The sequence below is a fragment of the Staurois parvus genome, unplaced genomic scaffold, assembly GCF_062004578.1.
Source record: "Staurois parvus isolate SC_StPar_1 unplaced genomic scaffold, SC_StPar_1.0 ptg000746l, whole genome shotgun sequence".
Classification (NCBI taxonomy): domain Eukaryota; kingdom Metazoa; phylum Chordata; class Amphibia; order Anura; family Ranidae; genus Staurois; species Staurois parvus.
The window spans coordinates 5,567,540-5,625,681 of record NW_028318542.1 but is presented as its reverse complement, the minus strand read 5'-3'; the positions used below and the strand labels follow the sequence as shown (position 1 = coordinate 5,625,681).

Sequence of the window (58,142 nt, the reverse complement as noted above, 5' to 3'; positions counted from 1 at the left end):
TTATATTAAACTCAAAAAGATGTGTGCAGCAAAACAAGTCTGTATAGGAAAAAACTCAAATGCTCCTTGTCAAGCTTGCAGAGTACCAAAACAGAGTGCTTATGACAGCCAAGAAACTGGGAGACCTATTCTAGAACACTCTTGAGGGGTTGTCTCACTCGCCTATTCTTCCTTCACTAGGTCAATCCATTCCCAGGGTCATCCATTCATAGACCAATTCAAAGGGTGGAAACCCTGTGTGGGTCCTGAAGCACCTCATGTATGGCAAACAGGAATGCTGGCAATATGGCACTCCCAATATGTCATTTTGTTTTATACCATCCACTTAGGCATGGCTTTTAGGGTTTTGTTGACTTGTTCAACCAGGCCATCCATCTGAGGATGATAGAATGTGTTCAACTACCTAATCTGAAATCTAATCATTGGAAAAAACCGTTCTAGTAAACTTGTGAAATAGAGGTATAATTTAGGGCATTGTGTGGCATAATTGAGGATCACCAATATGTGTTGGTAACAGTTAGCACTTTACCAATGGTTTAGAAATGAGTGTACCACTATTACTTTAGGTGGGATAGGCGATTAATAAGCTCAAAGGTCTCGCCTATTTAAAGGTGTTGGTGTAAACCAAATTATATAGCAAAGAAGTAGTTGCCATGAGCCAACTACCAAAATAGGTAAACACCCAAGCAATGTAGCTTATATGTAAAATCACATTTTTATTCCTTTTAGGAAAAAAAAAATCTGTGGATGGTGACATATACAATTACTGCATACACATTAAAAACAGAGACAAGCAATCCGTACATGTATATAATACACAGCCTTGTGATACATGGCTGAGTTTTGGCTAGGTTTGCTAATATGTTGCTGCATCTCTCAACCAGACAAAGTGAATACCACTAGAAAAACTCAATGTTGCAATCCAGATTGCTTGTCTTTCATTGTTTTTGTGTATTCAGTGATTGTATATGTCACCAATGCCATCCACGGATATTTTTTTCCTAAAAGGAAGAAAATGTGGTTTTTACATAAGCTACATTCCTTAAGGGTTTATTACTTTAGTAGTTGGCTTATGGCAACTACTACTTTTTTGTTTTTGCCAATACGTCTATCGCATTCATTGAATAATGATTATAGGTAAGTGCTGGAAATTAAATATGAAGCAGCTTGCACAAAGGAAAAGGTAACAACTCCTATAAAAAGTGATATAAAGTGCAGCACTGAGCAAATTAATAAGTAAAATGAATACATATAACAAGGAACATCCAAGTACAATCTATATAAAACTTCCACTAATTAAGTGGGCATATCTGGCCAGCAAGGGAGATAGCTGCTGGCTCATTTCCCATAGCGGCCAAAACAGTGACTAAGGGAGATTCCTGCCACCAACTTTTCACTCTACAGCTCATCCAGAACATACTGGCACTATGTCCAAGAGGAGGAATCAGTCTAAACAGCCTCAATGCCTCACTGACTTCTATTCTGCAGTGGGACACAGAGGGAAGCAAGATGGCACCAGCCCGAACGCCAATGAAGCACCATGCAGCTTTGCAGTGGACTGAGCAGCGACTGGACCCACACAAACACCAGCGTGAGTGCTCTCCCCCCAATACTCCTACCATCCGCAGCCAAATCTAAACAGCGCAGGGAGGATGATACTAACGCCAGTAAGCAGCGGCCTGGTTTCCCCTTAGAATATATTATGACTGAGCAATCTATTGAGGGATATCCTGCTAGTGACCAGCCCATATCAGAGACCATTATGAAAAACATGTTGCTTTCTATGAAGAGATCTCACCTTGCAGATTTTTCAGACATATTTGCTTCCCTTAAGGACACTGTCCAAACACGAGGACAAGATAAATCATATGTAATCTAAAATGGTGGATCTTTATTCAGCTCATTGAGATGTAGTGGACACATACGCTGATCAAGAAACTGAAATACAACAATTACATAACAAAATTGCTGACTTGGCAGATTCAAGGTGCAACAAGGTAAAGTTTTTAGAGGCATTCCGGAATCTATTGCACAACTTGAGCTGACTACATATGGCCAACGCCTTATGAAAGCTTTAATCCCTGCCCTGAGGGACATTGAACTATTTATTGATAGAGTGCATCATATCCCTAAGCATAAATTTCTTCCGGACACTGCACCAAGAGATACACTGGCGAGAATTCACTACTTCCATGTTAAAGAAAGAGTTATGGTGGCCGCCAAACAAAACCCAGTAACCTCGGATGAGTTTGCAGGGACCTCCATATAGACAGATATATCACCACAAACCGCAATTAACCAGAAGAAATTTGCCCCACTCACTAAAGCTCTACGGAACTATAATGTTTCCTACAGATGGGGATTTCCCACAAAACTCACATGGAATGGTAAGAAAATTCTGATATATAACGTGGAAAATGGCTTTCAATTGCTCAAACAATGGTGCTTGCTCCCTGCTGGAACCCAGCCCAACGAGCCTACTCCACCTAAAAGATTGGACACAGAATGGTCCTAGGTGCATGGGCTTCCTCCTTAAACCTAGGGAAAATCCCCACCGCAACTGAATCACATTTCTAGTGAGAAGCAAGAAGTTTGTTCTTTTATCCCCTTCAACATATAGTATCCAAGGTACTAAATGTGTTTACCCCCAGTTATAAGCAGCATTGCTGCCCATTGTTCCTGTCTTTTGATATAGGGTCTTTCTTAATATGTACTCCCTTCCTTTATCTTCATCACTCTTCTTGACTTTCAAAGCAGCTCAGCATTTTCCGTGGACACTTCAAGTTTACAGCCTCTGCTCGACAATTTCTCATAAATTTGCAGGAAGACTTAACTAACACACTGTCAGTGATCTGGCCGGGGAACCTATTACCTACTGTACCGCCCATAACCAGTAGCAGCACATTGGTCTAGCAATGTTTCTTCACCTAGTATGCCATTGAAAATAATGTCCCTGAATGCCAAGGGCCTTAATAGCCCTTTCAAATGAAGCCTCCTCCTAAAGGAGACCCAACCTTTAAAAGCAGATGCTTGATGGTCCAAGAGACTAATTTCACAGCTTCTAAATGCCCATACCTATCGCTCTGACACTACCCTAATTTATATTTGGCTAACGGTCCAAAAAAATGTGTGGGGTCCTAATAGCAATTAAAGACTCTGTATCCTTCCATCAAATCCATACACTCTCAGATCCAGAAGGCCACTATGTTATTCTCATATGTGAAATCAACCACTCTATATTCACACTGTACGCCCGAACCATAACCAACACAAATTCCTGGACACCCTACTCTCTAAGATCTCAGACCTGCACCAAGGTTCTCTTGTTATTGGAAGAGACTTTAATGCCATAGTGGACCCTGCCATGGACTCCACCTCAACCCAAAAGAGACCCACACAATCTATATCTTTGCTACTCAATAAGTATAATTTGTATGATGTATGGAGATGTCCACGGTTTGGAAAGGGACTTTACATTCTTTTCCTCTCCGCACTCATCTTATTCTCTTATTGACCTTTTTAACTGATACGTTTTCGTTACAAAATACCTTCCGATTTGACATTGATACAACCGCTCGGTCTGATCATGCTCCCATTACTCTGGAGTTTGACGATAACCTACGTATCACACCTCCTTCAATCTGGAGAATAAATTCCTCCCTACTAATGAACAAGTGACTGCTCCAACAGATTAAACAAGAACACCAAAACTTTCTTTAGCATAATGACAAGCCTGATACTAATAGATTTACTCTTTGGAACACCTATAAAGTTTACATAAGAGGTATTCTGATCAAATTAGCAACTATGGTTAAGAGACAGAGAGCAAGGCAGATTGAAAACCTACTTCACTCCATATCTTCCCAAGAACAGGCAAATAAGCTTAACCCAGACCCCCAAACTTCCCAAGCCATAATCAAAGATAGACAATCATTACGCTCGCTTCTCCTTCACAAATACAAAACCTACCTTAAATTCTTGAAAGCTAAATCGTATGCTTTAAGCAATTAGGATGGAGCCAAACTAGCCAGACAAATCAAAGCCCAACAAATTAAACAAAAAATGTCCTTTATTATTCATCATCATTCCAATAACAAGCTATTTAATCCCAAAGACATTGTCAACACATCTAGCGATTATTACAAATCACTTTATGATTTATGCAATGATACTACCATGTCAAGGTCCTACCTTTCCTCAGGGCTTGTGCTGCTCCATGTGCTGGCAACCATTTTAGGTGTCTGCAAATCATTGTGGGATCCTTTATGCTTTCAGCTCTCTGTGGCTCCTCCTCCAGGAGGTGGTGGCTTATCACATTTAAGCCTGCTGTCTGCAGCTGCTCATTGCATTCGTGTCCTGTCTCTTGCACAGCAACAAGCTCCTGTTTAGCCACTCATTGCTTTCCTGGATACCGACTAGGCTTTGGCTAAGACTCTTCCTGGCTTCTGACCCCGACTCTGGCGACCATTCTTCCTGGCTCCTGATCCCGGCTCCGGTGCCGATTCTCCTGGCTCCTGATCCCGGCTCTGGCGACGATTCTTCCTGGCTCTTGATTCCGGCTTTGGCTACGATTTCCACTGTTGGACTTGCATAGACTCTTGTCTTATATTTATATTAATAAACATACCTTTAATTGCACCTCCTTGTGTGTCTGGCTTCTCGCTCCCTGACATACCACTCCCCATCCAACCACCGACCTCATCTCTAACTTTCTCCAATCAATGAAATTACCCTCACTTACCTCTGACCAGCTAGCTTCCATCTCAAAACCATTTACAGCCTCAGAAATACTAGATACTATAACTCACCTCCCTAACCATAACTCACCTGGGGACGATGGTTTTACAAATGAATATTATAAATGTTTATCAAATGAATTAACACCCCATCTTCTATAAGTTTTCTATCTTGCCTCTGAATCTGGCTCTCTTCCTCCAGAAATGTTACGTGCTGTCATTGTTGGTATTCTTAAACCGAACAAAGATACTATGAAACCCGTTAATTACAGACCAATATCCCTTCTAAACTCTGATGTTAAAATATTTGCCAAACTACTCGCTTTAAGACTACAGAAAGTCCTACCCCATCTTATCTACCCAGACCAAGTGGGGTTTGTGCCAGGCCGACAAGCCCCAGATGGCACCAGACGGCTAATCAATCTAATATCCTCTGCAGGGTCATCCCAGACACCTTCTCTTCTCCTATCTCTGGATGCAGAGGTGTTTGATAGAGTCCACTGGGGCTTCTTCCAACAAGTACCCTCTATATTCGGTATAGCTGGATGGTTACACTCCACCATTATATCCCTTTACTCTAATCCTTCGGCATTTCTCTCATTTTGTTCTCATTTCAGGACTATTGTCTAACCACATAACTATTTCCAATGGCACCAGACAGGGCTGTCCCCTCTCACCTATTATATTCACCTTAATTATGGAACCCCAGGTGCAAAGAATAAAAGGCAATCCTGCAATCACGGGCCTCTACTTAGCTGGTAAACAACACAAGATAAGTCTTTTTGTGGACAATGTCATACTTTTACTCTCCAACCCCAATACGTCATTACTGGAAATACAATGCGCCTTAGTCAAATTTAGCATAGTATCTTACTACAAATTGAAAGCAAATAAATCCCAAATCTTAGAGATTAATAGCTCCCATCACCTAAAGTCCACTTTATCTAAACAATTCCCTTTCATTTTGACCCCTTCCTCTATAACGTTTTTAGGGATACAATTAACTGAGTCTCCAAACCAATTATTCCACCATAATTATCAACCCTTCTTAACTTCACTTCCTAAACTCCTAGACGACCTCCGTACACAAGATCTTGGGTAGAGTAGCGGCCATAAAAATGATAATACTACTGAAACTATTATATCTATTTTGCACACTCACCACCCCACTCTCAAACGCATTCTTACGCCAAATTCAACAGATTTTCAACCGATTTGTATGAAAACATAGGAAACTCCCTAGATGCTCATCCAGTATTATGATGTGCCATAGGAAAAATGGAGGTATGGGACTTCCCAACATATCTAATTAATACAGGTCATGCATTTTAGACCAGCTTAGATATTGGTGGACCCTTCCAGACCACAAAATCTGGGCACGACATTGAATCCTCTACACTTCCAGTAGGAGATATGAAATCTTAATAAATCGCCATTAAACTAGAATCCCTACACCCACCTACTAAGATTCTTCCAATACTTATGTCCTTTAAAGTATGGTCAGATTTTAATCCTTCTTCTCTTTCAAATGTACCTACACAGAAAGTTCTAGTTCCCCTCTCAGTTATGTATCACTTTATCCCACATATCAACCTCACGATGTGGCAATCTAGTGGTATAAAATACCTTATGGACATACATGATGGTGACTCGTTGCTCACCTTTGAATGTATCAAAGACCGTTTCTCCCTCCCCCCCCTTCCTTTTTTTCATACCTACAAATCTGAAAGTTTCTACATGCTCACCCGATACCCTTATACCTGTCACTACCTGTTTCGCTCCAAGAATCCTTCAAGAACCCTTGTACCCTATTAAAGGCATCTCACTGTTTTATAACTGGTATAACCAGACAAACTCCTTCACTAAAACAAATATCTTAAAATGGTAACATATATTAGGCACTACCTTCCCAGAAAACACTTGGCAAAAAACCTTTTCCCTCACATATTTAGCTTCACAATGCGCTACTCACTGGGAAACATATCAAAAATGGATCCACCACTGGTATACAGTGAGGAACAGAAGTATTTGAACACCCTGCAATTTTGCAAGTTCTCCCACTTAGAAATCATGGAGGGGTCTGAAATTCACATTGTAGGTGCATTCCTACTCTGAGAGACAGAATTTAAAAAAAAATTCAGGAAATCACATAGGATTTCCAAATTGTACCCCACCCACAATGCCCAGTGTTGGTGAAATTGTGGAGAAACTGGCTCTTTATACCATATTATGTGGCAATGCAAATCCTTAAGATCCTATTGGAATCAAATTTTTCACATAGGATCTCTCATATTAGGAACCCTGATGGACCCTGACTGTGCCTTAGCGCTATTACACTTAGGAGTTCAAGACATCTCTCCCAATACTAGGCTGGTTCTAATACATCTATTACTTGCAACTAAACTTACAGTTACTAGATTATGGAACTCTAATAAAAACTCGTCAGTTTTCGATTGTATATCAACACTAAACCACCAATGTGAAATGGAGAAATTGTTGGCTATTACTAATTTTACGGTGTTCAAATTTTGAAAGTCGTAGTCAGTATAGCTACAAAACCCAAAATGTATTGTTGTCCTTATCTGATATTTGCTCTTATATGCCTAGAGATTAATAACTATGTTGCTAGTCCTACAGGTGATTAGCTGTTACTTTTTCCTACCTCCCTTTGTATCCCACCCTTTCCCCACCCCCCCTTCCCCTGCCCACCCTCATCCCTCCTACCATCCCCCCCCCCCGTTACCTTTCATCGTTCTACCTATTCACTTCCCCCTCCTTATATTTGTAAAAAGGTTTTCTCTTGTACTTCTACTATGACACCATATCAGAACCCATTGTTTGCTGTATTGATATGATTATAGCATAGTTATATGCTTATTTGTACTGATAAAACACTAATTCTACTTTGTACTTTTTGTATTTGTAAGAGCAAACATACCTCAATAAAGAAATATTTGAGGAAAAAAAAACTTCCAATAATTAAATTTATATACGGAATAACAATTAAAATGGGTGGAACAGTCAAGTACACCATATAAGAGTTCTTAAAAGAGAAAACAGACTGGTAATTCAAGTGAGCTATTAATATCCATATAATAGGCAAATTAGCCACAAATATCAGTAACAGATAATAGTTGTCAAATAAGAGAGAGAATAGAAATAAACTGGTGAAGTCCGCAAAATATATTAGTGTCTGTAGGTGCAGCAAACTTAAGTGCAGGTTAAACTGTAGGTACAAAACAAGTGAAGGGGTCCACCACCTCTGTCAGATGTAAACTCACCAGATAGCTACTCGTTAATAGCATGTATATACATCACATCTGTAGATCCAGAGGCAGCCTGGGGTTCTAATGTGAACTGCTCCGCTCCAGAAAGAAGGATAGGGCCCTTCCCTAAGGAAAATAGCTCACCACAGGAGCCCCAAAATTTGTATATAGTGTAGTATTTTATTTTAGTAAACATAAAACATCCACGTGGAATCGAATATGTAAAACAGGTATAAAGAAAATACCAAGATGGCCGCCACTCTGTCCTTCGGCAGCGATGGCATGATGCCAGCAATTGTGGTTCCTCCACGCCTCCGATCGTGGTGTCAGTCACTGGATCCAGGTTGGTGATTACTCTCCAGCGCCCGGTGATTACCGGCGATCACCGACAGGGAGGAGGGCTGCATTGTTTACCAACAGCCCTCCTCCCTGTCAGTTTGGGCACAATGCTCTGGATGGCTGAGCAGATCCATCCAGATCAGTGTGTTTACAGCGTAACATACACCCCCTGCCCCCTAGTAAAACACTCCCATCACACAGTTAACCCTTTGATTGCCACTCATGTTAACCCATTCTTGCCCAGTGCCATTAGTTCAATGTCAGTACTTTCTTTTTAGCCCTGATCACTGTATTGGTGTTACTGGGGATGTCAGTGTCACCAAGTCAGTTCCTCTCCAGTGTCAGAATGCCTGTCGCAGTCCCGCAGTAACGCTATAAGTTGCTGATCAATGCCATAAGTCGCTGATCGCCGCCATTATTAGTATTAAAAAAAAATTCCAGTATCTATATTTCCATTTGTAAACACTGTAACTTTCACATAAACCAATTACTTTATACGTATTGGGATTTTTTTTTACCAAAGACATGTCGCAGAATACATTTTGGCCGAAATTTATGAGGAAATTTGATCTTTAATTTTTTTTACTGGGCATGTTTAATAGCAAAAAGTCTAAAATATTGTTTTTTTCTCAAAATAGTCTATATTTTTCACGCTATAAAACAAAGCGCACAGGTGATCAAATACCACAGAAAGAAAGCTCTATTTGTGTTAAAAAAGGAAGTAAATTTAGTTTGGGTACAGTATTGCATCATCGCGCAATTATCAGTTGAAATAGTGCAGCGCCGAATAGCAAAAAAAGGCCTGGTCATTAACGGGGGGAAATCCTCAGGAGGGCAAGTGGTTAAATAGTTTCAAAGATGGTGGTAATGAACATGAGCATCAGTGGGTAGGTCCTTGTGACTCTATAAAGGCAGGCAACCCAAAATGTCTTTGTCATTGGCCGAACCTCAATATCCAGGTTGTCCTCTACCAGGGTCACCATACTATCTTAGTCCAGGAGAGCTGTAACTGAAACCCAGTTGTTGATCATAATGCATTTAAAGGACCCCTCTCCTTCAATGGGTTGTGCAGTACAGTCTTCCTGGGCAAAGAGAGACTGCAGAGAGCCTCACGTCAGCTGCTCAAATACAGAACACCACAAGAACGTATAAATAAGAAGTTGCTATACCGTCATGGAAATATGAAACGACAAGCAAGTAAAAATGTGAAAGCTGCAGCTCGCTGCTTTAGGTAAAAGTCACAATCATAGATAAACACAGACAAAGGGTTTGTGTCATTATCTGAGATCATTTACATTGACAGGGGAAATTGAAAAGTCATTACATGTCTTTTTAGCAGCCAAACACAACATTCTTGAAGTCCACTCAAGGGCAAAGGATTCTTGGACAGCTGGGTTATACTGCCACCTACAGGAGGATTACATACTAGTAAACAAAAAAATGCCTATGCGGTATAACGCCTTTCATAATTAGCATACTTCAGTCTGGAGCAAGCAGTACCAAGTGGCCATAAGTACAAGATGGGTAGAAGCTGTGTCCCTCAAAGGACTCTGAGAAAAGGGTTTCATGGGGAGTACAAAAATCTTATTCTCTCTATTATTCATTATAAGACACAGGTTTCTTAGACAACTGGGATGTCCAAAAGCAGTCTGACAAGAAGGGTGGACAACACAGGCCCAACAAGAAAGAAATGTGGGCAACTGTTAGAGCTGCATGCAACTTTTGATGTCTGAAGCGGGCATCAGCAGAGATCTCCATCTGGAAAAACTTAGCGAAGGTGTGAAAAAAGCGACCAGGCAGGCACCTTACAGGACTGATGCTGAAAAAAAATGCACAAAGTTCTGGAGAAGCTAAACCTTGGACAAAATGCTGAAGAAACGGGCCCGTCTTGAATGCCAAACAGCGAGTCAGTCTTCCTGAAAGAAGCCATAGAAGAGAGGTAGACAGCTTGGATCACATCCACTTAAAGGAAGGAAAACCTCCTTCTCCTGAATTGGAGCTAGACATTGGGATGGCTACAAAACGATGTCCTGGTTGAGGTGAAAGGCAAGGACCACCTTTGGAAGGAAGTTCTAGGTCTCTAAACTACTTTATGCCGGTGAAGGACTGATAAAAGTTCCTTACATAACAGAGCCATGAGTTCAGACACACATTCAGCTGAGGCAATAACCATAAGAAAGTCCACATTGTGGGTCAAGACAAAAATAAAGATGTCCCTTACTGCTTCAAAGGGAGGCCTGTGGAAGACCAAAAGAATATGGTTCGAATCCCTCAGGGATACAAGAGATCTGAAAAGAGAATCTGCATGGGTAACACCCTAGAGGAAGGTCCTATTCAGAGAGAATGAAAAGAGAGAATCCATCCCATGGAGAACTCCCTGGGGTGAAATTCCTTGGCTTCCACCTAAAATACACTTTATACATTCAGTGATAGGTGGGCCTCCAACACTTCATTGGATAACAGATTCTGTGATGTGCCTGTCTATGCAGCTTTCCATTGAAAGAGAGGATGAAAGGCATACACACCTAATGTTCCATTCCTGCTTAGGTCCCTAGTGTCATTCCATCAAGGTAACCCCAAAAATTCCAATGCCACTGGGAAACCAAGGTTTAAACAAATGCAACATGGATAAGGCTTGAAAAAATTTGCCATGTTGACATATTGATCACTCTTTTGCATCTACAGACACTGGCTGGAGCTTGCTATTCATAAAAATCAGTTAGTCACGTGTTAGCGTGATGTAATGTGTGGATCGGTGATGCAATTTCCAGCGCGGACCTCATATTGGGACTCCAATACATATCCATGCAAGTACACCCACAGCATGTGGTTTTCAAGGATAATGTAAAAACCATATACATGTGAGTGGGCATTTGGTTTTTACTTCTTTTAATTAAAGTATGACATTATTACACTATGGGAGCATTTGCTTTTATTTTCTTTCTGGCTGCATGAGAATTAGCTGATCCTAATTTTAATGCTCTGGAAAGGGTTCCTGCTGTGACAGTATCCACCTTTTTGAAGTGTGTCCTGGCTCCTGGTTGATGCGATATTGTATGAGAAAGGCTTTTTGGCCCTGCAGGGTCACTCCATGGAGGTGAGGGGGCATTTTGCCTAGTGTTGGATCCCCTCGTATTGCGTATACACCTTTAAAACATCAGCACTATCTAAGAACTATAAAACACCTTCACTGTTTAAGGTGTATTGGACTTCACATTTAGGCTGGAATATATGGAATTCATGTAACTTATTATATGTTGGGTCATTTATATATATTTTTAGGACTAATTTGGTCCATATAGTTCATGTCACTTATTTAATTATTTATTCACTTATCCCCTATTTAGGGGTCACTGTTCTGTGGTTTTCAGGTGTATTCTATTCATCAGTATTTTCACTGTTATCCGTAAGTTTTGGCTGACTATTTTCTTCAGCAACAGAGTTGTGTTGCATAAAGCATTGTGGCTTAATTTTCATTATACACAGTTTTAACTGTGATGGAGGTCATATATATAAATACAGTATATATAAAATGCACCGATCAGCCATAATGTTCTGACCACTGACAAAGTGAATAACATTGATTATCTCATTACAATAGTACCTGAAAGTGGGTGGGATATATTATTCAGCAAGTGAACATATTGTCCCTAAACCTGATGTATTGAAAGCAGAAAAAATGGTCAAGCATAAAGATTTGAGGGACTTCGACAAGGACCAAATTGTAATGGCTAGACGACTGGGTCAGAGAAACTCCAAAACTACAGCTCTTGTGGAATGTTCTTGGTCTGTAGTGGTCATGACTGACCAAAAGTCCTCCAAGGAAGGAAAACCGGCCAACCAGTGACAGGGTCATGTACGGCCAAGGCTCATCGATGCACATGGGGAGTGAATGCTAGCCTGTGTAGTCCAATCCAATAGAGGAGCTAGTGGAGCCTAAAATGCTGAAAATGTTAATGCTGGTTCTGATAGAAAGGCATAATTTAAATGCGGTCTGACAAAATGGCGGAGATGGCAACCAACAACTATGCCCTGTGGAGGAAGACCACACAAAGAGAGATCACCTGTTTATAGCCTGTGGGATTCATGACCCCATTCCTTTTGAAGGGACATACTCTGTTTTCCTTTCAAACCCCTATATCATATATGGTTTGTTTACCACTCCTGGCAGCCAGTAGTTGCAGCTTTGATCCTTTGGTCCTAACTATGTGCGGTTAATGCATTCATGACAGAACTCTATATTAATTCTTCCTGAAGAAGGGGGCTTTGTCCCTGTGAAATGCTTTGGAGTCATCTGTATGAGCATGAAGATCTCTTTTGAGATGCCTACATTGCTGTACTACTATGTTTTAAATGTTTTTTAACAGAATGTTTGTACAATAAACATGTAACTTTTTATATATAATCTTGGTGTGGTACTTTCAAAGTCCTATTAGGTTCATACAGTATGTGCTGGAGTCTTCAGGTCTTCTTCAGTTTCTCCTGCTCCTCCATCTCCCACTGCGCAGCAGCTAACACATTTTCCAGTGGTTCCTCCACCTGAGCTACCCCTTCTTCAAAAATTGCAGTGACATCTGGTTAGGCTTGAGCTGGTGCCAATTCCTTACTAGTGCTGGGTGCCTCTGTACCTTTCTCCCTCCTCTGCTGCACACTTTCACCCTCTTCCTCCACCTCCTCCTCCTGTCTCTCAGGAGAGTGAGACAAAATCTGTGTGGACACCGCTCTACCTGATTCCGCGGTACACCTAACTGTGTCCGCATAAGATGCTTAGGCCCTTTTTACCCGCTGGCAGTTCTTGACTATATGATCATGCTACCCACAAATATTGCAGACATTTTTCACCAGGCAGACACCTCATGCCCCTTCCTAACAAAGTTCCTGCACTGCTTTTCTACGTTACAGTCCTCTCAGGTGGCCTGCAATTGAAAAATTGGCCGGCAGGTGATGCACTTCACCAATCCTTTCAGGATCAAGTTTCAGTTTCATGAAGAACATCAGCTTCCTGTTAAACATCTCAAACTGGTTCATCAGCCTAAAACCACCCCTAAGTAATGAGCAGTATCACTTTAGGAAAGCCACCAGCAGATCAAAATGTGTAAAAGGGTTGAAGAGATGTACTACAAGTGGCTTATCTCCCATGGCATAAAGTGGTACCACAATGAAAGGTTTCATAGCCTCATCATTTGCCTTTGTCTTGCATCACTCAAAAATATAATTCATATGGTTCTATGAAAAAGGGATGTATCATAGTACCTCAGTGCTGCATGGTCTTAAATGCAGAAGTTGTGATACAACTCCAGTCCAATAGTCTTCGATCACAGGTCCTGTACCAGAAATTCCAGGCTGACGGCAACCGAAAAAGCAGAGAATTTTACACGCCCTGATGTTCCATCTCCACCTAGCGATTCCAGCCTGACTTTTTTTGGCTGCATAATGTCCAATAGCAGCAGGACCTGTACCCTCAGAGGAAATTGGTCAAGGTCGAACAAAACACATGCCTACTTGAATACCTAATGATTTAGACACTTGGGGGCTTATTTACTAAAGCCAGGTATTGCAAAATCAGGCTCACTTCTGCATAGAAACCAATCAGCTTCTAACCTCAGTTTGTTCAATTAAGCTTCGACAATAAAACCTTGAAGCTGATTGGTTTCTATGCAGAAGTGAACCTGATTTTGCACTCTCCAGCTTTAGTAAATAAACCCCTTGGCCTTAGCCAAAAGGTGAATAAACCAGCAAACAATCAGGCCTCTTCTCAGACAAAGCTACAGTTCTTTGTATGTGCAGCGCTACCCTTGTGAGGGCCACTTTGATGTAGGTACACCAAAGCTCTGCACAGCCAGGCAACAAACATTCTTCACACTTTCATCCACAGTCAGTGAAAAGTCCATGAACTTGGTTTTATTATTTTATTAGGGGGAAATAGGGTATATGGAATGCCCAATTTGGCTTGAGTCAATGAAGGGGGGACAACTTCCTTCCTGTGTGCAGAGACATATCCTGGACTGTTCTTTTCCTTCAAAGCCATCAGTCTTTGCAGATCAGTAGCAACAGCCTTTTAATGGCGAGGAACTTGCAGCCCCTCAAAAATCAGATTGGCTTCATAACTACATGTGGGGATTCTCTCCTGTAGAACTGCTCCCAGATCCACAGTCTGCAGACACTACCAGCCCTTTTGGCTGCTCTGAAGATCTCCCGGGGCAAGGATAAAGGATCGAGCCTAGCGCTATCCTTTGAAAGCTTATGAATCCCAGGGTGTGCTGTACTCACTCTGTCCTTTCTGCTGCTCATTGTTCCAGGCCTTAATCCCATTCATGCTGCACTGCTGAATGTATTTTCCTGAGTTAACCTGAGCCCAGCCTGGAGGCTGGCTCCCCCAGACCTAGGGGACCCTTCCCAGGCACCGACAGTCTCCCCTGTCAGCCTGACTTTCCCATATTTATAGGTCAGCGCACTACTCTACCAGGGCCTCCAAACCTGGGATTGGCCAGACTCCCATAAACATATAGATTAGGTCTCCACCCCTTCCTGCTTACCAACTTCTGTTCAGTTCTATGGTCCTCCAAAGTCAGCAGAAGCTGACAGAGCCATAACCTGTTAATCCAGCTGACTTGCAGTAACCCGTCCTCAATCACAGACTTACACAGTTACCACGAGTCATAAAATAAGTTTTTACCTGCAATACACTGCACTAATGTAGTAGCACAATTGACATTTCATGAAATCAGAACACCTAACAAAGTTATTCAAGTAAAATAGCACATAGTACTATTGTGAATGATTGTAAAAATTCTGATCTAATTGGCATAAATGAATAAGATTGCCGTGCACCTTAACAATGTACGTGAATTTCTATGCGATGCTTGACATTTACTAAAATTAGGTGCGCTCTTATAATGTTTTAATTGATATGTTTTGTGTATACTTTGCAATTATAATAATATTTGTGTTTTTTTAAATACTTTTAATATCAATATCTTTAGGTTTTGCAATCCATGTGTAGATGCAGTTGCGGTTACTCATGTGTGACTCAGATGGTTTTGTAAATACCGTATCTACATGCTCTCATGAGCGCACGCTTTGATAAATGTCCAAATCTTCTTTGTGACCTTCCGTGTTCCTTCTGTCGCCTATGTTCATGGCACACAGCTTTAGTAGATTAACTCCAATGACTCTCCTGCACTGTGTCTCAGAGAAGATCTAACACTGATTTAGGGACTCTGGTTGAAACAAGGAGTGTTTAGCTAGGGCTAAACTAACTAGTAGTAAACAGGAGGGGAGGACACAGGGAGAGAGCAAATCACAGAAGTTAACAAGTTGTAGTGGCCCTAAACTACCATTGGATGTCAGCACACAACAGAAGAGTAACCTGATACAGTTTAGTACAACAACAGAAAAAATACATATAGGTGAGATACGCACAACACTACATGATACATATATCATTTATTTCAATAGGCCCACATATTGCATGTAAATGTGCAAACATACTGCATGTCCTGTGTTCTACGCTGCAGTACATAAACATGTACAAGCCACATAGGGATGAAGGGGATTTCATGTAGTGGAATGTACTGTATCTTCCTGCACAATGAGTGTGACCGGCCATGAGATTAGTTCTGATGCTGAAGGAGTTAAGAGAGCCATTTTTAGCAGAGAACATCAACTATGGGACACCTGGCTGTGCCGTGTGCCCCCATAGAATGATCAGTAATGACAATTCCTGTGATGTCATGTGATGCCATGCATTTAATGTAAAGCCATAAATCTCATGTGATGTAAAGTGTCTCATGTGATGTCGTCATGCATTCCATGTGATATATTGGAGGTCCTGATACCAGTGTTGCTACCTCATCCCTTTAAACCCAAACAAATATTAATTACATAGGTTCTGTGGCTGAGTAAGGTGGTAATAAACTCACTTAGTGCCTTATCTGTATTAAATTAACCTCAGAACCCATGTAATCAATATGTGTTTGGGTTTAAAGGGATGAGTTGGGAACCCTACCTGATTCTCCTATATAGGTCTTTCGTAAGACCCAGGGGCGGACTGACAACTCATGGGGCCCCCGGGCAATAGGGGATCATGGGGCCCCTGTGTCCTTGCCTAAACTCAAAAAAGCCTATGAAAAAGGTACCAGGGGCATCTCATGGGACTCCTACTGACCCCAGGCCCTTGGGCAGTGGCCAAGTTTCCAAATGGTCAGTCCGTCCCTGGTAAGACCTCATTTAGACTACTATGTCCGGTTCTGGAGAACTCACAAAAACATATTGATAAGATAGAACAAAGATTTGATAGAACGAAGAAGGTAAAGCATGGACATAATCAAAACCTTTAAATACATCAAGAGTGAATAAGGCGTCTGGAGGGCAGGATTTTCAATATGAAATCAAGATCAAGAACACGGGGACATGACCTCAAACTAACTAAAGGAAAGTTCAAAACTAATCTTAGAAATTAATGTTTTATTGAAAGGGTAGTTGATGGTTGGAATCAACTTCCAGCAGAGGTAGCAAGTCAAGACAAAAAAAAAAATAACAAAAACAAAATTAAAAAAGGGGCATACACAATGGACCACTTGGTCTTTATTCTTTTGTCACTCATCTTTGTTTTTATGTTTCTTTTGTTTCTCATATGATGTCATGCGTCTCATGTCATGTAATGCATCTAGGATTGCCACCTCGTTCTTTTAAAACCAAACACATATTAATGACATAGGTTCTGTGGCTGATTAATGTGGTAATTAGACTCGCTGATTGCCTTATCTGCAACAAATCAGCCTCAGAACCTGTGTAATTAATATGTGTTCATTTTTAAAGGGATGAGGCGGCAACCCTAAATGAGTCTAATGTGATGTCAGGGGTCCCATATGATGTCATGTGTCTTATGTGATGTCAGGGGTTTCATGTGATGTAGTGTGTATCAAGTAATGTAAATTTTTACTTTGTGGTTGATTTACCCTAGGTTCACACCTAAGCAGTTTCTGCAGCATATTGCAGAAACTCATTACAGTCCATTTAACATGATTTCCAATGGGACAGGTTCACATCTCCACATTTTCACCCAGTGCGTTTTTTGGAAAGGGTCAGGGACTTTTTTTTTAACGCAAAATGTTGTGTTTTGGTTCTATAGACTTGGGAATGCTGCAGAAAAGCATGTATTGCATTTTTGCTGAGTTTTTGTTGTGTTTTTGATGAGTTTTGTTTTTAAAATCTGCATAGCAACAAAAAAAAATGAAAAAGCATAAAAAATGCTGCAAACACGGAAAACACAATGCAGAAATGCATCAAACACAACCTGCATAGGTATGAACCTAGACTCACTACAACTGGAGAACACAATCTGGGGCAGCTTTGCATAGAAACCAATCAGCTTCTAGGTTTTTTTTTCTTTTCATATCAATGCTTAATTGAACAAGCTGAAGTTAGAAGCTGATTGGCTACCATGCACAGCTGCACCAGATTTGCACCCTCCAGTAAATCGACCCCTTTATGCTGTAGAAATGAATTTGAGGATAAATCACCTTTTGCCCCTTTGCTGTTTGTGGTCAGTGGTGACATCCCAGCAGAGGGACGATGGACGACCCATGCTCAGTCATACTGTATCCACATTTCATTCATTCTCTGTGATGAGAGGTTCTGGAACAATCCTCAGTCCAGGGAACACTGGGCGGGGTGATCGCTCGTTTCCAACTGGTTCCACCCTCAGCAGACCTCACATATATGAAGAAGTGAAAGTGTAGCTGTTCACAAGTTCTCTGATAAGGAAGCAGGATGGCAGATGAAGCGAGTAGGAGCACTGATGCTGTTGCAAAAGTTGAGCACATGGGTTTTCTAGGCAGTGATGAGTGCAGTGTTGCTGAGTGTGGGCAGTGGTGGGTGTAGTGTTGCTGGGTGCGGGCAGTGGTGGGTGTGGGCAGTGGTGGTTGTAGCGTTGTTGGGTGCGGGCAGTGGTGGGTGTGGGCAGTGGTGGTTGTAGCGTTGTTGGGTGCGGGCAGTGGTGGGTGTAGCGTTGTTGGGTTCGGGCATGGGTGGGTGTACCGTTGCTTGGTGCAGGCAGTGAATCATTTTTTTTTAAATATATACATTAAGGCATTAATGCCATTTGAAATTTCTGATCTGCTGGGTATGTCTGAGCTCCCTCCGCTCTCCCACACAAAGGATCTGACAAAGTGTTGCGACCCACAAAAAAATCCCAAATTTTGTCTGATTACAGTAGCTACAACCATGAGATGTCTCTTCTGTCTATATACAAGGTGTAATAGTCCATACCCTCCCTCCATTTTACAGGGTGTAATAGTCGATCCCCCTCCCCCAGGGTCAGACTGACCATTTGGGCATTGCCCGAGGGCCCCGGGGTCAGTAGTGGGCCCGTAAGAGGATCACTGTCCAGTGACAGTGTGGGGAGCAGAGGAGGAGGCAGTCTCAGATCCTGACTCAGTAGCTCACCTGTCACTTCAGGTGGGGGCAGAGTGAGTCGGGTGACGGGTCCAGACACAGTGCTGGTGATGAAGCCGGAGGGCAGTGGGAAGGTGAGAGGCATATCATCTATAGGTGCGGGGTGTTCACCGCACACACCCTGAACCCCCCCCATGGATGATATGTATCAGGAATAAAGTCAGAGGTGATCGGTGCAGTGGAGGGACAGTGACAGCACTGATCTCCCTGCATGGATTTCAATGAAGCAGCTGAAAGACTTCAAGCTGCCTCCTTGAAATCCATGCAGGGAGATCGGTGCTGTCGCTGTCCCTCCACTGCACCGATCATCCCTGACTGTACATCAGATTTACCTCCTGGGCCCCCCCTCTGTGCTCCTCAGTCCCCTCCCCCCCTGCTGGTCTCTGATGCTTGGTCTTCTCTGACAGTGTCCAGCCCCTCCCCCCATCCTCCATGGCAGAACAGAGGAGAGAGGATCTGCTCTGCCTCCCCTGTCCAGATCAGCCGGCAGCTCTGTGATTCATTCTCTCTCCCTCTCTCTCCCCCTCTCTCCCTCTCAACTCCCCTCTCGCTCTCTCTCTCTCCCCCCCCCCTCTATCTCTCCCTCTCTCTCTCTCCCTTTCCTTTCCTCCATCCCCTCCTTTCATTCTTTCCTTCCCCCTCCCCTTCCTCCCTCCCCTCCTTTCATTTCCTTCATTCCTCCCTTCCTTCATTCCTTCCTTCTAATCCCTCCCTCCCTCCCTTCCTTCCTTCCTTCCTTCCTTCCTTCCTTCCTTCCTTCCTTCCTTCCTCTATTTCATCCCTCCTTTTCTTCCTTCCTTCCTTCCTCCCTCCTTCCCTCCCCTTCCTTCATTCCATCTTCCATCCATTTTCTTCCTTCCTTCCTTCCTTCCCTCCCTCCCTTTTCTTCCTTACCTTTATTTCTTCCTCTATCCCCTCCCTTCATTTTTTCCTTCCCTTCCTCCTCATCCTTCAATCACTCCTTCCTTCTTCCCCCCTTCCCTCCCCTTCCTTCAATCCTTCCTTCCTTTCTCCATTCCTCCCTCCCTTCATTCCTTCCTTCCTTCCTTCCTCCATCCCCTCACTCCCCTCCTTTCATATCCTTCCTTCCTTCCTGCCTCCCTCCCCTCCTTCTTCCCTCCCTTTCCTTCATTTTTGCCTCCATCCATTTCCTTCCTCCATCCATTCCCTCCCTCCCTCCCTTTTCTTCCTTCCATTCCATTCCCTTCTCTACTCTTCCCTCCCTTCCCTTCTCTTCCCTTCCTTCCTTTCTCTATTTATTCCCTTTTCTTCTTCCCCCCTCCCCTCCTTCCTTCCTTCCTTCCTTCATTCCTTTCTCTATCCATTTTCTTCCTCACTTCCTCCATTCCCTCCCTCCTTCCCTTTAATTCCTTACCATTCCTTCCTCCTTCCATCTATTCCCTCTCTTTTCTTCCTTCCTTCCTTCCTTCCTCCCTCCCTCCCTCCCTCCCTCCCTCCCTCCCTTCCTTCCTTCCATCCTTCCTCCCTCCATTCCTTCCTTCCTTCCTTCCTTCCTTCCTTCCTTCCTTCCTTCCTTCCTTCCTCCCTCCCTCCCTCCCTCCCTCCCTCCCTCCCTTCCTTCCTTCCTTCCTTCCTCCCTTCCTTATTCTTTCGCCCCCTCCCCTTTCTTCCTCCATGCATTCCCTCCCTCCCTCCCTTCCTAACTTCCTCCCTTCCCTCCTTTTCCTTCATTCCTTCCTCCATCCATTTTCTTTCCTCCCTTCCTTCATCCATTCCCTTCCCTCCCTTTTCTTCTTTCCCTTCCTTCCTCCATCCCTTCCTTTCATTCTTTCCTCCATCCCGTCCTTCCTTCCCTCCCCTTTCTTCCTCCATCCATTCCCTCCCTCCCTTTTCTTTGTTCTTCCTTCCCTCCATCCATTCTCTTCCTTCCGATATAAGGGGTACAGGTTTTCTTACTTCCTTCCCTCCCTTCTTTTCTTCCTTCCTTCATCCATTCCCTCCCTCCCTCCTTTTTCTTCCTTCCTTCATTTCTCCATCAATTTCCTGCCTTCCTCCATCCATTTCCTCCCTCCTTTTTCTTCCTTCCTTCCTCCCTCCCCTCCTTCCTTCCCTCCCCTTCCTTCATTCCTTTCTCTATCCATTTTCTTCCTTACTTCCTCCATTCCCTCCCTCCCTTTAATTTCTTACCATTCCTTCCTACTTCCATCTATTCCCTCTCTTTTCTTCCTTCTGTCCTTCCTTCCTCCCTTCCTTCCTTCATCCCTTCCCCTCCCCTTTCTTCCTCCATGCATTCCCTCCCTCCCTTCCTAACTTCCTCCCTTCCCTCCTTTTCCTTTATTTCTTCCTCCATCCATTTTCTTTCCTCCCTTCCTCCATCCATTCACTCCATCCCTTTTCTTCTTTCCCTTCCTTCCTCCATCCCCTCCTTTCATTCTTTCCTCCATCCCCTCCTTCCTTCCCTCCCCTTTCTTCCTCCATCCATTCCCTCCCTCCCTCCCTTTTCTTTCTTCCTTCCTTCCCTCCATCCCTCCCCTTCCTTCATTCCATCTTCCATCCATTTTCTTCCTTCCTTCCTCTATTTCATCCCTCCTTTTTCTTCCTTCCTTCCTCCCTCCTTCCCTCCCCTCCCTTCATTTTTTCCTTCCCTTCCTCCTCATCCTTCAATCACTCCTTCCTTCTTCCCCCCTTCCCTCTCCTTCCTTCAATCCTTCCTTCCTTTCTCCATTCCTCCCTCCCTTCATTCCTTCCTTCCTTCCTCCATCCCCTCACTCCCCTCCTTTCATATCCTTCCTTCCTTCCTGCCTCCCTCCCTTCCTTCTTCCCTCCCTTTCCTTCATTTTTTCCTCCATCCATTTCCTTCCTTCCTCCATCCATTCCCTCCATCCCTTTTATTCCTTCCATTCCCTTCTCTTCCCTCCCCTCCCTTCTCTTCCCTTCCTTCCTTTCTCTATTTATTCCCTTTTCTTCTTTCCTCCCTCCCCTCCTTCCTTCCTTCCTTCCTTCCTTCATTCCTTTCTCTATCCATTTTCTTCCTCACTTCCTCCATTCCCTCCCTCCTTCCCTTTAATTCCTTACCATTCCTTCCTCCTTCCATCTATTCCCTCTCTTTTCCTTCCTTCCTTCCTTCCTTCCTTCCTTCCTTCCTTCCTTCCTTCCTCCCTCCCTCCCTTCCTTCCTTCCTTCCTTCCTTCTTTCGTCCCCTCCCCTTTCTTCCTCCATGCATTCCCTCCCTCCCTTCCTAACTTCCTCCCTCCCTCCTTTTCCTTCATTCCTTCCTCCATCCATTTTCTTTCCTCCCTTCCTCCATCCATTCCCTTCCCTCCCTTTTCTTCTTTCCCTTCCTTCCTCCATCCCTTCCTTTCATTCTTTCCTCCATCCCGTCCTTCCTTCCCTCCCCTTTCTTCCTCCATCCATTCCCTCCCTCCCTCCCTTTTCTTTCTTCTTCCTTCCCTCCATACATTCTCTTCCTTCCGATATAAGGGGTACAGGTTTTCTTACTTCCTTCCCTCCCTTCTTTTCTTCCTTCCTCCATCCATTTCCTCCCTCCTTTTTCTTCCTTCCTTCCTTCCTCCCTCCCCTCCTTTCTTCCCTCCCCTTCCTTCATTCCTTTCTCTATCCATTTTCTTCCTTACTTCCTCCATTCCCTCCCTCCCTTTAATTTCTTACCATTCCTTCCTACTTCCATCTATTCCCTCTTTTTTCTTCCTTCCTTCCTTCCTTCCTCCCTTCCTTCCTTCATCCTCTCCCCTTTCTTCCTCCATGCATTCCCTCCCTCCCTTCCTAACTTCCTCCCTTCCCTCCTTTTCCTTCATTTCTTCCTCCATCCATTTTCTTTCCTCCCTTCCTCCATCCATTCACTCCATCCCTTTTCTTCTTTCCCTTCCTTCCTCCATCCCCTCCTTTCATTCTTTCCTCCATCCCCTCCTTCCTTTCCTCCCCTTTCTTCCTCCATCCATTCCCTCCCTCCCTTTTCTTTCTTCCTTCCTTCCCTCCATCCATTCTCTTCCTTCCGATATAAGGGGTACAGGTTCTGTTTATTCATCCCAATCTAATGACAGCCCAACATATACTAGTGCTCCCTACTGACACTGTCCACTGCCCCCACAAAATCATTGTGAAAAAAATAATACAGAAATAAATTGTAAAAAATAATTACAAAATTAGATAATACAAATTTAAAAAAATCTCTGCGCTCCCGCCGGGTGTCACGATTTGATCCCGGAGGGATCAATCATCCGGTTTCAGCCAGTGATGTCTGGCTGAAATCAGATGACCGGTCCCTGTCCTATCCTGTCTTATGTTGACATTTACACAGGACAGGATATGATGTCATTCCTCTCTGCCTGGGCACATTCGTCCCAGAGAGAGAAGAAGACAGAAAAACTGTGAGTACAAAAGCACTACACAGACAGTTAGAACACTCTAGGACACATTTAACCCCCTGATCGCCCCCCCCCCCAGTTAACCCCTTCACTGCCCTGTCACCAGTGTCATTGATCAGTGAACAGATTTTTACTGATCACCGTATCAGTGTCGCTGGCGACTTCAAAGAGTGTTAGCGCTCCTCCCAGATAGTGCCAGTTTGCCCGCTAGTACACCAGTAATCCCGTTTAACCCCTTGATCGCCCCCCCCCCCAGTTAAACCCTTCACTTCCCTGTCACCAGTGTCATTGATCAGTGAACAGATTTTTACTGATCACTGTATCAGTGTCGCTGGCGACTTCCAATAGTGTTAGCGCCCCTCCCAGATAGCGCCAGATTGCCCGCTAGTACACCAGTAATCCCATTTAACCCCTTGATCGCCCCCCCCCAGTTAACCCCTTCACTGCCCTGTCACCAGTGTCATTGATCAGTGAACAGATTTTTACTGATCACTGTATCAGTGTCACTAGTGACTTCCAATAGTGGTAGTGCCCCTCCCAGATAGCGCCAGTTTGCCCGCTAGTACACCAGTAATCCCGTTTAACCCCTTGATCGCCCCCCCAGTTAACCCCTTCACTTCCCTGTCACCAGTGTCATTGATCAGTGAACAGATTTTTACTGATCACTGTATCAGTGTCGCTGGCGACTTCCAATAGTGTTAGTGCCCCTCCCAGATAGTGCCATTTGGCCTGCTAGTACACCAGTAATCCCGTTTAACCCCTTTATCACCCCCCCTAACTTTGAGTTTACGATATATTTTTTATAGCTGAAAGTAGAAAATATTGGGTTTTTTTCCAAAAGTTTTCCGTGTTTTTTTTGTTTATATCACAAAAAATCAAAAGTGCACAGGTGATAAAATACCACCAAAAGAAAGCTCTGTTTGTGTGAAAAAAAGGACGTAAATTTTGTTTGGGTACAGTACTGCATGACCGCGGAATTATCATTTGAATTAGTGCAGCGCTGTATAGCAAAAAAAGGCATAAATTATAGTATCTATACCATAGTTTGTAGACGCTATAACTTTCACACAAAGCAATCAATATACACTTATTGGGACTTTTTTTTACCAAAAACATGTAGCAGAATACATTTTGGCTTAAATTTATGACTAACTTTCAGTTTACAATATATTTTTTATAGCTGAAAGTAGAAAATATTGTTTTTTTTCAAAATTTTTGTGTTTTTTTTGTTTATAGCACAAAAAGTCAAAAGCACACAGGTGAAAAATACCACCAAAAGAAAGCTCTATTTGTGTGAAAAAAAGGACATATATTTCATTTGGGTACAGCATTGCATGACCACGCAATTATCATTTGAATTAGTGCAGTGCCAAACAGCAAAAAAAGGCCAGGTCATTAAGGGGGGTAAATCCTCAGGAGCTCAAGTGGTTAAGAGGCTCCTCTGTCCTGCACTCATTACCTGTATCAATGGCACCTGTTTGAACTTGTTATCAGTATAAAAGACACCTGTCCACAACCTCAAACAGTCACACTCCAAACTCCACTATGGTGAAGGCCAAAGAGCTGTCGAAGGACACCAGAAACAAAATTGTAGACCTGCACCAGGCTGGGAAGACTAAATCTGCAATAGGCAAGCAGCTTGGTGTGAACAAATCAACTGTGGGAGCAATAATTAGAAAATGGAAGACATACAAGACCACTGATAATCTCCCTCGATCTGGGGCTCCATGCAAGATCTCACCCCGTGGGGTCAAAATGATCACAAGAACGGTGAGCAAAAATCCCAGGACCACACGGGGGGACCTAGTGAATGACCTGCAGAGAGCTGGGACCAACATAACAAAGGCTACCATCAGTAACACACTACGCCGCCAGGGACTCAGATCCTGCAGTGCCAGACGTGTCCCCCTGCTTAAGCCAATACATGTCCGGGCCCGTCTGAAGTTTGCTAGAGAGCATTTGGATAATCCAGAAGAGGATTGGGAGAATGTCATATGGTCAGATGAAGCCAAAATAGAACTGTTTGGTAGAAACACAACTCGTTGTGTTTGGAGGAGAGAGAATGCTGAGTTGCATCCAAAGAACATCATACCTATTGTGAAGCATGGGGGTGGCAACATCATGCTTTGGGGCTGTTTCTCTGCAAAGGGACCAGGACGACTGATCCATGTACAGGACAGAATGAATGGGGCCATGTATCGTGAGATTTTGAGTGCAAACCTTCTTCCATCAGCAAGGGCACTGAAGATGAAACATGGCTGGGTCTTCCAACATGACTATGATCCCAAACATAACGCCCAGGCAACAAAGGAGTGGCTTCGTACGAAGCATTTCAAGGTCCTGAACTGGCCTAGCCAGTCTCCAGCTCTCAACCCCATAGAAAACCTTTGGAGGGAGTTGAAAGTCCGTGTTGCCCAGCGACAGCCCCAAAACATCACTGCTCTAGAGGAGACCTGCATGGAGGAATGGGCCAACATACCAGCAACAGTGTGTGCCAACCTTGTGAAGACTTACAGGAAACGTTTGACCTCTGTCATTGCCAACACAGGATATATAACAAAGTATTGAGATGAACTTTTGATATTGACCAAATACTTATTTTCCACCATAATTTGCAAATAAATTCTTTCCAAATCAGCCAATGTGATTGTCTGGATTTTTTTTCTAATTTTGTCTCTCATAGTTGAGGTCTACCTATGATGCCAATTACAGGCCTCTCTCATCTTTTTAAGTGGGAGAACTTGCACAATTGGTGACTGACTAAATACTTTTTTGCCCCACTGTATATATATATATACATATATATATATATATATATATATATATATATATATATATATATATATATAAAAATAAAAAAAAGGATTGAATACATATAAACATACATACAATGGCTGTGCTTAATATATAAAAACGTATCTATAATAAGGTGAGCAAAAATTTTAGCTGACAAATAAAATAAAAATAGGAATAAATAGAATTTTTTTTTTACTTAAACAAACAGAAAAAAGGGGCGGGACATGGCATCATAATATAAACACATCCAACTACTATTGTAATGTATGCAATTCATTACTTGTCAATAATTATCATGATAGAAAAAGACCTGTTGAAAATTAAAATGTAATGCAATAAAGGATAATAACTCTAATAAAAGGTCGAACACAAGATTATAATATTGTATTAATCTTTAATACCTCGTTTAGACCTCCTGGGGCCAATACATCCAGGGCATATATCGAAAATGTCTCTCTCTTACATTTAAAGGAAGAGGCTTGATCAACGAAGGAAGATGGGTACCCCTTCTCCAGGAATTTGTTCTTCAGTAATTCTCCCTGGGAGTCATAGTCCTCAAGTTGCGTGCAATTATGTTTTAACCTACAAAACTGGCTCTTGGGAATATTAGAAAGCCAACGAGGGGGGTGGCAGCTCCTAGAATGCAAAAAGGAATTGCCAGCAGTAGACTTCATGTAGTTTTTAGCATGGATGTGGTTATTCTTGTGATACATATCCAAGTTGAGAGAAGCTAGATGTTCTTTATCAACCACTGATGTGAATGATAGGCCCATATCGTTGCTATTACAATGGGAAACAAAATCATCGATTGAAGGGATATCCCCATCCCAAATGATCAGAATGTCATCAATGTATTGACCAAAAAATACATTGTGGGATGTGTGGGGGTTGTTTTGCCAGATGTACTTGTTTTCCCAGAAACCCATGGTGAGATTATCATAAGATGGAGCAAACTTAGCCCCCATGGAAGTGCCCTGTAGTTGTAGATAATATTCTCCATCGAACAAGAAATAATTATGTGTGAGACAAAATAGTGTGGCCTCTAAAATAAATGTAGCTTGTTTAGGATTGACAGTAGAGTCATCTGCTAGAAAGTGTTGTATGGCACGCATTCCAATCTCATAAGGTATCGAAGTGTACAAAGATGTGACATCTAAAGCTACTCACATGTAGGTAGACTGCCATAGTTAAGGGGGTAAGCAGTTCTAATAGGTGGATGTCACGTACCTGATGGGAGACTGAAATGACGAGGTCGGCCTCACTTGTGTCACTAGCCCTGACCCCACTGGAGTTGGAACAGAGGGAGTCTAGGACCCAGGGGAACAAGAGCGCCAGTAGTTGTTGTTTGCAGCTCTTGTAGATGTTGACCTTGGGAGACTGATGATCCTCTGATTCAGGCACAGTGGTAACATGCAGAGCTGGTTTTGTAGATCGCCAGGTGTGCACCAGAGCAAGGCAGGAAGCGAGAGGAAGAGACAGGAGCAGTGTCATAGGAATAGCCAGGGTCATCAACAGGCGGACAGCAAGGTACAGAATCAGAAGCAAAGCCGAAGTCAGGAGCAGATCCAAAGTCAGGAACCAGTATAGATCAGGAGAGCAATCAGAGTCAGGTGAGGAACAATCCAGGTCAGCAACAAAGGAATCACACAGGAACAAGCAGGACACGGGGGAGCTGCAGACCAGTCAGCACTCAGCACATGCAGAGACACTTCTTAAATAGTCCGTCTGGCGCCAATCTTCACAGTGCGTGTACACGTGCGTGTGCGTGATCGTGCATTTCTGTGCACATGCGCTCGTCTATTCACAATTTGTTTCTCCGGAAATCCCTTACAGTGGATCCCATCTCTAATGTACAACTGTAAATTCTGGGCTAAAGGCTGTAGGAAGAAATCTATATACTGTGAAAATCCACTAGTTATACTGTTCATATAGACAACTATGGACCGGCCAGGGGGGTTTGTAATGCTTTTGTGAACTTTCAGAAGATGATGAAAATATCGAGTGTGATGAAACTCTTTAACTAGAAAGGAAGCTTCAGTCTTGGAGACAACTTTATCAGTAAGGGCCCTATGAATCACTGTCTTGTCTTTAATAGTCAAGTCTGGTAAGGGATCCCTTGGGAGTTTAGTATATGTATGTTTGTCAGACAACAATCTGAGAGCTTCAGCTTTATAATCATAGTTAAAGAACAATCTCCTGCGCCACAATTTTAAATGTAGATGATAGAAGCAGCCTGTATTAAAGGTGCCACAGCCACAGCACCAAAATCATCAACTAAAATATATAAACCAATTAATACGGCGCTATATTAACAAACAAGTAGTACAATAAGAATATATAACTGACATCTGTGTGGGGTGAGATAGACGGCTATGAAAATAGCATGCATTAAGGTGACAAGCTAAAAATGGTGAATAGTGTCCTTAGTATATCACACAGACTTCATGCAGGTGTGAGCTGCAATGTGCCAATCCTCTAAGGCTGGGGTGCCCCCTCACCTTCCTGCTCAGGCCCCCAGGGACCAGAGAGCATTGAGTAGTAAATAAGATATTCCTCCAGATAGCAGGTAGATCTCTCTGGCAACGATGGTATAACTCCCTCCTCTTGGCTAGCCTCAGCAATAGATGGTAAGCCTCAGCAACAGATGGTACGCCTCAGCAACAGATGGTACCCGTGGTGTCTCTCCGGTAATGGCTCTCCCATGCGGTCACCAGCTTTCAGGCCCATGCAGGCAGACTCGCTATTGGTCAAGGGAAGTTGTTTCAAACGAAACGGACTCGTCCGCTGTGTGTGCGGGGCTCGGTGTTCCGGAAACTGGAGGGAAGAGCTCGGCGCGTCCGTAGGCTGCACAAACAAAGTTCCGAGGCCGCGTTTTCTCCGCCGTCAATGGACCGGGCGGCGGTGTGAGTTTATGGGCGTGAAAGCTGGTGACCGCATGGGAGAGCCATTACCGGAGAGACACCACGGGTACCATCTGTTGCTGAGGCGTACCATCTGTTGCTGAGGCTTACCATCTATTGCTGAGGCTAGCCAAGAGGAGGGAGTTATACCATCGTTGCCAGAGAGATCTACCTGCTATCTGGAGGAATATCTTATTTACTACTCAATGCTCTCTGGTCCCTGGGGGCCTGAGCAGGAAGGTGAGGGGGCACCCCAGCCTTAGAGGATTGGCACATTGCAGCTCACACCTGCATGAAGTCTGTGTGATATACTAAGGACACTATTCACCATTTTTAGCTTGTCACCTTAATGCATGCTATTTTCATAGCCGTCTATCTCACCCCACACAGATGTCAGTTATATATTCTTATTGTACTACTTGTTTGTTAATATAGCGCCGTATTAATTGGTTTATATATTTTAGCTTTATAATCAAACCTATTTTGTATCACTATCCCCCCACCCTTCTCAGCAGGTTTGATGACAAGATGATGGTTGGCAATGAGGGAGGCTAGAGCTTTCTGTTCTTTAAGAGAAATATTATGATCCCTTAATTTAACTTTAGTGTTATGGGAACACAAGGCTTGTAACTCAGAATACCCACACGATAGAAGGTTTCTAAGCAGGGACTCTTTGATTGTGTGGGGTAGAAATTCGATTTAGGTCTGAAAGCAGTGTGTTTAATGGGAGGAGATGACAATAAGTGCCGAGTAAAAAGGCAAATCTCCAACTCAGATGGATCATTGGTTCCCAAGAAACCGTAATGGTCAATATGGAGTTCCTCTAGTATAGCTAGGACGACTTTTTACATCCATAGAGGTCTTAAGAGCAAATTCCTCTGTGCTCTCAGGTACATTAGGGTGAGGTTTCTTTTTCTCAGCTTGTATACTGTAATATCTGTTCAGGGTAAGATTGCAAACAAACTTACTAAGATCCTGGAAAAGCTGGAAAGGGTTTGGGGGAATAGAGGGGACAAAGGATAACCCATGCCTAAGCAAGGATGATTCAAACAAGAACAATAAATGAGTGGAAAGGTTGAATATTTTTACTGTAGACGTTTTCTGGAGTATGGACTTAGGTCTACCTCCTCTCACCCTGCACCCTCTCTTATATGCTTTCTTTTTAGTCTTTTTGGTTGTAATGTAGGTGGGAGAGGGCTGTATGCTCAAAAAGGAGTTATCCATACTGGTGGGGTGGAAAAAAGGAACCTGAGAGGAATGATGTGGATGTGGTGAGATGAATTTGAGAGGTGTACCATTTTTTTCCAAAATAGAGTGTCTGGGGATGGAGGAATTGTCACCCCATGGAGGACAAAAACCAGAAGTATCCGACTCAGAGTTAGAAGCCGGTTGTGGTTTGTGCGTACCATCAACAGTAATGGGAACCTTAGAATTAGCAGATACACTCGTATTGCTGAAAGTCTTGGGAAAGGCCTTATCATAATGCTGAGCAGGGGTATGTGATGGAAATGTGATAATATGTTGTTAAGTTGATTTCCATTATGAATATTTGAACTATTGTTGATGTTGCAGACAGCTGTCCCTGGTCTCTCCTGATAATGGGTATGTGATAGACCAGGAGAAGTGTAGATATTAACTGGATGGGATGTGAGAGACTGTATAGATTTGTGGGTGTGGCAAAAAGATATGGGTGGGAGATTTGGGGGATTGACTTTAATGGACATCAAGGGAGGAATACATTTTTGTTTTTTCTGTTTCCACAAGAAAACTCTATCGTTGTTCTAATCGTCCAGACCGCGATGAAATTGACCCAATTTCATGCTGATAAGCTGGTCCTCTTTATATTTGGTGACTTGTTTAAGATTAGTGAACTATCTATCTGGAAGGGTGGTGGCCATGTTCATGATGTCTTGGCAGAGTATTTGCACCTGATATACAAGTTTATCATATTTAATGAGTATCTGTTGATCCAGAATTTGCATCCACTTCCTGATAAATTCTGATAGAAAGAACCATTCTGTACAGTGTTCTATATCTAAAAAAGTACAATCTTTCAAAATTCTCAATCCTCTAGGAGTGATACAGTATGTGAGCTGAGATACATAGAGAGAAAAAATTTATCCCACCACTGGGTGTTTACTGCATGGATGGTTCTCTCTAGTTTCTTAAAATGTATACACAATGCTTTGTACCGTGGATGTATAAATTTAGTGATAGGGGAAAATAACGTATGAGGAAACATTGTAAAAAGATTGTCTAATATGGAGTATTTATGGGATTTGATATTAGTCAATAATTCCATAGGGACCGACAGGGGGGATAGAGAAAAAAAACAATCAAAAAACAACAAATAAGTAGATGAATAGTGTGATCAGAAGCCAGCTACAACTATTTTGAGGCCCATTCATTTCAATGTACCCATTTTGATTGGTTTCTTTGTTAATTATTCCAGTTCACGCCCTTATAAGTAGTGGCTCCTATCACGGGGGTTTACGGTCTGAGGAAGGAGTGTCTGCACATGCTCTAAAACGCGTTACCACCCCCTGGATGTCACGTCCGGCATGTGTTCCACGCCTCTCCTGGAAGTACGGATGCCATCCTGCCCGTGCGTTCCACCACACTTACTACTGCTGGTCGGCTCAGTATGTCTCCCTGGCATTAAACCTGATGAGCCTTTATCTGACTGCTATCTTGTAAGTACTTTTAACCTTTACTACTCAATAAACTGCTGCATACTGCACTTAGAGGAGCCTTCCTTGCTATTTATTCTCAATGAGGTGCCAGCTCAGCCAGTTGTAGACTTAGACGTTCAAGGAGTTTGGAGGCAAAAGGGAGTAAAGTGATGGGTCTTAGGTTGCTAAGATTGATGGGGTCCATTGAGGCCTTTTTAAGTATGGGGGGTGACTAGCTCATGTTTTAGAGAGTTGGGGAAGATGCCAGTAGAAAGGAAGAGATTGAAGATATAAGTTAAAGAGTGAAGGATAGAGCCAGAAGGTGACCGTAGTATTTTTGAGGGAACAGGGTTCAGGGACAGGTGGTTAGGTGGGCTTTATAAAAAAGTTTATCAACCTCATTTACAGTAGCTGGGTTAAACAAGGGAAGTATAGATTGTGCAGGTGGAAAAGGAGTGTAGGGTGAGAGAGATATCTGTACAGTAGAGATCTCATCACAAATTGTTTCAATCTTATTTTTGAAGTGATTAGCAATCTCCTGGGCAGTGAGTGAGTTAGTGGGTGGAGGTAATGAAGGACGAAGTAGAGAATTAAAGGTAGAAAAGAGTTGACGGGGATTGGGTGAGAGAGTGTTAATGAGCGTGATAAAATACTGTAGGTCTGTTTGGCAGTGTGGAGAACAGATTTATATTGGATGAAGTCTTGCTGGGTCTTAGTCTTACGCCATAAATGCTCAAGACCATGGATATGTTTTTTGAGGAATCTAGTATTGTCTGTTTGCCAGGGCTGTAGCAATTGGGACCTAATTCTGTGTGTAGAGAGGGGGGCCAATGTGTCAACGGTGGATGACAGTGGACTGTTGTAGACAGAAGTGGCCAGGTTGGGGCAGGACAGTGCTGAGATTTTGTTATAGAGACATTCTTTTGCAGAAAAAAGAAGAGAAGGGTTAAGAGAGCAAAGGTTTCTATGGGAAACTGTTCGGTATTTGGAAGACAAGGAGGAGGAAGCTAGGGAGAGAGTGAAGTTAATAAGGGAGTGATCAGAGAAAGGAAAAATAAAAGTTGGTGAGGTTCCAAGGAGTGCATAGGTCGGTGAATACAAGTTTGAGGCAGTTACCATTAGAGTGAGCAGAAACATGTGTCCATTGTTTTAGCTCAAAAGAAGTGGTTAGGCTCAGAAGTTTAGAAGTAGCAGGAGTGTTCAGATTAACAGGGATGTTGAAGTCACCTAGAATGATTGTGGAACTTTCAGAAGAGAGAAAGTAAAGCAGCCAGGCAGAGAAGTCATGAGGAAGCTTCATACCAGTCCAGGAGGCCTATAGATCACAGCAAATCTTAAAGAAACTGGAGAGAATAGACTAATGTAGTGAACTTCAAATGAGGAGAGGGACAGAGAGGGAGGTGTATGAAGGATCTGAAAAGTGCTTTGAGGTGATAGGAGGAGTCCAACTCCACCTAATAAACGTTCAATCACGAACTTTGAACTCAATGCAAGTCTCTAGGACTCAATCTTGTAAATTCAAAAGTGCCCATTTTGAAAGCTTATATGCAAGTTATTGGTCATAAAAGGGTACGGGGACTCATGTACTGTCCTGAGTGACATGAATCAGTGAAAAAAAAATTCAAAAAGTACCATACCATTTTTAAAGGGGCAGTCATTTTTCATTGCTTAAAGGAAAACAAATTAAAAAAAGAGAGAGAGAATTAAATATCATGTCTGGAGAGTCCCCTTAAACTACCTGCAAAGTTGCACATCTGTATAATGTATACAACCTGCTGCAGCAGGATTGACAAAATAAAAAAAAAAGTGGGGGTCCCCCCTAATCCTTACCAGGCCTTTTAGGTCTGGTAGGAAGGTAAGGAGGGTAGCCATAGTAATTTTTTTTTAATTGCATGGGCTTCCCCCTCAAAGCCCTACCTAGACCTTTAAGGGGAACCCCACCTCCAAAAATTAGGGTGGAAAATGAGTGGGGTTCCCCCCAAAAGCCATACCAGGCCCTTTAGGCCTGGAAGGACATTTAAGGGGAACTTCACCAAAAAAATGGGGGAGAAAACATGGGGTCCCCCCTAAACTCCTATCATACCAGGAAAAGGGGGGATGATTAAGGCCATGTGCCTTCGGAGTTGGGGCAGTGTCTCCATACCAATGGGGACAAGGGCCTCTTCCCCACAACTCTTGCCCAGTGGTTGTAGGGGGTCTGCAGGCAAGGGGGTCATTTCTATCAGGGTACCCCTTTAAATAAGTGGGCACCCTGGTGCTGCCCCCCTTGTGGATGAGTAAGGGGTATTCACTAAAGGGTTAAACTGAATAAAAAATAAACACGCCAGACTTTTGAAAAATTCCTTTATTGAACAAAAAACAAAACAACAAGTCCTGACAGGTCCTTTATTTAAAAAAAAGCCAAAATAATGGTGCCATCATCCAGCGTTGTGCCAACGACGCTGACTTGTAAAAAAAAAAATACACCTCCTGAGCTGTCTGCACCCACCGAGCACTTGCCACAATCTGACAGGACTGACAAGTGACGGTCATGTTTAAACAATTGGGCGGAGCTAGCGGTGACATACCAACTTTTTTTTTCAATTAAAGGACTTGTCAAAAACTGTTTTTGTTCAGTTAAAGGAATTTTTCAAAAGTCTGGCGTGTTTATTTTTTCTAAATGCAACCCTTTAGTGAATGGGTAGGGGTACAAGTACGCCTTACTCATTCATCAGGGGGGCAGCATCAGGGTGCCCCCTTATTTAAAAGAGCACCCTGATGCTATCACCCCCCCTGCTCCCAGACCCCCAAAACAACTAGCCCAGGGTTGTGGGGAAGAGGTCCCTGTCCCCATTGGAATGGGGACACCAACCCAATGCCAAGGGCACGTGGCCTGGTAAGCCGCGTGGGTGGGGGGACGTGCTTAATCACCTCCCCTCTTTCCTGCCCTGTGCTCTAATTTGAGGATCTGTTAGGAATTTAGGGGGAACCCTAGATTTTTTTTTTTTTTTTTTACTGTAGGGTCCCTCCTAACCTTCCTACCAGACATAATGGGCCCAATAGGGTTTAGGGGGGGGAAAACATACACTTGTATTTTTTTAATGTATTTGTTTTATTTTAATTTTTTTGCATAAGGCTGCAGTGTAAGCAGCTTTATATAATGTGGGGTGTGGACTTAGCCGATAGCCATGATTGGCGAAAGTCACCATGACCGGGGATTAAGATTCTTATCTGGCAAGGCACCCACCCCCCTTTGGGAGGATGATTTTGACACCTGGGTAGATCAAGCTCTACAGGCCATAGGAGAGTGGGAAGTAGCAAATTCTGAAACAAGGCAGAGAGTGTTGGAGAGCTTACAGAGTCCTGCCTCTGACATTGTGCAGAATTTAAAATGAGATAAGCCGGGCTATACCACACACAAGTGCCTTGAAACATTTGCAAGAAGTGTTTGGGAGAGTTGACCAAAACCACTCAAACATTTGCTATAAGTTGCCCCTTTGAGCCAGTTCATCTCCCAACTCCGTAGACTGACTTTCAGATGCAGAGAATCGATACAAACCACCCCATGAATCCAGGAAAAAGGCTTCCAAAGAAGCAAACAACTCAAGCAGGGAAAGCCCGAATCAGAAGTGCAAAGCCTTGGGCAGAGAGTCTTCCCAAAGTGCCTCTTCCCCACAACCCTGGGCTGGTGGTTTTGGGGGTCTGGGGGCAGAGGTCTCATTAGCATCAGGGTACCCTTTTAAATAAGTCATTTTCTTTTCCTAAATTTCTTGAATCCTTTATCTGCACATCCTTTAAGAATTTCCATTTTAAATGTCCTGGTTTTTGACAGTAGTTATTGACTCTCTCTGTCTCACTTGCACCTGTCATTTTTACTAAGAGCAGTCATTCCTGTCTTGGCTGTAGTCTGACTGTTCCTTTTTAAAGCGTCATTTTGAACTAGAGCTATCTAAGACTTAAGATTGCTCTGTTTCATTTGTCTTCTAATGTTATGAATAAAAGTACAAGCTTTTGACATTGATTGTTTTCTCTTGTACCACAGCTAATGAAGTTAGGTCAAGATATTTCAATTGTTTTACAAATGCTTTTATCATACCTGTATCGTTTTCATCTGCTACTTCCAAGACCATTTTGTATACCTTTTGAGAATTTAATTTTAAATTCAAAAGGGTCCTCTCTAACTGAAGTCTGTAACGAGTCTTCTAAAGAAGGTACTTCCCCACCAGTGGTACATAACAACAATTGTCGTAATCTGTCTGATGCATGACTATGTTTCTCATGTCCTTCATCGTCAATAACAGGTGATTTTATAATTCGTCTGGCAAAATGTGCAGATAAGCAAAGATAATAGATACGGTTACACTTTTCGTTCGTAAGGTTATAAGCGATCAGTGTAGGACTCAAATACGTCAGCATTATAAAAAGCATCTGTCTTTGAGTCATATGCTGTCTTTTAAAATTTTAATTAATTGATCATGTATTTATCATTTTAATTTAGCTGCACGGTGTAGTAGTTTTTTCTTCTGACTTCTGTTTCATCATCTGCTTCATCTCCACCCATTTCAAGAATGCAGGAAGCCTGAGGCTTTGACTTATATTTATTTTTGTCATCTTTTGTTATTACAGCGACCAGTTTGCTGTCATTCTGTAGTCTTAACAAAATATTTGTTCTAAAATCAATTTTTTCCTCAAGGTTCTCTATGTAATTACAAAAACTTTCACAATTTGGACAATTAAGAGAATCTTGGGACACATTTTCATACATTTCTGTATTCTGTACAGTATTACATTTTGTCTGCTTTAATCCACAAACATTTTTAGCAGGTAAATCAACATTAAATATCATTTGGTTGGGGGCACATGCGCAGACGCTGAAGATGGCGGTCGCACATTGATTGCACTCCACTTCACCGCTCTCTCTTCCAGCTCCTCCAGAGCCAATGTTAGCTATTAAAAGCAGAGGAGAACAGGTTTCGGACTTGGCACTACTTGCTGATCCCCATGGGCAAAATTGGGCATCAGATGTATCCTCCATCACCCACCACACACTTGCGGCCTACACATATGGATAGATATGTGTCACGAGCCACTTCACTGGCCTCGAGTGCTCACACAATCCCAGCAGCAGAACCGGAGGATCGAACAGATCATGAGGCGGAGGTAACTCATCGTGCTGTTCTAACTCCCAATTCTTCTATCCCCTACCTCACAGCAGACATTCTTGATGATAAGTTACATGATCTTCTGCAGAGTTTATACCATACTATCTTGGGGCAGTGGGGAAAATAGCTCAGGAACTCAGAGGGGAGATAGCATTGGTGGAAGAATGTACAGATCATCTAGAAACCAAATTTGATGATCTGGTGCAGTATGTACATGTACTGGAGGAAGACACTCATACTTTGAAGCAACAGATGTCCCAGCTACAATCCTTACAGGAAGACCTGGAGAACAGGGAACAGACAAAATCTCAATTTACAAGGCGTTCCTGAATCAATAGGAGATGGGGATCTGCAAGATTATCTGCAGGGTCTGCTCACCGCATTGGCCCTGTGGTTGTAGACATAGATTGGTGAATGGATAGAGCCCACAGCTCTCTTGCCCCAAAACCTTCTTTGGGTTTGAGACTGAGAGACATCATTGTTCGGTTTCACTACTATGATAGTAAGGAATCTCTGCTGAATTCTACACGTAACACTGCCTCGATTGATTTTAGAGGGGAAAAATTAAATTCTATAGTGATTTATCCCCTATCAATCTGTCTAAGAGATGTACACTTGCCCACTTACTCTGCACCTACAGAAGCATTGTGCTGCCTTGTATTACACAAGGCATTCTCTAGCATTCAGCAGTGCCTGTCCCCTTTAAGGCCAGGGACTTCCTGTCTGCTAGTTTGGGAGGAAGTGACCTCATCTCTTCAGACTGAAGAAATTCTACTATGCGAGTAGATGTGGGATGCTGTTCCCTCTTCATATATGGGCTTAATTAGACCCCCAAAGTCTGTAAGTACCCCTCCTATTTACTGCGGAATGTTATGCATATAGCTAGGAAGTTAGATATGTACTCATGTCTGTTTATTCTGTTTGTATTCCAGTTTTACCTCACATTCACATTCATATCCACACTTCATGTACTATGTTCACATGTTATCAGTAAAAGATCATCGGTTATCAATCATCGACTCGTTACTGTGTAGACATCAAAGGTTATACTGCCTGTAACCCTCTGTAACCCTTTCATAACTGCAGAGAAGGCAGGACAAGCATTGTATTGTATACAGATGGGGCTTCCCGTTCAGGTTAACCGTAACCAAAGATGGCACTCAACACAAAATCAGAGATCTTCAAGAACGAGAGGCATTTCTGCGTAACTTGGGACTACCCCCTCTCCTGGATGAAGCCTTAGTACTACCCCTACCCAAACCAAGAGCGGTCAACACTCCTAAGAAGATCCAGAAACAAGACAGGCCTCTCGATTCCTCAATGGTCTCCTGCTTTCCAGTTCCCAGTTAAGTGCAGCTGTTGCCACTTAAGACTTAATGTCTATAGATATGCTTTGCCCATCAATTTTTATATCCTCTTGAGGATACCTTCGACACCCTATCGGGATCTTCTCAGATGATATCCTGTTATTTGCTGTTTAATTTGGAAGAGAGAAGTGAAGTTACCGTCTGGTTTTCACCCTCCCTATGTCATCCCCAAACATCTACAGCTATTGCTGTAGATGCCTGGGTGGCCTTGGCTGCTCAGGCCTTCTCCATATTTTGGTAACTTACTATGCAATTTTTTTCCTTTTTTGGATGTGTTTACTCGTTTTTTTGTTTATTGGTGTATTTGTCATACTGCCCTGCATACAATTGCCTCTTATCCAGAATATGCCAACATGTATTTATGACTTTACTCATGTAATGTTAAGGGTTTAAATTCAATGAGGAAGAAGTCGATAGCTCTTAGGGAATTCCGTCAGTCTAAAGCTGATATTATTCCTATCCAGGAAACACCTTTCAAAAAGGGAAGCTCATTTAACTTTGCCCTCATGTATTTTTCTGTAGCATACTTCGCCACAGGTAAAGCTGGTGTCGCTATTCTTATCAAGAAAGATTGCTCTGTCCATATGTTATCTTCTGTGCTAGACACCCAGGGCAGATTTATACTATTGCAATGTCAAGATGGTGATGTCTATATTTCAGTTAATGTATATGCTCCTAATACTAATCAATTGGTGTTCTTTCGAGATACTATCTCCCCACTTTTAGCATATTCTCACCCTTTCACAGTTATTGGAGGAGACTTTAATTTATCTACAGTGGGGCAAAAAAGTATTTAGTCAGCCACCAATTGTGCAAGTTCTTCCACTTGAAAAGATGAGAGAGGCCTGTAATTGGCATCCTAGGTTGACCTCAACTATGAGAGACAAAATGAGAAAAATAAATCCAGACAATCACATTGGCTGATTTGGAAAGAATTTATTTGCAAATTATGGTGGAAAGTTCATCTCAATACTTTGTTATATATCCTTTGTTGGCAATGACAGAGGTCAAACGTTTCCTGTAAGTCTTCACAAGGTTGGCACACACTGTTGCTGGTATGTTGGCCCGTTCCTCCATGTAGATCTCCTCTAGAGCAGTGATGTTTTGGGGCTGTCGCTGGGCAACACGGACTTTCAACTCCCTCCAAAGGTTTTGAAACAGTCCACTTCCTTTTGTCAATGGATCAGAGGACGTAAGCTGTTTGATATTTGGAGAATACAACACTCGAATGCTAAACAGTTTTCGTTCTTTTCCCTGGTGCATTACATCTACACCAGACTAGATTACTTTTTGCTTTCAGCCCCCCTACTTAAACAGACAGTAGGCTCCGTTATTGTTCCTAGCTCCTGGTCTGATCATTCATTTTTGGCTCTAGATCTGTTTGTAGATTGTCTAAATTCACACAAATGCCAATAAACCTCATAGGATGCTGGTTAATAAGTTGAAAACACATTTATTACTCATGCCCCTGACTTTTTGTTCCAAATGGATGGCTCCCCCACATATTGCCCCTAACGAATAGCCCAAGTGTTTGGAGACTTCTGTCGTAAGCTTTATAACTGCTTATCACCAGATGTACATCCTACTTTTCATAGAGATTCTTTCTACACTTTTATTTCAGCCTTTCATCACCCTAAACTAAAAAAGGAAGATAGATTACTCTTGAACGCAGCCATTACTATGGAGGAGCTATGTGCAGTTTTTAAGGAACTATCGTCGCACAAAACATCAGGCCAAGACGGGTTTTCCTACACATACTACAAGCAATTTATCGCCGATATAGGCCCTGCCCTATTGGAATTTTATTCCTCTCTGATGAGCGGAGAAGAACCTCAATCACATTTCCAACATTCTCATATCACAGTCATTCCCAAACCAGGCAAAAACCTTACGACCCCAGCTAACTATAGGTCCATAGCATTACTGAACACAGATTATAAAATTTTCCAGAAACTCTTAGCTAATCACTTAGCTCTTCTACTTCCCAAAATTATACACAATGATCAGATGGGATTTATATTGGTGAGACAGGCAGGAGACAACACTAGGCGTATGTTCAATTTGGTTGATATACTTAACGGCTCGCGAACACCAGCCATATTGTTAAGTTTAGATGCTCAGAAGGCATTTGATAGGTTGGGATGGCCCTATATGTTTGAATTATTGAGACATGTAGGAATACAAGGGTCTTTTTTAAAGCAATTATGGCACTATATTCACAGCCTACCGCACAGGTTAAGCTTCCTTATGCCACATCTGACACTTTTCCCATGCTTAACGGAACTAGACATGGATGTCCTCTGTCTCTGCTCTTATTTGTGTTGTGTCTTGAACCATTGGCAGTGGTGATTAGAGCACACCCAGACATAGCGGGAGTGACTGTGAGGGGGAAGGAATATAAACTTTCACTTTTTGCAGATGACGTTCTATTGACTATTACTAAACCACATTTGTAATTACCTGCTTTGCATAAACTTTTACAAGCTTTTAGTGATCTATCTGGCTATAACATAAACACTTCAAAGACGGAAGCTATGCCCCTTAATATCCCATCCCAAGATCTCTCACTGCTCCAACAAAATTACTCATATCACTGGTGCTTGTCATCTATTAAATATCTTGGCACTCATATACCCCAACTTATGCTCAGTTGTTTGAAGCTAACTATCCCCCCACTGTTTCGGGAAATCTATGCTCTCCTAAATTAGTAGGACGCCTATAAGATATCTTTCCTGGGTAGAGTAAATGTGCTAAAGATGTCAATTCTACCAAAGCTACTCTACCTTTTTGAAACTCTCCCAGTGGCAATACCACAAGCTCAAATGCAAACTTTACAACGAGAGTTGCTTAGATTTATTTGGCATGCTAGAAAGCCTTGAATAGTTAGATGGTTCTTCTGACTCCTATAAACAGCGGAGGCTTAAGGGTACCGGATATCATCAAATATTTAGCCACCCATTTGAGAGAAACGGTGTCATGGTTCACCCAAAAAAACTCAGAACAGATGGACAGAGATTGAATTAGGATATAGTTATCCGATCCAAACATGTTCATTGCTACGCCCTTCACATTACGCATAACCCCTATCCCCTCCCTCCCATGCTTGAATCTATGAAATTTACCCTCAAAATATGGTCAACCTGTAGGAACTCCAGCGGTTACTGTCCACATGTTCCCCATTGTTGAATGTTTTGTATAATCCAGAACTCCCAGATAGTCTGTCTTAGCCACAAATGAGCTCTTGGGCAAATAGTGGGATATTCCAACTCCGTCATCTGATCAATCCTGTTTCCCGCAGGATTCGGTCATTTGAGGAGCTTGGGGCGTGGAAATCCACATTGCCTGCATCAGCCAGACATGCCTACTTACAGTTCGCTCATTATTTCTATACCTTGAATTCTTCTGACTTTAGATTGCCCTACAGATTTTGAAAGGATAGCAGCTAAAGGTCTCTCTCAACAACATCTTATCACCTCTTTATATAAGTTACTCCTCAATAGCGGTCCACTTATTGATAACCCCCACCGTTCTATGAAGAGATGGGAGAATTAACTTCAACGCCCAATTTCTCTCTTTATTGAGCTTCTTGCCTGTTCTATTGTGAAGTAGCAAATGAAGAGTCTTTTAGTCTGTTAGGGAAGACAACAGGTGTTGGAGTAGCAAGGCTTGTAGGCAAAATGTCTGTATGTGTGTGTAAAGCAACTCATGTGACAAAGAATCAAAGAAGTCATCCCACTGTACAGCTATTTTCTAATTCAGTGTGAGATAAATGTGTAATAGCCATATTAATAAGTGTTCTAAACATATGTATGGTTCTTTTCTGACATTATCTACAAAAGACTTAGGTCGACAGCAACATATAATACTGTTACGTTAGACTGTTATATGATCCTCCCATGCTATAGGGTCACATAACTACATTCTTCTTAAAACAGGTTCAACCAGCAGGTTAAAGACCAAAAACACATAAGTGCATAAACATAGTAAACTATAATTGAAAATATACTATCCCACACTATTCCTAACTAACTAATTGGTTAACTAACTATATGAAATAACTAACTAGCTATATTATAGATTAGAAATTATTCTCTTTTATAAAATATATTTTCTTATCTCTTTTATTTTAGGATGGAAAGCCATTGACCTACTGACCTCTTAGCCATGAAATACCACGGTGCACCTGAATACCTGCTTACAGAGCCCATTCACACTGTTAATTTTAAGCTAACTAATGCTGAGTCTCAATATGCAGACTTTGGAGAATCAGAATTATTAAAGAATACAGACGTTTGTTATAAGCTAAATTATTTATAATTCTTCACCCATACCCTACCACTGCCTGTACTGGGCAAATCCACTCTTTTTCTTTATTTAATTTACATATAGTCATGAAATTGCATTTTTCAGCATGGAATTGTTTTTGGTTTATGGTTAAAGCTTGGAATAGCTATCTGTATACAGCTTTCAGTCTGGAGCCAGAAAAGTTTTAAAGATATAAGATCAGAAAGATTTTTTACTGTGTTACTGGAAATCTAAGAAATCAGGCTATGCAGGCAGAAAACGTTGCATTTGCACCCTCTGTTGGTTACTACATGCCTTTTAGATGTAACAACCTCCAGCAGGAGGGCGCTATACAGCAGGCAGTGATTTGCTATTGACTACATTATGAATGCAACGTTAGTTTAGCACTAATAATACAATTATTGGTTTGATCAGGCACAACAGAGCTCAAAGGATTTTATTTGAAATGAGGATGAATTTTATTTTTAGTAAGTGAACTAAGCAAAGCACAATGTATGGCTACATGAGCAGCAAGGTTGCAGATTGATGGGAGGGGGTTACAATAGAGTGTCCAAATTTGTTTCATTCTTTGTTCACTATGCCTATTTCACAGAACCTGGATATGGACATGCAGCTCTTCTATTACGGGTTTCTTCATTTAATGTGATGGTCTTCAGCTGGAGGTCTTGCATGGCCAATTATGAGATCTTCTCTATGGGAAAGCGTACTGGAAATGAGAGAAACTTTCCATGAGGTAATTGTATAAAGATCTGTGTCTTGCTCAAACCAGAAGCAAACCTGTAAGAAAATTGACAGCACAGTGTCAGGTTGCTGGACTAAGAAAAGTCAATGGGTGTTGGCCATACAAAAAAAAAATCTTTCCATAATGATATGTACATGTAGCTGATCTTATATTATCTTTCTTTATGGGTTGCAGAAAATGGTTAACGGAAAGAAAAAATAGAAGGATGTTCTTCTGTGCTGCATAGTTTTAGAGACAGGGTCTCCTTGGAGGACTGTGTATCTGTCAGCTAGAACTATGAGTGGAGCCCCCAGGAGATCAATAGTTGTTGGCCAGTTTGGAGTCCTGTATGCCAGCCATTCTCACCCAGGGTTCCTTCAGAGTTTTCTAAGGGTTTTTTGAGCTGTGGCTGATTAACCTCCCATTTGATGGTGTATGCTTATTTCAGGGCCTAACCCCACTTGGCTGGGCCAGCTTCATGACTCCAATTATCTATTTTCTCTGCCTGTAAGAGTGGTGTTTTGGGGCATTATTACCACTGGCCACCAATGTAAGGGCCATTTTTTTCCACTGACTACCAAAAGCCAATTTTCAGCTTTCGGCCCTGTTGCACTTTGAATGACAATTGCGTGGTCATGCAATACTGTACCCATATGAAATTTGTATAATTGTTTTCAAATTGAGCTTTCTTTTGGTGGTATGTGCTTGCCGCTGGGTGTTTTATTTTTTGCGCTATAAACAAAAAAAAGCAAAAAAAAAGTTTTTCTTTATTTCTATTATAAAAATTTGCAAACAGGTAATTTTTCTCCTTCACTGATGTGTTGATGAGGCTGCACTGATGAGGTGGCACTGCTGGGCAGCACTGATGGGTGGCACTGGGCTGCATTGCTGGGCACAGGTGGGTGGCACTGCTGGGCACAGGTGGGTGGCACTGCTAGGCACAGGTGGGTGGCACTGCTGGGCAGTTTTTCTTTGTTTCTATTATAAAATTTTGCAAACAGGTAATTTTTCTCCTTCACTGATGTGCGTTGATGAGGCGGCACTGATGGGCACTGATAGGTGGCACTGATAGGCGGCACTAATGAGCTGGCACTGATATGCAACAATGATGGGCACTGATGGCTGGCACTGATGGGCTGGCACTGATATGCAACAATGATGGTCACTGATGGGTGGCACTGACTGGTGGCACTGATGGGCAGCACTGGTGGGTGGCACTGCTAGATGCAGGGGGTGGCACTGCTGAGCACAGGGGGGTGGCACTGCTGGTCACAGGTGGGTGGCAGTACTGGGCACTTGGTGGCACTGCTGGGCACAGGTGGTCATCACTAGTGGGTGGCACTGCTGGGCACGATCATCAGGGCACTGATGATTGGTGCTGATCCATCCTCTGGCAATTGCCGGTTATCGGCAGTACTTTCCTCACGTTGTGACAGCATGAGGAAAGTGCAGCTGATAACCGGCAACTGCATTTACCGGTGATCTGCTGTGTCTTTGGACACGGCTTATCACATAGTAAAAGGCCACTGTGATTGACCATTTACCACATCATGTGATCAGCTGTGTTCATGTGACACCCTCCTAGAACTGGTGGGCCGCGGTGAAGCCGTCATTTGGCTATCTGCAGTCTGCAACTGGTTAATTGTACAAGCTGAAGTTAGAAGCTAATTGCCTACCCTGCACAACTGCACCAGATTTTGCACTCTCCAGTAAATCAACCCCTTTGTTGTAGAAATGAATTTGAGGATAAGTCATCTCTTGCCCCTTTGCTGTTTGTGGTCAGTGGTGACATCCCAGCAGAGGGACGATGGACGACTCATGCTCAGTCACACTGTATCCACATTTCATTAATTCTTTGTAACAAGCAGTTCTGCAACAATTCTCAGTCCAGGGAGCAATGGGCGGGGTGATCGCTCTACTGGTTCCACCCTCAGCATACCTCTTATATATGAAGAAGTACTGTAGATGTGCAGTTGTTCACAAGTTCTCTGATAAGGAAGCAGGATGGCAGATGAAGTGAGTAGGAGCATCAGTTGATGCTGCAAAAGCTAAGAAAATGGGTTTTGTAGGCAGTGGTGGGTGTAGTGGTGCTGGGTGTGGGCAGTGGTGGTTGGTGTAGTGGTGCTGGGTGTGGGCAGTGGTGGCTGATGTAGTGGTGCTGGGTGTGGGCAGTGGTGGTGGGTGTAGTGGTGCTGGGTGTGGGCAGTGGTGGTTGGTGTAATGGTGCTGGGTGTGGGCAGTGGTGGTTGGTGTAGTGGTGCTGGGTGTGGGCAGTGGTGGTTGGTATAGTGCTACAGGGTGTGGGCAGTAGGTGGTATGGTTCTGTGTGGTGTAGTCATTGTATGATATAGTGTTGCTAAGTGTGGGTTCTGGTGGGTATAGTGTTGCTGGGTGCCCTACTAGTTATTCAGATTATTTAGGGTGTGATGCATGTATTTTGCTATTCTGGCACAGAGTTGAGCCTGCCTTCCTGGGTGCTTTTAGTATTTGGCATATTCTGGTATGGCTCAGACACTCATCGCCTCTACAATTGCTTTTTGTGGATCATTATTTCCAGGTCTCCCTCATATCTTTTTAGATGTTTGAGATATATACAGTTGTGACCAAAATTATTCAACCCCCACTGAAATTGAGTGTTTTGGCCAGTTTGACATTGCTTTTGATCATTCAGTCATCTTGCTTACATTTACATTAAAGAGGCACTTGTAGGTCAGACAAATATAACATAACAGTTATAATGAAATAACCACAAATGTCTTTTCTGTGCTCACAGCATTATCAGTTTTATTCAACCCCCAAGTGACATTCAATCTTAGTACTTAGTACAGCATCCTTTTACAGTTATAACAGCTTTTAAACGTGAAGCATAGCTTGACACAAGTGTCTTGCAGCGATCTACGGGTATCTTCGCCCATTCTTCATGGGCAAAGGCCTCCAGTTCAGTCACATTCTTAGGCTTGCGCACTGCAACTGCTTTCTTTAAGTCCCACCAGAGGTTCTCAATCGGATTTAAGTCTGGTGACTGCGATGGCCACTCCAAAATGTTCCAGCCTTTCCTCTGCAACCATGCTCTAGTGGACTTGGAGGTATGCTTGGGATCATTGTCCTGTTGAAAGGTCCAACGTCTCCCAAGCCTCAGGTGTGTGACGGACTGCATCACGTTTCCATCCAATATCTCCTGGTACTGAAGAGAATTCATGGTACCTTGCACACGCTGAAGCTTCCCTGTACCTGCAGAAGCAAAACAGCCCCAAAGCATGATTGACCCTCCACCATGCTTCACAGTAGGCAAGGTGTTCTTTTCATCATAGGCCTTGTTCTTCCTCCTCCAAACATAGCGTTGATCCATGGGCCCAAACAGTTCTAATTTTGTTTCATCAGTCCACAGAACACTATCCCACAACTTTTGTGGTTTGTCCACATGGCTTTTGGCATACTGCAGTCGACTCTTCTTATTCTTTGGAGACAGCAAGGGGGTACGCCTGGGAGTTCTGGCACGGAGGCCTTCATTACGCAGTGTGCGTCTTATTGTCTGGGCTGAAACTTCTGTACCCACATCTGACAAATCTTTTCTCAGTTCCTCAGCAGTCACACGGGGACTTCTCTCCACTCTACGCTTCAGGTAGCGCACAGCAGTCGAAGTCAGCATCTTCTTTCTGCCACGACCAGGTAGCGTTTCAACAGTGCCCTTTGCCTTGAATTTGCGAATGATGCTTCCTAAGGTGTCTCTTGGTATGTTTAACATCTTTGCAATCTTCTTATAGCCATTGCCCTTCCTGTGAAGAGAAATCACCTCTTCTCTTGTCTTCCTGGACCATTCTCTTGCCTTCACCATGTTTGTAACCACACCAGTAAATGTCTAGAAGGAGCTGAGTATCACAGTCATTTTAAAGCTGCCTAATTGGTGCTTATTATGCTTGATTGCTGCTCGGTGACATCCACAGGTGTTTTCAATACCTGATGGAAAGCACCTGTATGAACCTCTGTTCTTCAGAGTGGTAGTCTTTAAGGGGTTGAATAATTGTGGCAATGAAGAAACCACATAAGAACCATTTACTACTGTATTACATAAACAATTGATGTCATTTTAGTTGCATTTGGGTAGTTACAACGTCCTTGTAGGATTTGATTCTGAATACAATTCCAAATGTACACTATAGTCCCTAAACCCCTTTACAGCATTGGGGGTTGAATAATTTTGGTCACAACTGTAGGTATATATACAATTTTCTTTTCTTATCAATCATTTTGCTGTGCAGTCAGTTTGGTTATACAAATATAATGGTCCTATCCTGAGATGTGGCATGTGGATCTATCCATTGTGCCAGATCATTAAGCCTAGGTTCACATATGTGCGGTATATCACATTTTGTATGGCTTTTTTCACACCTGCACCAAAAACGTGCAGGACCCTTTTTTGGGTCCCCACTAGAATCAAATTGCATAGGTATGAACGGGGTGCAATTCTGATGTGGTGCAGAATTCACACTGAAAACGCTGCATCAGTGGTAACTAGGGCTCACTCTTTCCATGCAGGATGGAATCTGGGGGTGGAGAAGGGGGTAGAGTGGATACCCCAGACAGTTCAGATATTTGATGTACACATGGTGACAAACAAACATGGAGACTTGAATTCAATTCACATTGTATGCACCAAGTACATAATTACTAAACCTGAACACTGAACAGGCCGTGTGCTGGTCAGGCATTGTCTAGCTGCCTGGAGCTAGAACTATAACTTACATAAAGGTCTGGACAACTGGCATACAGAACATGAACAATAAAGGAAAATATACTAATCCACTGTCCCACGCCAAAGACCTGACAGAGTGCTGGGACCCATAAAAGATCGCAAATATAGTTTGTATATAGACAGAAAGAGATCTCTCATGGTTGCAGTTACTGTACTCAAAGAGGTGTGATATTCATCCCACCTCTATTATACAGTGTAATAATTATCTCCTTTTCTCCCATACAGACTCATGTCTTTAATAACTTCATCCTCAAACCTGGTCAGTCTGTGGAGATGACGGGCTCCATTCCAGCTGGCTGTAAACAGTAAGTCATGGTTCTAGCCTCGGCTATTTATTATACATATAAGTCTGCTCTGTGTATATGAGGGGTGTTCAAAAAGGTTTGCATTTTATGGGAGTTAAAAAAATTGTGGCAACCCATATCCAATAATTTTACCAAAGGTAGAAGTGTGCTCTGTGAACAGTACATTCTACTGACCCCTCCTCACTGGGAATTTGGCATGTGTGGTTCTTAAAATACCTAACATGAGATTGTTTTGCTCAAACATTTGTGCTTCGACATTGTTGCAAAATGTCAACCTGGATTAAACTTGTCTGACTTAAAAGCCATCATAAGAAATGGGATGACTAACATACATTCTTCTCTCTTCCCGGACCCTGCTAACCTGTATAGCTGCAGGCACTGTGGCAAAATGTATCACTATTCCTTATCCACTCTCCCCTTTTCCTTTTCTATCACCCCTCCTACCCCCCCCTTTTTTTTAAATTCCCCCCCCACAAAGTTAAATGATGGATTATCATGATAAATGATGTATCACACATGCCATTGGGTATATGTGGAATAACACCCCAAAATAGTGTCCCCAAAATCCAATAAGCACCTTCAGGCTTTTAAAGGGCTTTACTTCCTCTACACCTCCTGACTACCTATCTGTTTTGGAGGCCCTGAAATGCCAGAATAGTACAAACCTACCCCTTGTTATAACAGGTGATGTAAATATCACCTGTGATGGTAATAGGCAGTTACAGGCACTCTTTTCTGAGAAATCTGGGGTCTATTTACTCTGACATAATCCTGGTATAATGACTCAAACATATAGTGATGTACCAACATGTCACTGGTCCTTGTTGGGAGGGATATATATTATCCAGAAAGTGTGTGGTATGCCCACCATTAGAATACACCACCCTGCATCCACCCACTTCTAATGTTGGGCATACCTGAAATGTTTTAATTTAGCCCATGAGCTGAACAAAAAATCCTAACAGATTCCTCCATTCACACTGATTGATGTGGATGAAGAAATCTCTGCCAAAAAAATTAGAAATATATCCTGAAGCATAGGAGGGATCCACCTCAGGCCCTCATGTTCTTACAGTTTTTTTTAAAGTTACAAATAAAATTTTCAGATGTGCACTCTAAACTGTGCTGTGCTATACCCTATTCTAATACGCCACTAGTGTGTGGCAGAGACGAAAGCAATCCTTGCGGCAGAGAACAGGTTGGCCAGGATAAGAGGGACAAAAAGCAGGTGTTGCATCTAATTCAGGAATACAGGAAACCAAGTACAGTTTCATCATCTGGTCATTTAAGTCCACCCCTCTCATGTTAAGGTTATAGTCATGGACACAGAGGGGCTTCTCAACACCAGTTGCTGTGCAAATGTGGTCTGTAGTCTTTGTGAATGGAAGACTGCACAAAGACATCACGTTTGTCTGTCGACTTCACTACAAGCAATTCATTATTTCTCAAGCAGGCTTTCTTCCTCTTTCCAAGTTGGGTATTTACAAACCATTGGGGAAGCCCTGACGACTGGGTCACACAGTGCCACATAAGCCAATTCCAAGATCAAAACTGTGTTTAAATAGTGGCATGCTTGTATAAAAATTGTCCACATAGAAGTGGTACCCCATAACGAAAAAGGTGACACTATAACAAGTCCCACTATCATGCCACTGCTCCCCATATAGATTGGGCATCAAGGGGGCTCCACATGACTATTTTCCCTTGTGAATCCAAAAATTACATGTATAGCCTGTTGCTTTATACGTTTTGACTCCAGATCTGCCTATCATATTCAGGGTCACCCCAAGGACAACTGTGCATTGCCATTGAAATTCCTAATTCACATATTCTCATATCTATGCCTGGCCGTGGCAGCAGAGAACATGGGTATATGATGAATTGAGTCTATGGACCAATATGACCGTGACTCATTCTTTTTAGTAATACCCATGTTGAGGGTTAGGCCACAAAAGTATTCTAAACTTGCAAACCGTAATAGGTTTCCATGGAAATTGTCTAGCAAGGTTGAATTTGGGTTGGTGGCAATAAATTGTGCATATAAATTGCTTTGGTCCGCAATCATTCCATACAGATCTGCCCTGAAAAACTGCTCCAAAAAATCAAGGGGGCTAGACAGGGGCACACTGACAACTCATGGGGCCCCTGGGCAGTAAGAGATAATGTGGCCCCCTGTGTCCCCACCTACACACCACACACAACACCCCTACCTACATATTGCAGCTCAGCTGCATAGAAGGGGCATTAAAATATTTACTGCAGAAAAGACTGCATAAATGTTCTCGGCTTCTTTCCGTAGAAGCCACTGGGCACTTTCAGGTTTAAATATGCCATGTGGGGGAAGTGAAAGAGAGAGGGGAGTGAGAGGGTGAAAAAGAGGAGAGGAGAGAGAGAGGGAGAGGGAGGAGAGAGGGGGGAGGGAGAGAGAGAGAGGGGGGGAAGAGTGAGAGAGAGAGGAAGGGATGAGAGAGGAGGGGAGTGTTTTTAAATTGCGCTAAATATTGGACATGGCTTAAAAGGGGAATGTTTAAATAGTGTCTGAGATGACTTATATAGTGCAGGATGAGATAATGTTAAAGAGGGAATGTACAGTGTGGAGTGTATGACAGTGGGTAGTATGTACAGGGAGAGGAGTGTGGAGTATATGGCGGTGGGTAGTATGTGTAGGATGGTGTCAGTAGGTGGTGTCAGTAGTTCTTCATTTTTATTACTATTTTATTTTTTTCCTAATTTTATGATTTTTTTTACAAATTAATGTTTTTTTTATTATTTTTATCATTTTTTTTCAAAATACTCTTTGGTGGCCAGTGGATGGTGTCAGTAGAGCAATGGCATGGGTGTCAGAATTTTTTAAGTTTTATTATCTAATTTTTTGTATTTTTTACAATTCATTTCTATATTATTATTTTTCACAATGATTTTGTGGGAGCAGCGGACAGTGTCAGTAGGGAGTGAACAGGGAGCACTAGTATATGTTGGGCTGTCATTAGATTGGGATGAATAAACAGAACCTGTACCCCCTTATATCGGAAGAATTGGAATGGATGGAGAGAAGGAAGAAAGAAAAGGGAGGGAGGGAATGGATGGAGGAAGGAAGGGGAGGGAAGGAAGTAGGGGTGGGAGGAAAGAATGAAGGGAATGGATGGAGGAAGGAAGGAATGAAGAAAAGAGAGAAAATGGATGAAGAAAGGGGAGGGAAGGAGGGGAGGAAGGAATAAAAGGGAGAGAGGGAGTGGATGAAAGAGGAAGGAAGGAAGGAGCGGTGGGAGGAAAGAATGAAGGGAGGGGATGGAGGAAGGAAGGGAAAGAAGAAAAGGGAGGGAGGGAATGAATAGATGGAGGAAGAAAGGAAAGAAATGGATGGAGGAAGGTATGAAGATAAAGGAAGGAAGGAAGGAAGTTAGGGAGGGAGGGAATGGATGGAGGAAGAAAGGGGAGGGAAAGAAGGAATGGGAGGGGAGTAAGGAAGGGATTAGATGGAGGGAGGAAGAAAGAGGAAGGAAGGAAAAAGGAGGGAAGTACGGAAGGAAAAAGAAGGGGGGGAAGGAAGGAGGGGTGGGAGGAAAGAATGAAGGGAGGGGACGGAGGAAGGAAGAGAAAGAAGAAAAGGGAGGGAGGGAGGGAGGGAGGGAATGAATGAAGGAAAGCATGAAGGAAGGAAAGAAAATGGATGGACAAAGTAATGAAGGTAAAGGAGGGAAGGAAAGAAGGACGGAAGAAAAGGGAAGGAATAGATGGAGGGAGGAAGGAAAGAAGGAATGTTAGGGCAGGAGAGAGGAAGGAAGGGGAGGGAAAGAGAGGAAAGAAGGGGAGGGAAGGAGGAAGAAAGGAAGGAAATGAAAGGAGGGAGGAAAGGATGAAGGGAGGGGATGGAGGAAGAAAGAAAAGGGAGGGAATGGATGGAGGAAGGAAGGAAGGAAATGGATGGAGGAAGGAATGAAGGAAGGGGAGGGAAGGACGGAGGAATAGGGAATGGTTAGAGAAAGGAAGGGAAGGAAAGGAGGGAAGGATAAAGGTAGGGGATGGAGGAAGGAAGAAAAAGGAGGGAGGGAATAGATAAGGGAGGGAAGGAAGAAGGGGAGGGAGGAAGGAAATGAAAGAAGGGGAGGGAGGAAGGAAATGAAAGGAGGGGAGGGAGAAAAGAATGAAGGAAGGGAGAAAGGAAGGAAGGACTGAAGGAAGGTGAGGGAGGGGGGAAGGAAGGAAGGAATTATTGAAGGATCAGGAGGGAGGGAAGGTAAAAATTAAGGGAGGGGATAGAGGAAGGAATGAAAGTAAGGAAGAAAAGGGAGGGAGGGAAGGGAGGGAGGAAGGAAGAAAATGGATGGGGGAAGGAATGTAGGAAGGGGAGGGAAGGAAGGAGGTGAGAAAGGAAGGAAATTAAAGGAGGGGAGGGAGGAAAGAATGAAGGGAGGGGATGGAGGAAGGAAGGAAGGAATGAAGGGAGGGAGAAAGGATGGAAGGATTGAAGTAAGGGGATGGAAGGGGGAAAAAAGGAAGGAAGAAAAGGGAAGGGAGGGAGGGAGGAAGAGTGAAAGAATGAAGGGAGTGGATGGAGGAAGGAAGAAAAGGGAGGGAGGGAATGGATGGAGGAAGGAATGAAGGAAGAGGAGGAAAGGGAGGAAGTCGGAAAAGGGAGGAAATGGATGACGGAAGGAAGGAAAGAAGAGAGGGAACGAAGGAGTAAGAAAATGGAGGGAGGGAATGGATGGAGGAAGGAAGGAATGAAGGAGGGGCGGGAAGGAGGAAGGAAGGAATGAAGGAAGGAAGGAAATGAAAGGAGAGGAGAGGAGGGAGGAAAGAATGAAGGGAGGGGATGGAGGAAGGAAGAAAAGGGAGGGAATGGATGGAGGAAGGAAGGAATGGGTGGAGGAAGGGTTGAAGGAAGGAAGAAAGGGAGGAGAGAGAGAGGGGGAGAGATAGGGGGAGAGAGAGGGGGGTGGGGAGGGAGAGAGAGAGGGGGAGGGAGAGAGAGGGGGGAGAGATAGAGAGATGGAGAGAGAGGGGGGGAGAGAGGGGGAGAAAGAAGGGGGGTGAGGGAGAGGGGGAGAGAGAGAGAAAGAAAGAGAGAGAGAAGAGAGAGAGGGAGCGGGACGGAGAGAGAGCTGACCTGGTACATTCAGAAGCATCACAGAGCTTCTGCCTTATCTTGACAGGGGAGGCAGAGCAGATCCTCTCTCCTCTGCTGTGGAGGATAGGGGGAGGGGTTGGACACTGTCAGAGGATGGGGGGGCTGAGGCGCACAGAGGGGGGGGCCCAGGAGGGAAATCTGATGCACAGACAGGGATGATCAGTGCAGGGGAGGGACAATGACAGCACTGATCTCCCTGCATGGATTTCAACAAGCAGCTGGAAGCTTCCCCCTCCCAGGGCTTTCAGTTGCTTCATTGAAATCCATGCAGGGAGATCGGTGCTGTCACTGTCCCCCCTCTGCACCGATCACCTCCGACTTTATTCCTGATAAATATCATCCATGGGGGCGGGGTGTGTGCAAGGTGTATGCAGTGAACACCCCACACCCATGGATGATATGCCTCTCACCTTCCCACTGCCCACCGGCTCCATCACCAGCACAGTGCCCAGACCAGTCACCCGACTCACTCTGCCCCCACGTGAAGTAACAGGTGATCTACTTCTGGGTCAGGATCTGAGACTGCCTCCTCCTCCGCTCCCCACAATGTTGCTGTACCAAATCACAGTACAGGCAAGCACACGTGCACCTCTGGCTCGGAAATGTGTGTGTGTGTCGGTCCGCCTGCATGGAGTCCACACTGTAGCAGTAAAACCGCTATAGGGTATACAGCGACTTATTAAAGCTTACTGCTTGTTATGGATATGCAAATCATATAACATATATCCATATCCAGGTTCATTTTGGGCATTTTTTGATATAGATGTGATATTACTAGGACCCCATTTTTGTCTAAAGGTTTTTGAAGCAAACTGTTGGTTTTAAGTCTCCAAAAATATTAGCTGATATAATTTGTGTATAATTTGTTGTTATAAATTATCTTTAAAGGTGGCAGAAATAGCTCTGAGACTCATGGGAGTACCACTGGTGAATTACTGAAGTACTATATCTGAGCAAAATTTCTGTTTGTCTTGCTAGGTTTTCCATAAACATGGGAATAGATCAGAAGAATTTAGTGCTACACTTTAATCCTCGATTTGATGCCCGTGGAGACAAGCAAAAGATCATTTTGAACTCTAAGCGGGACAGCGTCTGGGGAGCAGAGAAGAGGGAAAGCGTCTTCCCCTTTAAGGAGGGGTCAGACACCAAGGTACGTCTAAGCTGGGAGGGGCAGGACCAATGTTGGATGGGGTAAAGTGGCAACACTGCTCATATTGGACACATCCTATCAATCTCCAAAAGATGCAGGAAGTGGTTAGCGATGGCTTAATGTGTCTGTGTGTCTTCGCTATAATGGTTGCTCATTCCATGAAAGATTAGATCCTTCCATTTAGAAAGATCCAATGGATTGCATCATACTGCCATTGTGTGCTATGATATACTGCCCAAAGAATGGTTACTGTTGGTCATATCACTGGTTGTCAGAACTGTCATTTTCTAGGGTGGAATATAGGGAAAGGAGCAATGTGATTGCTGGGAAAGGGATACAAGGAAGAGTCTGATGTAAGTACTAGGGGGAGGAATACGGGAAATGGATATTACTGCTGATGAATGCTCTGTTCATCTAAATTAATCTCTGGGGGCAGGTCTTGGTGATAAAGCTAAAAAACGTTTATTGCCTACATGCTTTTCTTACATTAATGTAACAAAAATCACTTCTCTACCCCCTCTGTGTGAAAGGGAACTGAGGGGAGAATAGATCCAGCACTGTCCACAGCTGCATCCCTTCTCCCCTCTTTCTTTTTACACAGCATTCAAGCAGCAGCAGGACCCATTGGCTCTTGCTGCTAGCAATCAAATGCAGTGAGGAGGAACTGAGGGGGGGCGCACTAAGTTCCGCTGTGGAAGTCTATGGAATGTGGCTCCATAGACTCAGCTAGGGAGCAAGCAGACACTGTGTGCCTCCATAGCAAACAGCTTGCTTTGGGGACACAAAGGAACCAGGAGTGTCGCCAAGGAACCAAAGAGGGTTGGGGGTGCTCTGCATTATCACTGTACAGAGCAGGTCAGTATGACCTGGTGATTAAAAAAAAAATGTTTGACTTTAGTAACAGATATGGGGTAGAACAAGAAATAACTGACCCAGAATAAATTGTATTCTCATTTTACCCCAAGTCAATTATGGTAGATGGGACCCTTGTCAAGAACACACTTGAGTTGGAGCCCTGGCTGGGACAATGGCAAATGGAGCCCTTGTCAGGAGAGATGTGTATTGGGGACCCTGGGGTTGCTTCAGTATAGAAAGGTGCAAGAATTGGATATTTCGCAGATACGGTTTGTTCATGGTGATCTGAAGGTAATGGACAAAGACAGTATTATTGAAAATAACAACTGAGAGGCATAACATTCCCATTGTTATACACACATGAAATGTTAAGCCCTGCTTCCTAGGATTCTGTCAAATGCCAGAGGCTCAATGCACACTCCAGTCACGGCACTGCTGCACAGTTCTCACCTTTTTAGGCATGTAGTGTAGGCGCTGTGTAGCTGTCATGGCATACAACAGTCTTTCTCCTCCTTTTTGCCCTAGAGGAACCCTTTTAAATTTTCATGTCTTTGGGAACACCTTCTAAAATCAATTCATTGGTGACCAGTAGTAAGAATGCCAATGGTGGTCCAAATGCCACTCTTGCATGCAGCGACATATCATTGGTGTCATAAAGCTGGCCCTGCCAAGTGGTGTTAGGACCCAAAAACAGCAGGGACCCTCAAATGGGAGGTTAATCAACCACAGCTCAAGGAACCCTAGGGTAGACATGTGTATAATGAAGAAATGGTTTTGATTTGTTAAATTCCTCTTAAAAATGTGTTTGTTTAATTTCAACTGAATTTGGAAAAGTTGAATCAAATTTTATTCTTTTTGAAATCTGAATTTCACAACATAGTTATATTCTGTTTTTTTCTATTAGAATATAATCATCTCCAAATTGTGAAGAAAATAAATTAGACTTACATTTTCTATTCTGTTCTAATTTTTTTTTTTTAACTTTCTCTTCTATATTTTGTTTTACTCTATTCTATTTTTTTAATTGAATTGAATTTTTTAATGTTGGCTAAGTTTTGTTATTTTTGATTCATTACTATTGTGATTTGGAAATTCGTATCCAAATTTCCAAATAACGAAAAATTAGTTTGAATTTCGTTTCAGAATGAAATGAACTGTACATGTCTAGCCTAGGGTTCCGTGGAGCCCTGGATGAGGCTGGTTGGCACACCAGGACTCGACTGGGCAACAGCTACTGATCTCCTGAGAGCTCTAGCCATTGTTCTGTGTAACAGATACTGTCTAGAGACCCTGTCACTAAAACATTGCAGCACAAAGCACATCCTTCCAATTTTTTACTTTCGATTAACAATTTTCTACAACACATAAAGAATACATAAGATAAGCTACATGCGCATATCATCTTATATAATTATTTTTGCTGAAATGTATGGTTTGCTAGTAAAGTTTTTCTCTATGGCCAACACTCTGACTTTTTATAGTCCAGCAAGCTGACACTGTGCTGCCTCTTTTCTTACAGGTTTGCTTCAAGTTTGAGCAAGACAAGATCACCATACAACTATCTGACGGAAAGTCTTTCTCATTTCCAGTCCGCTTCCCCATATTGCAGATCTCATACTTGTCTGCGAAAGGCCTCCGGGTCACGGCCCATACCATTAAATGAAGAGTCCTGTATTCAAACAGCTGTCTATATCAAATGTCCATATCCAGGCTCTGTGAAATGGCCATAGTGCATGAAGAAAAATGTTTACCCTATTTTGTAACCCCTTCCCACCAATCTGTACCCTTGCTGCTTTTGTAGCCATACACTGTACTTTGCTCAGTTCACTTATTCAAAATAAATTTCATCCATACTTCAAATAAAATCCAATGAGCTCTATTGTGCCTGATCAAACCAATAATTTTTTTTGGCGCTAAGCTGACTTTGGATTGATTGCTGTTGTCGATGGCAGATTACTGCCTGCTGGATGGAGGCTTCCTTGCTGGAGGTTTGCTGCATTACTTTTAAAGGCATGCAGTAACCAACAGAGGGTGCTAATGCTACATTTTCTGCCTGCATTGTCTGCTTTTTTTTTTTGTATTTCAAGTAAAACAATATAAATCTTTCTGATTTTATCAATAGATTAGGGGTAGAATTGAAAACCTAGTAAGATTAGTGGTAAAGAGCACGCTTGAGAGGTTGTCTCACTCTCCTATTCCTCCTTCACTAGGTCAATCCATTCCCAGGGTCATCCATTCATTCACCAGTTCAAAGGGTGGAAACCCTGTGTGAGGCGTGAAGCACCTCGTGTATGGCAAACAGGAATGCTGGCAATATGGCACTTCCAATCTTTGTCATTTTGTTTTATAGCATCCGCTTAGGCATGACTTTTTTAGGGTTTTGTTGATGTGTTCAACCAAGCCATCTATCTGAGGATGATAGAATGATGTGCTCAACTACCTAATCTGAAATCTAATCTTTGGAAAAAACAGTTCTAGTAAATTTGTGAAATAGAGGTATAATTCAGGGCATTGTGTGGCATAATTGAGGATCACCAATATGTGTTGGTAACATCAGTTGGATTTTTACCAATGAGCATACCAAATTCATTGTTCTAGGTTCAAACTGAATATAAAGTGGTATGGAAGCAAAGAAGCTGTGAAAATGTGATCCTAGGGCAGTTATCTGGCAGGTGGGACACCATAATCCCCCCTTCACCAAACTTTACATTTGGCACAATACAGTCAGGCAAGTACAGTTTTCCTGGCAAGCGCCAAGCCCAGATATGTCCATCAGATTGCCAAACAGAGAAGTGTGATTTGCCAGTCCAGAGAACACATCTCAACTGCTCTAGAGTCCAGTAGTGGCGTGCTTTACACCACTGAGTCTGATGTTTTGCACTTGGGGATGTAAGGCTTGGATGC

At 42.9% G+C, this 58,142-nt stretch overlaps 2 protein-coding genes across 2 annotated transcripts; one reads left to right on the top strand and one right to left on the bottom strand.

Moving 5' to 3' along the window:
• Positions 1-26,312: 26,312 nt before the first annotated feature.
• LOC149445155 (uncharacterized) lies at positions 26,313-27,050 on the bottom strand. The gene has a single exon (XM_089654228.1). It carries the CDS (start codon positions 27,048-27,050, stop codon positions 26,313-26,315), a length of 738 nt encoding a protein of 245 aa, XP_089510354.1.
• Positions 27,051-44,958: 17,908 nt separating this feature from the next.
• Positions 44,959-57,117, top strand: LOC149445154 (galectin-1-like). Its single transcript, XM_089654222.1, has 4 exons — positions 44,959-45,060; positions 48,023-48,102; positions 54,212-54,383; positions 56,758-57,117. The coding sequence occupies exons 1-4, from the start codon at positions 45,049-45,051 to the stop codon at positions 56,899-56,901; spliced, it is 408 nt and encodes a 135-aa protein (XP_089510348.1). The 5' UTR covers positions 44,959-45,048; the 3' UTR covers positions 56,902-57,117.
• The last annotated feature ends 1,025 nt before the right edge of the window (positions 57,118-58,142 follow it).

Bases quoted from the DNA above. Each gene is read 5' to 3' on its own strand.
- LOC149445155 (XM_089654228.1), bottom strand. From the start codon at position 27,050: ATGCGTGCCATACAACACTTTCTAGCAGATGACTCTACTGTCAATCCT.
- LOC149445154 (XM_089654222.1), top strand. The intron at 48,103-54,211 runs GTAAGTCATGGT...TTGTCTTGCTAG, and splicing joins ATTCCAGCTGGCTGTAAACA to GTTTTCCATAAACATGGGAA. The intron at 54,384-56,757 runs GTACGTCTAAGC...CTTTTCTTACAG, and splicing joins AGGAGGGGTCAGACACCAAG to GTTTGCTTCAAGTTTGAGCA.